The sequence below is a fragment of the Arachis hypogaea genome, chromosome 20 (assembly GCF_003086295.3).
Source record: "Arachis hypogaea cultivar Tifrunner chromosome 20, arahy.Tifrunner.gnm2.J5K5, whole genome shotgun sequence".
In the NCBI taxonomy this organism is placed as follows: domain Eukaryota; kingdom Viridiplantae; phylum Streptophyta; class Magnoliopsida; order Fabales; family Fabaceae; genus Arachis; species Arachis hypogaea.
Genome location: NC_092055.1, coordinates 107460765 through 107532853, shown reverse-complemented (window position 1 = coordinate 107532853; position 72089 = coordinate 107460765). Strand labels below are relative to the sequence as shown.

Here is a 72089-nt window from a genome sequence, read left to right as displayed (position 1 = left end):
GGTAGGTTAAGTTAGAAGGGTAGTTAAAAAATTTTGGATAAATTTTTATATTTTGGGTAATTTTGTCAACCGAAATCCATCTTTCATTGGTACAAAGTTATTTTTATTTTTTCATGGATAGATTGTTAGCGTTCTTAACATTTACGGGTACAAATTGTAGTTTATCTTTAATGGTGTTCATAGATCAGGTCGTATCTATAGATCCATGGTAATTATCTGCAATTGATTCACAAATTGCGGATATGATCCGATCCGCAAACTGATTGAATCAGATAGGATCTGATCCTCACCTTTAAAGGATCTAATTGCGGATATCTGGTATGTATCCATGGATCCGATCTGTAAATCCGCATATTCTCATATTAATAATTAGAAAAAATAAGTAATATATATATATATATATATATATATATATATATATATGTGTGTGTGTGTGTGTGTGTGTGTGTGTGTTACTTCAGCCTTCATAATCCTAATTTCACATTTCACCATATTTTCGGCACTGCAGCCAATCACTCTCAAGTCTTACCAGCACTCAGAGATGAGAGACCCCTAAATCAACTACTCCTTCTTACATGAATACCATTGGAAACTACTCATCAGAGATCCCTCATTATTCCTTGCTCTTCATCGCGTTCTCGTTGCTCCTTCTTCAGTAGTCATGGTCTGAGTCTGTGGCTCTCCCCGCCTCTTGTTCTCGGCATCAGTCATACTTAGTTCTTGCCACATTGTTGTTTGCCCCTCTTCATCGGGTTCTTGCCACTCCTTCTTTAGTGATCGTGGTCCGTGGTTCAAACGTTCTCGCCACCTCGCGTTCTCATCACGTTTTCTCCATCAGTCATACTCAGTTCCTGCCATATCGTCGTTCGTCCCTCTTCATCACATTCTCATCATTTGAAGGTTGTGAATAATCCTATTATGTTTTTTTAAAGAACTATGATGTTGTTATTGTTTATATGAGGTGCTATTGTTCTGAGATTCTAAATCTAATATGTTGGAATGGTTTGTTTGCTTGTAGGATTGTGTTGTCTGGAATGGCTGATAAGCAAGCAGTTAGAAACAACACAAGTGGGTTTAAGGTGGGGAATATGTTAGAGTATAATTAGGATCAATTAGATCAATTAGCATTATTTAACATATATGAATATTTATTATAGTATATTATATCTTTGTTATTTCGATTCTCTTAGCACCTATAAATACCTTCTTATATATCATTTTAGACAACTTGAATACACTCAAATATTTTTTCTATTCTTCTTTCTTACCTTTATAACATGGTATCAGAGCCATGGTATCCTTCTTGAGGTGGATAAGTTGATTTTATTCTGGTGAAATCAACGTACTTTTCATACTTTTCTTCTGCGCCATTTTTTCTTGTCTTTTGTCACTTTTTTTATGCTTTTTCACCTCACCGACTACCCTATCCTCTCCGTCTTGTATCTTTCTAACTCGAATAAATCAAACACCATTGTCATCCACTACTTACCTATTCTTATGGAGAAATAATATAGTTTTTGCTTTCCTTGTGGCAGTTCCGTATGTGTTCCCTTCTGGCAGTTCCGTCTGCATTTCGTTCTGGTAGTTTCGTCTTTGATTCCTTCTAGCAGTTCTGTCTGTGATTTCCTTGTGGTAGCGCAGTTTCGTCTGTATTTTCTTGTGGCAATTTCATATGCGTTTCTTTGTGGCAGTTTCGTCTGTGTTTTCATCCGGTGTTCTGTCTGCGCTTCCTTCTGGTAGTTCCGTCTGTGCTTTCTTTAAGAAATTTCATTTGCATCCGTTCTATCAATTTATGCATTTCTTTTTATTTCATTATTTGAGGGAAAATGTTAGAGTATAATTAGGATCAATTAGATCAATTAGCATTATTTAGCATACCTGAATATTTATTATAAGATATTACGTTTTTGTTATTTCGATTATCTTAGTACCTATAAATACCCTCTTATATTTTATCAATCCATACAACTTGAATACACATAAACCTTTTTTTTACTGCTCTCTCTTACCCTTTTTAACAATTCCCACTCCACCAAGTTTTGTTATATCGACACCTTCTGAATCAGCAAGGGAAGAGGAATCAGTTACTAATTCAGCCTCAAGTGATGCTCCTACTTTGGGGATAGAGACACAGATAGGCCAACCAGATAAAAGAAAGGCTAATAGGCCCCTTCTATTGTTTGGGATTACTTTAAAAAAAGGAAAAGGGAACTAAGTCTTAATATAAACATTGTTTGAAATGGTTACAATGTCATAGTCGTAAGGATGAGACCTCTAACCTAAAAAAAACAATGGAACTTGTGCGAAGAACCTAGACAATCATGTGTATAACTTCTCATTATATTGATGATGGGTGGATATTGAATAAGAAAATCTTGTCTTTTAACTTGATTGAAAATTATACTGGTGCTATCATAGGAAAAGCTTTAGAGAAGTGTTTGAAAGATTAAGGTATTCGGAAGCTTTGTACTGTAACTATAGATAATGCTAGTGAAAACTTTGTTATTGTGAATACTTTGGTTAAAATCATGTGAGAATAGAATAGTTGTACCATGTTGGGTGGAAAATTGGTCCATTTGAGACATGTTGCCCATACCTTGAACTTAATTATTTGTGATGGTTTAAAAGATTTAAGCTCCTCTATTGCTATGATAAGAACTTCCTATAAGTTTGTGAAGTCCTCTCCATCTAGATTAGCAACCTTTGTGTGCATGAGGCAAACAATACTAGTCGTTAGATGATTAGATGCTCATTTTGAAAGAGATGTTGATGATGGAGGGCCTCCTAGTGATAAGGATTAGAGTAGACCTCGTATTTTCTTACAATTTTTGTAAATTTTCTATCATACAACTCTTTTTCTAGTTCTTTGAATGTCACTTTAAATACTTTTTTCATGTGTTGTGTAAAATATTATGCACTTTGAATAAATGGATTGTGAGTGATGATGGTGTTGCGTGGGATGGCATCAGCTATGAAAGCTAATTTTGATAAGTATTGGGATGATTATGATCACTCTTACATTTTTACTCTTTTTTACTTCAAGTGACAAAGTCAATAAGCCATCTTTAAATTATCTATTACTTGTTGATATTTTCCTTAATCCTCGGTATGAAGGTGAAAAGTCTTCAAGGATCTTTAGAAAATTGAAGGATATTCTTCTAAATTATTTGAACAACATAGCATATGGAATCCGCGCCCCCCAAAGATACTCAAGATACTAGTTTTTCTTCTGATACTATAAGCAAGTGGAAACAAATACAACGAATAAAGCTAAGTGAGCTCAAGAAGAATGAGATGGATAGGTATTTGAAAGATGAAGTGGCAGAAGATTTTAATGAATTTGATATATTGAGGTGGTGGAGAGAAAAAATTTTGAGGTATCATGTTCTCTCTTTCATGGCTAGAGATATATTAGCCATTCATGTTTCTACTGTAGCATCTGAGTTAGTTTTTAGCATCAGATGTCGTATTCTTAACCCTTATCGTAGTGCTTTGAGTTCTACCACTATAAAGACTTTAATTTGCACTCAAAATTAGTTGAAGCCTATTAAGATTTTGATTGAGCTTGATGAAGGAGATGCTGTTGTTGATTCAAGTATATAATGAATTGGTTTAGTTATTTTTTATCATTCTCTATTCTTTATTTTAAACATTTGCTTACTTTGACATATTTTATTATAGTTGAATTGAATATAATCATCTTCTAAAGTTATTACTCTTGGAGATCCTGACGTTCAAAGTCCATTGCAAGCTCATGTACCATCTTAGATATTCTCACTAAGTGCTTGTATAATATATAATAACTTAAATTGCTTTTTTAAGAATATTTGATCTAATATGTTTTACTAATTTTTTCATTTGATATTTTCTTAATAGGAATAATGAATAGTTACTGAAATTTAATAAGCTTCACTTGATAGCTGCTGTTTTAAAGAAAAAAGATCAACTTATTTTAGTATTATTGTTTTATTTTAAGCATTTACAGTTATTTTAGACTTTTAGTATGTTTTAGTGCTTCTATTTTATTTTAAATGAGACATTTTAGTACTTGTCATCCTTAGTGATTATTGAAAATGCTTGTTGGGAAATTTGATATTATATCTACTTATTTGTATATTTTAATTAGTAATTATTATTCATATATTGTAATATTTTATTTTATTATTTAAAAAAATTGTTTAAAAATATTTTAAAAATAAAGAAGTTTAAAAACGTGAAAGAAAAATAGTTTTATTAAATTTTTCACATAGAAATATGATTTTAAATAAAATTTAAGATTTACAAAAATATCCGATATCCAATCTGATCTATTAGATCCAACCCTTAACAATGCATATATAGTATTCAATTTGATCCAATAAAAATTATAAGAATCGAATCAAAATTTTATTCATATTCGATTTAATCTGTGTACACTCCTATTTATCACTTTAATATAGTTGAAAAACCTTTCACTATTTACTCCTTTGGGTCTTTCCACGCTTGATTGTAGGACTATTTCTGTCATTGACAATGGTGCTACGGACAAAATGGATACCTGAAACCTAGTCGTACTTAATCATGTAAGTTTAAAATGGTCTACCATATTATCTGCCACCCTCCCCCGTTACTTTTATCCGCAATTATAGACTCACTGTAATCATATTTACTTGTTTAGCTTTTGCATGTTCATTTCCCAAATAGGATTCTTTGGTCTAATTAAGAAAGCATACACCTTAATAATGCCTAATTTAAGCACTCACTGTAGAAATAACAGCATCATAATTGTGAAATATTCTATTTTATTCGTCCTTTATTTTTCTTAAGGTAGTTATGACAAAAAAAGGTTCTTATACTATAGCACCCCGTTAGCCTAAACCTTATCTCTAGTCGTAAAGCAAAGAATAATAAAGTGTCACGACAGTTTTAAAGCTTATAATATATAATATATGTCCAAAAATTTATATAACTAGAAGCCCGATGAAGGAATAAAGCTCAAAGTCACGTAAAGTGGAATTACGAAACACGAAGCGTTCACACACGATAACTAAACGCATAGGCACAAGGTAATACTTAAATTAACAAGATATATATATATATATATATATATATATATATATATATATATATATATATATATATATATAAGTATGAAATACCAAAAAGAGAACTAGTCACAGCCTGCGAAGTTTAGGCCGGCTAGTCAAACTGAAATACAAAAGAGTTTTGGAAGTTTAAAACAGCTTATACAACTTATCTCTCAAATCAAGCCTCTAAGGCCATCAAGTCTAAAATACAAAAGGTGAGAGAATACTACAACAAAAATAAAGTGAAATAAGACATAAGGGAGATCATCCTCCGCTCTGTCACCATATCCGCAAACTCACTGTGGTGGGTTGCGACCTGCATCTGAAAAACAACAACATTTGGTATGAGAACCGAAGGTTCTCAATATGGTAACAGTGCCCAATATATAAGGTGTAAGCTTCCGGGACGCCAAAGGCAATCCTAGAACTTCACATCGAAAACAGGTATTCAAGCTTAAAACAAATAATTAACTTAAACCAAATACCATAAACAGGGTTATCTAAACTTAGGAAATTTCTAACTAATATCAAATCACACCGCTGTATCCCATAGCCTTCACCAACCTAACCTCCATGCGATCCCATCGCCACTGCCTACCGAGCCTCCTCAATCCCAGTAGAAAACACAAGTAATGCAGATAAGTAAAGTACATATACAGCAATTAGAATAATTAGCAAGTAAACATGTGTTGCATTTAGGCATAACAGAAATTAAGCAAAGCAAACAAACAAGTAGAAGATGCATATGATGAATGCCTTTCATATTGGCTCGTGATATCACTTGTCGGTTTATAAATGCCAAACCGACACATGCTCCCAGATGTAGCCTTCCTGCCATGCCCAAAGATATAGGCTCTGCACACTCATACAGTAGAGAAATCTGTCACGTCGGGGATATAGGTCCCGCACACTCATGCAACAGGGAGTCTGCTACGCCAGATATATAGGCTCTACACACTCATGCAACAGAGAAGGTTATGTGAGCGAGATACAACCTCAACCCTCACATCTCAACATAAGCGGGATTAACCACCGTCCTTACGCTGGCGCTGCTACCTCAACAAGCGGAAGACTGCCACAGCCCTTGCCCGAGGCGCATAGCAACTCAACAGTCTCAGCATAAAATAATATCTCAGTGGCTTTCACAAATAATTTTCAGTACTCAGTAAAGTCATCTTTTGACTCCGAGTCCTAGACTCATCTCAAACACCATCAATCCGTAACTCCACAACTCATTACCTTAAACATCATTACAATACTTCGCCATCTCACTCGACTAATCCATCCTCAATACTCCAAAAACTTAAGTCTTTGTCTTTTAACCATTTTACCAGAAAATATCTAGTTAAACCTACTTATAGTATTCTCTATGTTGCAAAGCCTAAAAACAAGTTAAGACATCCCAGATAAGCGTTACGGAAGTTTACAAGCTTGACGAGAAGGTAAAACAATTAAAAACAAGGTTTTCTTTGAAAAACAGGGCAGTGTGCGTACGCGTAAAGGTGTGCATATGCACAGAAGGTAAAATTTTCCATTTTGTGTTCATGCATGGATACGTGCGAACGCCTTCAACAAAATGCACTTTTCAGCTTGTGCCTACACATAATGTTGTGCGTACGCACAACTTGCAAATTTCACCAGGTATGCGTGCGCACCAAAGTGTGTGAACGCTCACAACAGTAGGCATATCCCTGTGTGTGCATGCATATCAGAATGTGTGTACACACATTTTTTGAAAATCATAGGGTGTGCATACGCACAAAGGTGTGTGTATGTAACACCCTAATTACCCTAAGCCTTACCTCTAGGCGTAAAGTAAAGGTTAATCAAAGGTTACAACAATTCTAAGGCTTATATATATATATATATATATATATATATATATATATATATATATATATATATATATATATATATATATTCTAGAAGCCCAATGAAGGATTAAGCTCAAAAATAGAATTACAAAAGCGTGAAACATTCACACGAAGCTAACGCACAAGATACAAGGTATAGATGCAAAAGAATAGAACATATATAGATATAATAGTAATATGATCATAGGGAACTAGCTGCGGCTTGCGGAGTTTAAGCCGACTAGTTTATACAGACATACAGAGTTTTGGAGTTAAAACAGCTTATACAACTTATCTCTCAAGTAAGCCTCTAAGGCCATAAAGGTAAATATACAAAGAGATGTGAGAGTAACTATAACAAAGTAAAATAGAAATAAACCAAGGAGGAACCATACTCCGCTCTGTCACCATATCCGTAATCTCACCGAAGTGGATTTGTTACCTGCATCTGAAAACAACAACATATGGTATGAGAACCGGAGGTTCTCAGTATGGTAATAGTGCCCAATAATGTAAGATGTAAGGCTTCGGGAACGCCGAAGGCAATCCTAGAACTTCACATCGAACAGATATTCAAGCTTAACATCAATAAATAAATAAATTAAACCATAAACCATAAGCAGGGTTATCTAAACTTAGGGGGGTTTCTAACGAAAACTAATCACCGCTGTCCCACAGCCTTCACCAACCTACCCTACGTGTGATTCCATCGCCACCGCCTACCTAACCTCCTCAGCACCAGACAAACACAGATAATGCAAGCAAGGAAAATGCAGGTAGTATTCATATATATAACAAGTAATTCAAGAAGCAAGTAGGCATGTTATACAATTAGGCAAACTCAAGTAATCAAAGCAAGCAAGCATATAGAAGATGCATATGATGAATATCTGTCCTATTGGCTGTGATAGCACATGTCAGTTATAGTGCCAAACCCGACAGAAAATCCGGTTGACAACTCCCAGATTAGTCTCTCTATTGCGCATAAGGAGGAATAATTCCGAAGGATGAGTGCCCTACCACCTTCTCCTTTCAGAGGGAAACATTCCGAGGGAGCGTGCCCTACTACCTTCCTCTTTTCCGAGGGAGAATGCCCTACCACCTTCCTCTGGTTGCGAAAAATATGAGTGAAAAGCCCTGCTTCAACTCTCACATCCGAACGTAGACGGGAGACTACCACAGCCCCTACGACGGAGAACAATGCATATCGTAATCACATATTCAAATCTCACAGGTCACTCCTCATAGCACACTTCCACTCATACTCATTCCATCAACCATAATCATTCATTTCCAAGTTTTCACTCATCACAACCATCATCAATTCATAACTTTCCATTCTTAACTCACTAGTTCCTCATTTTCTCACTTCCAGTACCATTCTTCTTTCTCACTCCACCAAACCCATCCTCAGTACACCAGAAACCTAAACCTCCATTTGCTAACTTTTTAAAGTAAAACCCAAATTAAATCTCCTAGGACCTTTCCCATATTCTGATACCCGAAAATAAGCCAAAGAGTCTTAAAGAGGTGTCACAGAAGTATACAAACTTGTTGGGAAGGTGAAGTGGTTTAAAAATAAAGTTTAAGTTATAAAACAGGGCATGTGCGTATACACAGGGGTGTGCGTGCGCACGCCCAAAGAGATTTTCAAAACGTGTGCGTACTATAGGGGTGTGCGTACGCACAGGTACCAAATTTTGTAATTATGTTCACTCGCACAAGGCGTGCTAGCGCCCCCAACAGACTGACCTTCCCAACGTGTGTGTGCGTATAGGGCTATGCGTGCGCACAGGTTGTAAGACTCCATTAGTTATGTGCACGCATAGGTCGTGCTAGCGCTCTCACCAGCAAGCCTTTCCCCGCTTGTGTGTACGCACAATGTTGTGTGTGTGCACAGGTTTAAAAATTTACGGGGTTGTGCGTGCGCACATACCGAAAATCACAAAATTTTATAACTCTACAGAATTTCAGATTTTGACACCAAACTTTGAATGATCATAACTTCCTCTACAAAAATCTAAATTTTACAAACTTTATATCAATTTGAAGATTTTTCAATGAACTTTAATTTAAATCAAATTCCAACAAATTTCAAAAACCGAGGCTCAAGTTATGATCCGTCAAAGTTTACCAAAAATCAGTTTTTACCAAAATCCACCAATGGCTCAATTCCTTGCAATGCATAACCAAAACCAAAACAAACCATTCCAAACTCCAAATTACATCATAACTTACCCTTTTTGTCACATTCCACCATTCAAACCAAGGTTTCCTTCACATTTCATTATTCTCAACCACCAACACATTCATCAATCATAAATCTATCAATATCAATCATCATAACCAATCTCATTTCATCTCAATCTATATATTTCACACCTAAAATTACTCAAACATTATACCATATATTACTACCAATCCATAATTTCCAATCCAATCATGTATCTACACTCATAATCATCACCAACCCTCAATAACCTCAACCATCAAAACAAAATCCCATCAATAACAATAATTCACACATTTATCATCAACCTTCATAATCATTAAATACCAATAATCACCAAAAACATATATCATCACACATCATAATCATCATTTAACCTCTTATCTCAACACAACGTCAGTAATCCATCATCATGCTACATATACTCAAAGTCATCATACATCACATTCATCAACATCCAATTCCAATCCTATCCTATGGTCCACTAGCCTAAGCATCCAGAAATATTACATATTACGTAAAGAAAACCGAAAGCATACCTTAGCCGATTCCCAAAACGCACCAAACATCAAAACGAAGCCACCAAGCTCGATCCAAAGCCTCAATCCAACTCCAACAAACACAAAAACTTAATCTAACATCATATATATATATATCAAAATCAAAACCTAAGATACACAAAATAACTAAACACAAGGATTTAGTGAAACCTTACCTTATCCAACGAGATTAGGGATAAAATCCAATAATTATTCGCTATTAGAGATCACCTAAATAAGCAAAACTACAAAATCTACTCAAAACTATAACTCCAAAAATGCAAAATTCTAGGGCTGAAAGCTGGAGATTGAGATGCAATTTCTTACCAGGTTTTCTTAGATAGAAACGTAGAGCTTGATAAGAGCTTCGCGTGGCTGCAAACGGCTCATCAATCAAAGCTCCGAATCAAAAGTTATGAAGCTTTGAAGAAGGAGGTGAATAGTAACCAACTGGTGCATGAAATTACAATCACACTTTTGCAACTCCGCACAACTAACCAGCAAGTGCACTGGGTCGTTCAAGTAATACCTTACGAGAGTAAGGGTCGATCCCACGGAGATTGTTGACTTGAAGCAAGCTATAGTTATCTTGTAACTCTTAGTCAGGATATCAATAATTCTCAGATTTAATTGTAAAGAGTAAAAGAACATGAAATAAATACTTGTTATGCAGTAATGTAGAACAGGTTGAGGTTTTGGAGATGCTCTGTCATCTGAATCTCTGCTTTCCTACTGTCTTCTTCTTCATGCACGCAAGGCTCCTTCCATGGCAAGTTGTATGTTGGTGGATCACCGTTGTCAATGGCTACCATCTGTCCTCTCAGTGAAAATAGTCCAAATGCGCTGTCACCGCACGGCTAATCATCTGTCGGTTCTCACTCATGCTGGAATAGGATCCATTGATCCTTTTGCGTCTGTCTCTACGCCCAGCACTTGCAAGTTTGAAGCTCGTCACAGTCATCCCTTCCCAGATCCTACTCGGAATACCACAGACAAGGTTTAGACTTTCCGGATCTCAAGAATGGCTGCCAATAATTCTAGCTTATACCACGAAGACTTTGATCTGAATCAGGAGGCTAAGAGATAAGCACTCAGTCTAAATAGAATGGAGGTGGTTGTCAGGCACGCGTTCATAGGTTGAGAATGGTGATGAGTGTCACAGATCATCACATTCATCAAGTTAAAGTGCGAGTGAATATCTTAGAATAGAAACAAGCGTGATTAGATAGAAAATAGTAGTAATTGCATTAATTCATCAAAACACAGCAGAGCTCCTCACCCCCAACCATGGGGTTTAGAGACTCATGCCATAGAAGAAACAATATGAAATGTGTAGAGTGTCATGAGGTACAAGATGAATCACTAAAAGTAGTTTTTATAATAAACTAGTGACCTAGGGTTACAGAAAATGAGTAAGCTAGAACAGTTAGTGTAAAAATCCACTTTCGGGGCCCACTTGGTGTGTGCTTGGACTGAGCATTGAAGCTTTCACATGTAGAGACCTTTCTTTGAGTTAAACACCAGCTTTCGTGCCAGTTTGGGCGTTTAACTCTAGCTTTCATGCCAGTTCTGGCATTTTGACGCCAGAATTTCTATGCTGACTTAGAATGCCGGTTTGGGCCATCACATCTCAAGAAAAGTATGGACTATTATATATTGCTGGAAAGCCCAGAATGTCTAATTTCCAACGCAATTGAGAGCGCGCCAATTAGACTTCTGTAGCTCTAGAAAATCCACTTCGATTGCAGGCAGGTCAGAATCCAACAGCATCTACAGTCCTTTTTCAGCCTCTGAATCAGATTTTTGCTCAGGTCCCTCAATTTCAGCCAGAAAATACCTGAAATCACAGAAAAATACACAAACTCATAGTAAAGTCCAGAAATGTGATTTTTGAATAGAAACTAATAAAAACATAATAAAAACTAACTAAAATATACTAAAAACAATGCCAGAAAGCGTATAAATTATCCGCTCATCACAACACCAAACTTAAATTGTTGCTTGTCCCCAAGCAACTGAAAATAAAATAGGATAAAAAGAAGAAAATATACTATAAATTCCAAATTATCAATGAAACTTAGCTCCAATTAGATGAGCGGGACTAGTAGCTTTTTGCCTCTGAACAGTTTTGGCATCTCACTTTATCCCTTGAAGTTTAGAATGATTGGCATCTCTAGGAACTCAGAATTTAGATAGTGTTATTGATTCTCCTAGTTCAGTATTGTCGATTCTTGAACACAGTTACTTTATGAGTCTTGGCCGTGACCCTAAGCATTTTATTTTCCAATATTACCACCGGATACATAAATGCCACAGACACATAACTGGGTGAACCTTTTCAGATTGTGACTCAGCTTTGCTAAAGTCCCCAATTAGAGGTGTCCAGAGCTCCTAAGCACACTCTTTTTCCTTTGGACCACGACTTTAACTGCTCAGTCTCAAGTTTTTACTTGACACCTTCACGCCACAAGCACATGGTTAGGGACAGCTTGGTTTAGCCGCTTAGGCCAGGATTTTATTCCTGTGGGCCCTCCTATCCATTGATGCTCAAAGCCTTGGATCCTTTTTATTACCCTTACCTTTTGGTTTAAAGGGTTATTGGCTTTTTCTTTTTCTTTCTTTTTTTTTCGCCAAATATGTTTTTTTTTTCACTGCTTTTTCTTGCTTCAAGAATCAATTTTTTATGATTTTTCAGATTATCAATAACATTTCTCTTTTTCATTATTCTTTCAAGAGCCAACAAATTTAACACTCATAAACAACAAATTCAAAAGACATATGCACTGTTCAAGCATTCATTCAGAAAATAAAAAGTATTGTCACCACATCAAAATAATTAAACTAATTTCAATGATGAATTTGAAATCATGTACTTCTTGTTCTTTTGTGATTTAAAACATTTTTCCTTTAAGAAAGGTGATGGATTCATAGGACATTCATAGCTTTAAGACATAAACTTTAAATTTTTTTTATTAATTATGGAAAAAAATAAGACTAAAAAATAAATATAAGAGCAGACCAATAATAGTAGAAGACAGAAATTAAAAACAGAAAAATAAATGACTCTTAAAAAAAAGATTCCTAATAATAAAGGTTATCACAGAGTTAGAACTCAACAACCTTGATTTTGAGAAGTGGATGCTCCTTCAATCTGTGGGGTGTTTGATCCTTCAATGGAGAGCTTCTGGCGCTTCAGCTCCTGTAGCTCACACCTCTGCTTCTCCTATTCCTTAAGCAGCTTACAGAGCATGCAGTTTTGATTCTGCTGTTCTTCCTTAAGTTGATCCATAGCTTCTTGCAGCTTGGCGACAGATGCTTCTAGGCGGGTCCAGTAGTCAATTTCAGGGATTTCTGGGAGGAACTCCTGCACCCTCCTTTTGATGGAGTTGTCTTGCATTTGTTGTCCTTCCATTGACTTCTTGGTGATTGGGTGTTCGATTGGGATGAATTCATCTACTCCCATCCTCACCCTAGCATCTTTACATAGCAGAGAAATTAAGCTTGGGTATGCCAGTTTGGCTTCAGTGGAGTTCTTGTTTGTAATTGTGTAAATCTCACAAGAAATCAGATGATGAATCTCCACTTTGTTTCCCAGCATAATACAATGAATCATCATTGCTCTTTTGACAGTGACCTCAGAACGGTTGCTAGTGGGCAGTATGGAACGCCCAATGAAGTCCAACCAGCCTCTTGCGACTGGTTTGAGATCTCCTCTCTTGAGTTGGTTTGGGACACCTTTTGAATTAGTTATCCACTTAGTTCCAGGGAGGCATATGTCCTCTAGAACTCGGTTCAACCCCTTATTCTCTCTCACCATTCTCCTATTAAAGGATTCTGGATCATCTTGTAGTTGAGGCAGTTTGAAGACCTCTCTTATTTTGTCCAGATGGAAGTAAATAATCCTCCCTCTGACCATGGTTCGGTAGGTATGAAAGGCGGTTCCAGTTATTCTCTGCTTATCTGTCAGCCACAGATTTAAATAGAATTTCTGAACCATGTTTCTTCCAACCCTTGATTCAGGATTAGCTAGAATTTCCCATCCTCTATTTTGAATTTGCTCTTGGATCTCCGGATATTTGTCTTCTTTCAAATCGAATTTAACTTCTGGGATCACTGATCTTAGACCCATTATTTTATGGTAATGGTCTGCATGTTCTTTGGTGAAGAGCCTCTCTTGATTCCAAAGACTCTTTAGAGTATTCTCTTTCTTACCTCTTGAATTGGTTTGTTTTCCCTTAGGATCCATGATCTTGATGAGTCTTAGCTCGGTGATCACAGAAAAACACATCAAACTTAGAGATTTGCTTGCCCTCAAGCAAAAGAAAGGAAAGGGGAGAGAGAGAGGAGGAGAGGCAAATTCGAATGGTGGAGAGATGGGAATGGCCGAATGTATATTTATAAATGGAGGGGAGGGATTTCGAAAATTTTGAAAAAGATAAGACATAAAGATATGATTGGTGGAAGAAAATAGAGTCATGATATGAAAAAGATGAGATTTTTAAATGGAAAAGATATAAAGAGGTTAAATCTGAAAATTTGTTTATGCATCTAAGAATTAAGAGATGATATGATGAGTTGGAAAAGATTTGGAAAGAAATTGAAAAGATACTTGAGTTTTTGAAGAAGATTTGGGAAGGATTTGAAAGAAATTTGAAAAGAGATTTAGAAAATTGTTGAATTTTTGAAAATTGAGGGTGAATGATGAAAGTTTGAAACATGTTTATGCAGAAAATTATGAGTCAAAACATGAAAATTTGAAAAATTTTGAAGTGGAAAACAAAATCCTCCCCCCCTGTCTTTTTGGCGTTAAACGCCCAGAATGGTATCCATTCTGGCATTTAACGCCCATATGTTGGCCATTGTGGGAGTTTAACGCCTAGCCAGGTACCCTGGCTGGCGTTAAACGCCAGAAATCTTTTGTTACTGGGCATTTTTCTGAACGCCCAGGATGCTGTAATTCTAGCGTTAAACGCCCAGAATGGTACCCATTCTGGCGTTTAACACCCAAAATGCCCCTTACTGGCATTTTCTTCCCGGTGAGCCCCTTTTCTCTACTTTTTGCGCTGGATCTTTCTGTAACTCTGTGAATTCCTACAATTTTGATGATTAATCTTGAAGAAAATTTATATCAAACTTCTACAAGTATTAATTTAAACAAATAACTTGCTAATGGCTGGGTTGCCTCCCAGCAAGCGCTTCTTTATTGTCTTTAGTTGGACCTTGATTGAGCTTTATTCAAGCCTCAGTTTTGAGCATTCTTGCTCAAAATTGCTTTCAAGATAATGTTTGATTCTCTGTCCATTAACAATGAACTTTTTGTCAGAGTCAGAATCCTGAAGCTCAACATATCCATATGGTGATACACTTGTAATCACATATGGTCCCCTCCACTGGGATTTCAATTTCCCAGGGAATAGTCTGAGCCTAGAGTTAAATAGCAGAACCTTCTGTCCGGGTTCAAAGACTCTAGATGACAGTTTCTTGTCATGCCACTTTTTTGCTTTCTCCTTATAAATTTTCGCATTTTCAAAAGCATTGAGTCTGAATTCCTCTAGCTCATTCAGCTGGAGCAATCTTTTCTCTCCAGCTAACTTAGCGTCCAAGTTTAGGAATCTGGTTGCCCAGTAGGCCTTATGTTCCAGTTTCACGGGCAGATGACAGGCATTGCCATACACAAGCTGGTATAGAGAGATTCCTATAGGAGTTTTGAATGCTGTTCTGTATGCCCACAGAGCATCATCCAAGCTTTTTGCCCAATCCTTTCTACGGGGAATTACAGTCCGTTCCAGGATTCTTTTTAGTTCTCTATTAGAGACTTCAGCCTGCCCATTTGTCTGTGGATGATATGGAGTTGCTACTTTGTGGCTAATTCCATATCGGACCATAGCAGAGTAAAGCTGTTTATTGCAAAAATGAATGCCCCTGTCACTGATTAGTACTCTGGGGATGCCAAATCTGCTGAAGATATGTTTCTGGAGGAATTTCAGTATGGTCTTAGTATCATTAGTGGGTGTGACAATTGCTTCTACCCATTTAGATACATAGTCTACTGCCACCAGAATGTAAGTGTTTGAGTATGATGGTGGGAAGGGACCCATGAAGTCAATACCCCATACATCAAACAACTCAATCTCTAAGATCCCTTGTTGAGGCATGGCATAACCATGAGGCAAGTTGCCAGCTCTTTGGCAACTGTCATAGTTACGCACAAACTCTCGGGCATCTCTATAGAGAGTAGGCCAGTAGAAGCCACATTGGAGGACCTTAGTGGCTGTTCGCTCACCTCCGAAATGTCCTCCATACTGTGATCCATGGCAGTGCCATAGGATCTTCTATGCCTCTTCTCTGGGTACGCATCTGCGGATCATTCCGTTTGCACATCTCTTAAAAAGATATGGTTCATCCCATCTTTGCATCTGAAATTAGTTTTTTCATCTGCACCCTGCTGTACTCTTTGGGTATGAACCTCACAGCTTTATAATTCGCAATGTCTACAAACCATGGTGCTTCCTGAATGGCGAAGAGTTGCTCATCCGAAAAGGTTTCAGAGATCTCAGTAGGAGGGAGGGACGCTCCTGCTACTGGTTCTATCCGAGACAGGTGATCAGCTACCTGGTTCTCTGTCCCTTTTCTGTCTCTTATTTCTATATCAAACTCTTGCAGAAGCAACACCTATCTTATGAGCCTGGGTTTTGAATCCTGCTTTGTGAGTAGGTATTTAAGAGCAGCATGGTCAGTATACACAATCACTTTTGAACCTACTAAATAGGATCTAAACTTGTCAATGGCATAAACCACTGCAAGTAACTCTTTTTCTGTGGTTGTGTAATTCTTCTGTGCATTATTTAAAACACGGCTAGCATAGTAAATAACGTGCAGAAGCTTGTTATGCCTCTGTCCCAACACTGCACCAATGGCATGATCACTGGCATCACACATTAGTTCGAATGGTAATGTCCAGTCTGGTGCAGAGATGACTGGTGCTATGACCAGCTTAGCTTTCAGGGTTTCAAATGCCTGCAAACACTCTGTGTCAAAGACAAATGGTGTATCAGCAGCTAGCAGATTGCTTAGAGATTTTGCAATTTTTGAAAAATCCTTTATAAACCTCCTATAGAATCCTGCATGCCCTAGAAAGCTTCTGATTGCTTTAACATTAGCAGGTGGTGGTAATTTTTCAATTACCTCCACTTTAGCTTGATCCACCTCTATTCCCTTGTTTGAAATTTTATGCCCAAGGACAATTCCTTTAGTAACCATAAAGTGACATTTTTCCCAGTTTAAAACTAGGTTGGTCTCTTGGCATCTTTTCAGAACAAGTGCTAAATGGTCAAGGCAGGAGCTGAATGAGTCTCCAAATACTGAAAAGTCAACCATGAAGACTTCCAAAAATTTCTCTACCATATCAGAGAAGATAGAGAACATGCACCTCTGAAAGGTTGCAGGTGCATTGCACAGACCAAAAGGCATCCTTCTGTAGGCAAATACTCCCGAAGGACATGTGAATGATGTTTTCTCTTGGTCCTGAGGATCTACTGCAATTTGGTTGTAACCTGAATAGCCATCCAGAAAGCAGTAATAGTCATGACCTGCTAGTCTCTCTAGCATCTGGTCTATGAATGGTAAAGGAAAATGATCCTTTCGGGTGGCTGTATTGAGCCTTCTGTAGTCGATACACATATGCCACCCTGTAACTGTTCTTGTAGGAACCAGTTTATTCTTTTCATTATGAACCACTGTCATGCCTCCCTTTTTGGGTACAACTTGGATAGGGCTTATCCAGGGGCTATCAGAAATAGGATAAATAATCTCAGCCTCTAGTAACTTAGTGACCTCTTTTTGCACCACTTCCTTCATGGATGGATTTAGTCGCCTCTGTGGTTGAACCACTGGCTTAGCATCATCCTCCAATAGGATCTTGTGCATGCATCTTGCTAGGCTAATGCCCTTAAGATTACTTATGGACCACCCAAGAGCTGTCTTGTGTGTCCTTAGCACTTGAATTAGTGCTTTCTCTTCCTGTGGATTTAAAGCAAAGCTTATTATCACTGGAAAAGTGTCACCCTCTCCCAGAAATGCATATTTTAGGGATGGTGGTAATGGTTTGAGCTCGGGTTTAGGAGGTTTCTCCTCTTCCTGGGGAATTTTCAGAGGTTCTTTTATTTCCTCTGATTCCTCCAGATTAGGCTATTCATCTTTAAAGATGTCCTCTAGCTCTGATTCGAGACTTTCAATCATATTGATCTCTTCCACCAAAGAGTCAATAATATCAGCGCTCATAAAGTCATTTGATGTGTCTGGATGCTGCATAGCTTTGACAGCATTTAACTTGAACTCATCCTCATTGACTCTCAGGGTCACTTCTCCATTTTGTACATCAATAAGAGTTTGTCCAGTTGCTAGGAAAGGTCTTCCTAGAATGAGAGTTGCACTCTTGTGCTCCTCCATTTCCAGCACTACAAAGTCAGTGGGTAAGACAAATGGCCCATCCTTGACAATCATGTCCTCATTATGCCTGATGGATATTTAATGGAGCCATCAGCAAGTTGAAGACATATCCGGGTTGGTTTGACTTCTTCAGTCAACCCAAGCTTTCTAATAGTGGATGCAGGTATTAGGTTGATACTTGCTCCAAGGTCACATAGAGATGTCTTGGTACAAGCACCCTCTAATGTGCATGGTATCATAAAGCTTCCTGGATCTTGAAGCTTCTCTGGTAAGCTTTTCATAATGACTGCACTGCATTCTTCAGTGAGAAACACCTTTTCAGTTTCTCTCTAATCCTTCTTATGACTTAAGATCTCTTTCATGAACTTAGTATAAGAGGGTATTTGCTCAAGTGCCTCTGCAAATGGGATCTTTATCTCAAGAGTCCTGAGATAGTCTGTAAAGCGGGCAAATTGTTTATCCTGCTCCGCTTGGCAGAGTTTCTGAGGATAAGGCATCTTGGCTTTATATTCTTCAACCTTAGTTGCTGTAGGTTTTTTCCCTACAGAGGTGGTTGGAGAAGCCTTCTTAGAGGGGTTACTATCAGCACTTGCAGGTGTCTGATCCCTCATTGGTGTTTGAACGCCAGGATTGGGTGCTGGATGGGCGTTCAACGCCAGCTTCCCACCCTTTTCTGGCATTTGAATGCCAGAACTGGGCAAGGAATGGGCGTTCAATGCCAACTTTTCTCCCTTTTCTGGCGTTTGAACGCCAGAAGTGGGTATCCACTGGGCTTTTGACGCCAATCTTTCACCCTTTTCTGGTGTTTGAACGCCAGAATTATTCCTCTCTGGGCTCTTGCTGTCCTCAGAGGGATTTTGGGCAGTGGTTTGGTCATCTTCTGTCAGTTGTTCCTTTCTTGGCTTTTTGCTACTTTGAGCTGAATTATTCAATGTCTTCCCGTTCCTTAGTTGGACAGCTTGGCATTCTTCTATTATCTGTTTAGATAGCTGCTGTCTTATCTGATTCAATATTGCTTCCATATTCTTGTTAGCATTTTTAGTGTCTTGGAGCATCTCTTTAAATTCTGCTAATTGTTTTGTCATAAGGAGTAATTGCTGATTAAGTTCAACAATCTGTTCTTGAGGATTAGGATCAGTAGTTACTGTCCTAGCCTCTTCTTTTATAAAGAACTCACTGCTTGAGTACAGATGTTGATTTCTAGCAACCGTGTCAATGAGTTCTTGAGCTTCTTCAATCGTCTTTCTCATGTGTATGGATCCACCAGCTGAGTAGTCTAGAGACATTTGAGCTCTTTCTGTAAGCCCATAGTAGAAGATGTCTAACTGTACCCACTCTGAAAACATTTCAGAGGAGCATTTCCTTAGCATCCCTCTGTACCTCTCTCAGGCATTATAAAGGGATTCATGATCCTCTTTTTTAAAGCCTTGGATGTCCAGCCTCAGCTGTGTCATCCTTTTTGGAGGGTAAAATTGATTCAAGAATCTGTCTGATAGTTGTCTCCATGTTTTATGCTTGTTGTGGGTTGGTTATTTAACCACCTTTTAGCTTGATCTTTTACAGCAAATGAAAATAGTAATAATCTGTAGACATTTTGATCCACTTCTTTATCACGTACTGTGTCAGCAATTTGTAGGAACTGTGCCAGAAACTCAGTAGGTTCTTCCTGTGGAAGACCAAAATATTGGCAATTTTGCTGCACCATGATAATGAGCTGAGGATTTAGCTCAAAACTGCTTGCTTTGATGGGAGGTATACAGATGCTACTCCCATATGCAACTGTAATGGGATTAGCATATGACCCCAGAGTCCTTCTGGACTATTCATTTCCACTTATGTCCATGATGGAGAAAAGGGAATTGATATGGATTGTAATTAAATTATATTTTTAACTTTTTTATTTTATTTAATTAAAAATAGTCGAATAAAATAAAACAAAATAAATGGAAGATAAAATAAAAGTTTAAAAAATTTGAAGAAAATGAAATAAAAGCAAATCGATAACTAAATTAATTAATTAATTAATTAAGAAGATTTTGGAATTAGCAATCAGAAAGATATGATTGAAAATTATTTTGAAAAAAATATGATTGAGAAGATATGATTGCAATTTATATATAAAAAAAGATATGATTGAAGAAATTAAAAAGATTTGATTTTTGAAAAAGATTTGAAAAGATCAATTTTTGAAATTAGAATTTTGACTTGACTAAAAAAAAGATATGATTTTGAAAATCTTTGACTAATTTAATGCAAAAATTCGAAATTTATGAGTAAAATAAGGAAAAGATATTTTTTTAATTTTTGAATTTTAATGAGGAAAGAGAAAAACAACAAAATGATACTAAACTTAGAAATTTTAGATCAAAACAAAGAGAACAAACAAGAAAACTTTGGGTGTCAAGATGAACACCAAGAACATATTTTTGAAAAATTTTTAAGTAAATAAGCACAAAGGACACCAAACTTAAAATTTTTAGAAAATCAAACACAAATTTTTTAAAATTTAAAGGAAAACACAAAGAAGACACCAAACTTAGAATTTTTTTAAAGATCAAGAAAGAACTAAGAACATGCAAATTTGAAAAATGAAAAGAAAATAAAAGCATGCAATTGACACCAAACTTAAAATATGAAACTAACTCAAATAAAAGACTCAAATTTAGTGACTCTAAACCAACAAAAATAAATTATTCCTAATCTAAGCAACAAAATAAACCGTCAGTTGTCCAAACTCGAACAATCCACGGCAACGGCGCCAAAAACTTGGTGCACGAAATTACAATCACACTTTTGCAACTCCGCACAACTAACCAGCAAGTGCACTGGGTCGTCCAAGTAATACCTTACGTGAGTAAGGGTCGATCCCACAGAGATTGTTGGCTTGAAGCAAGCTATGGTTATCTTGTAACTCTTAGTCAGGATATCAATAATTCTCAGATTTAATTGTAAAGAGTAAAAGAACATGAAATAAATACTTGTTATGCAGTAATGGAGAACAGGTTGAGGTTTTGGAGATGCTCTGTCATCTGAATCTCTGCTTTCCTACTGTCTTCTTCTTCATGCACGCAAGGCTCCTTCCATGTCCAGCTGTATGTTGGTGGATCACCGTTGTCAATGGCTACCATCCGTCCTCTCAGTGAAAATGGTCCAAATGCGCTGTCACCGCATGGCTAATCATCTGTCGGTTCTCACTCATGCTGGAATAGGATCCATTGATCCTTTTGTGTCTGTCACTACGCCCAGCACTTGCAAGTTTGAAGCACGTCACAGTCATCCCTTCTCAGATCCTACTCAGAATACCACAGATAAGGTTTAGACTTTTCGGATCTCAAGAATGGCTGCAAATAATTCTAGCTTATACCACGAAGACTCTGATCTGAATCAGGAGGCTAAGAGATAAGTACTCAGTCTAAGGTAGAACGGAGGTGGTTGTCAAGCACGTGTTCATAGGTTGAGAATGGTGATGAGTGTCACGGATCATCACATTCATCAAGTTGAAGTGTGAGTGAATATCTTAGAATAGAAACAAGCGTGATTGGATGGAAAACAGTAGTAATTGCATTAATTCATCAAAACACAGCAGAGCTCCTCACCCCCAACCATGGGGTTTAGAGACTCATGCCGTAGAAGATACAATATGAAACATGTAGAGTGTCATGAGGTACAAGATGAATCACTAAAAGTAGTTTTTATAATAAACTAGTGACCTAGGGTTACAGAAAATGAGTAAGCTAGAACAGTTAGTGTAAAAATCCACTTTCGGGGCCCATTTGGTGTGTGCTTGGACTGAGCATTGAAGCTTTCACGTGTAGAGACCTTTCTTTGAGTTAAACACCAGCTTTTGTGCCAGTTTGGGCGTTTAACTCTAGCTTTCATGCCAGTTCTGGCGTTTTGACGCCAGAATTTCTATGCTGACTTGGAATGCCGGTTTGGGCCATCAAATCTCGGGAAAAGTATGAACTATTATATATTACTGGAAAGCCCAGAATGTCTAATTTCCAACGCAATTGAGAGCGCACCAATTGGACTTCTGTAGCTCCGGAAAATCCACTTCAAGTGCAGGGAGGTCAGAATCCAACAGCATCTACAGTCCTTTTTCAGCCTCTGAATCAGATTTTTGCTCAGGTCCCTCAATTTCAGCCAAAAAATACCTGAAATCACAGAAAAATACACAAACTCATAGTAAAGTCCAAAAATGTGATTTTTGAATAAAAACTAATAAAAACATAATAAAAACTAACTAAAATATACTAAAAACATACTAAAAACAATGCCAAAAAGCGTATAAATTATCCGCTCATCACCAACCCTCACCTCTCCTCTCTTCTAAAGCCCCTCTATCTTTTTGGGAAGGAAAATGAGCTGAAAAGCTCATTTAATGAGCTTATATATGTTGGGCCTTGGGCTCGGTTTGGGCCCGGTCCAACCCGTTAGCGTTTTTAGCTCGTTTGGCCCACTTTGGGCCAAAACCTTTAAGATTAGTGCCCGGTTTTCAATTCTAAATTATTTTTATCCTTTCAAAACAATAAATCAATCTTCAAAATTCTTATTTTTCAAAATACGCGGTACTGGACAGACTAGAGCCGGTACTACCAGCTTAGGCGCTAGTACGCATTTTTACAAAAACTTTTCGAAGAAGGTACATTTTTCAACTCAGAAAAATTTACTAAAATCAAATCTCATATTTATATTTTCAAATTAAAACTTCTAAATTTTGAATCTATTCTGGGCACTTAAAAATTATTATTTTATTAAAACAGTTTTGTCGGTTCTTACCAAGGTTCGGAAAACCGGACCGGTCATCAAACCGCAGTAGCTACTGATTCACTGGTTTATTGGTCCAACCGGTCTAACCAGTGATTCAACCGGAAAATCGTTTTAAAATAAAATAATAAATAAATTATAAATAAACATCCTAAAATATAATTATAGTATAATATAAATATTAAAATAGTTTTCAAATTTAAAAAAATACATTAAATGTCATCAATCAAATTCATATAATCTTATCAATATACAAACTCAAGTTAAATAGTATAAAGAAATATCAAATATTAAATGTCAACATAAAGATTTATCAATCATCAAAACCTCAAGATGTTCTTGTGAGTTTCTTTTTTTTTTTTTGGGATAATTATTTAAACATATTATGTAATTATGATTTTGATATCAACTATTGTGCTAAAAAAAACCTTCAAGTAACAAGGATATATTGATGGTGGTGGTGTCTTCTGAGGCATCAATGTCTCCTCATCTAGCCCCTCCAATTTCTTCAGCTAAAGCCATAACAAAAGGAATGGTACAAGAAAATGAGGTAGTTAATGGATCATCAAATGAGAAGCTTTTTGTTATTGCAAAGTGAAGATGAACATGCCAATGCACAAGTTTGAATATAGCAACTTAACAGAACTTAATAGAGCCAGAAAGAAAAAAGAAGCAGCAACAAAAGTTAAATACCAGCAACAAATAATTACTCTAAACCCTGAAATCGATAACTATTTCAACAAAAATTCAGAAACATCATACTTAAAAATTAAAAAACGGCAACAACAGCATAACAAATCCATTTTAATCAACAATTTCAACAACACAAAATCAATGATTTAATTAATTTCAGATTCAGAAATCATAAATCAGAGTATTAGACATTCAAAACACTGAAACTGACTCAACAGTGATGACACTAAATTAAACAGAGCATTAGCAAGGAAGAAGAAGAAGAACATTAGCAACATTATTTGAACAAAAAATTCAGAAATTAAAAGTAAGAAGAAGAACCGAGCATTCAAAAACTAAATAGAGCCATCAGTAACCAGAGCAAAATTAAAAGGACCATCAGAGTAACAAAACTTCAAACATTCACAGCAAACTTCACACCATCAGAGTAACAGATCCAGAACCAAACTTTCATAGTAACAAAACTTCAAACATTCACAGCAATTAGAAAACAGAGTAACAAAACATTCAGAACCAAACTTCAAGGACCATCAACAACAGCAACAGATCCAGAACCAACCTTCAAACATTCAGAACAGATATGAAAAACAGATATGAAATTAACAAGACCATATCTAAATTCTGCCTACAGCATTCAACAATATTGCAAAATAGAGTAAGTTTTCAGCATTAACAAGATAGCAAAACACTAAAACAGAGTAATAATTACAGAACAGAGTAAGTTTCCAGCATATTAGGTGTTCTAGACCAAAACAAAGTAACAGTTACAAAACAGCAAAACACTAAAACAGCAATATTAGGTGTTTTGGATACAAATCACATAACAAAGTCAGTTTCCAACATTAGCAACCAATCCAAACATACATACAAGGAAGACCATACATACAAGGAATTGAAGAACAAAGAACGAATTTCCACAGTAATAAGAACCATACATACAAGGAAGACCGAAGAACAAAGAATGAAGACTGAATTCCGAAGAACGAAGACTGAAGATCAAAGAAGAAGAAGAACCAAACTTCAAGCCAAGACCCAAGAAGAATTGAAGAAATATGGAACAAAAAATGAAGAAGAAGCTCAGAGAAGATGAAGACGAGGAGCACTCACCTGGGTTCGAGAAGCAAACGAAGACGAAGAGGACTTGCCGAGCTACTGGTTTCCTGACACGGGGAAGAGGAAGAAGCGGCGGAGCTGAGGACCTGGGGACGGCGGCGGCACTGACTACCTCTAAACGGCGGTGACGATGGAGGGCTACGGTTCGGGGTTCCTAGGGCTAGGGTTCGGCGACGATGGAGTCATTGGAGTGAGCTGTGAGGTGAATCTGAATGAATGGGGAAAGGGGGGTTGGAAAACGAGTGGATCGGGTTTTTTTTTTAAAGTAAAAAACGGCGTCGTTTTAAGGGAACCGGCCGGTTACCGGTCCGGCCCAACCGGCCGGTTCTTGGCCAGTTTGACGGTTTCTGAACAGTTTTTTCCCAAGCGGTTATAGGAGGAGGACCGGACCGCTTGCATTGCCGGTTTTTGGTTGAACCGGTCCGACCGGTCTGATTTTCAGAACCTCGGTTCTTACAGTGTATGCACAAGTGAAAACATTACCCCTGTTCAGAGCACATGCACAACAGTGCGCGTGCGCACACAAACCAAAACTCATAATTTCTGCAACATCACAGAAATCAGATTTTTGACACCAACTTCCAATGAGCATATCTTTTTCTACAAAATTCTGATTTTCACGAAATCTATACCGTTTTAAAGCTCGTTGAATTATCTTTAATTTGATACAAAATTTAATTAATTTCAAAAATCGTAACTCAAGATATGACCCGTCAAAATTCACCAAAAACTAATTTTTTGCCAAAAGTTCACTATGTTCTTGAACCTTCAAAATTCACAACCAAACCAATTCAAAGCCTTTTCAATTTCGCCATAAAATACTACCAAATACTATACTTTACCTTTTCATTACAACACCATCAATTCAACATTTACCTCAATCAATTCATTCACCATAAATCCAATAATTCCACAATTTCTACATCCAAATCCCAATATCAACAACTTTAACATAATCTCACTACTCATAAGCATCACTTATCCAATCTCAACGTCAACAAATATCATAATTCATCATCATCCCACACAATCATCATTATTCCACCATAATCATTAAAATCATCATACATCACAATCATCAACAATCAATTTCAATCCTATCCTCTGGTCCACTAGCCTAAATGTCCATAAACATTACATATTACATAAAGGAAACCGAAACCATACCTTGACCGATCTTCAATATGCACAAAATACCAAAAGCTTAATTCCAACAAGATCAATAAGCCTCAAGCACCAACACCACTTCCAAAACTCACCAACTATCAAGCTATACACATATAACATACCAAGAATCAACACTTTGGCTAACCAAAATATCAAACCATAAGAGTTTGAAAAGACTTGCCTTATCCAACAATATTAAAGGTAAAACCCAACAATATTCCAATGCTAGATCACCCCTAAATAAACAAAATTACAAAATCTACTCAAAAACCATAACCAAAAACACAAAAATTCTAGGGCAGGAAATTGGAGCACGAGTTTAGAGTTTTTACCTACAAATCTTGATTAGAAATAACGGGCTCGATGAGAGCTTCGTGTGACCGCAAACGGCTCGTCAATCAGAGTTCCGTAACTCAAGTTATGGCTTGAGAAAGATGGAGGTGAATAGTGCCACCTAGGGGTGGCAACGGGGCGGGTAGGGGCGGGTTTTTGCTCTACCCGACCCCGCCCCGCCCTACAAAAAACCCGCATCAAACCTGCCCCGCCCTACCCGCGGGTTGTAAAATGTTAAATCCTAACCCGCCCCTGCGGGTACCCGCCCCGCCCCTACCCGCCCCTATAATTATTAAATCTAACAAATAAAATTAAATTTTAAAAATTATATAACCACCATTTACATATATAATATAAATTAAAATAAAAATTTATATGTGATATAATATTATTAATTATTTTACTTATTATTTTATATATGTTACATATATTATATATACCGGGGCGGGTAGGGGCGGGTTTAACCTAAACCCGGCCCCGCCCCGCCCCGCCCCATTAAAACCCGCCCCGAGCGGGTAGGGACGGGGTGGGTACCCGCGGGTTCGGGTTGTGTTGCCACCCCTAGTGCCACCCTCCCCTCTCTCTCAATCTGCGTTTTTCTCTCTCTCTTTGGTGCTGAAATGAGGATGCAAATCCTTGATAAAGGTCTTATATATGTTGGGTTTGGGCCCAACTTAGGTTCGGTCTAACTTGTTAGCGTTTTTGGTCCGTTTGGTCCAACTTTAAGCCAAAACCTTTAAAATTAGCGTTCGATTTTTTATTTTAAATTATTTTTTTGTCCTTTCAAAATAACAAATTAAATTTTTAAAATCTTATTTTACTAAAATGCGCAATATCAAACAGACTAAAGTCGATACTACTGACTTAAGCACCGGTACACATTTTTACAAAAATTTTTTACAAAAAATACTTTTTTCTATTAAAAAAAAATTTATTAAATTTAAATTTCACCTTTATTTTTTAAAGAACATTTTTATATTTTTATCCTATTTCAAACAATTAAATTATTATTTTTATTAAAACGATTTTACAAAAACAACTCCGATTCTTACATATACCATGAATGGAGGATTATTGCTCCTCAAAAGTCCTCCTTATTATTGCTAAACATTTGCCATTACAAGTTACCACGCTTCAAATTTCTCTAGCAAGCCAATCATATTCGGCGTCGTATCCTGTTAACATTCTACAAACGAATTATTTCGTCCTGGTTTCTTTCTTTCCTCACCCATTAATCTCGATAATTTTCTCTTATTGTTTCGTCCAAGTAATTTTTGTCAATATAATAATAATAAGTATATATATAAAAAGTAAACCACTTTAAAATTGGCCCTATCTTAATTTTCAATAACTATGTTATTACCAGCTTCAAATCAAAATAAACTAAACAAAAAATTTGCTAAAAAAACATTTAAAATTTAGAAAATTTAAATTGTCCACTTCCAAATTCCAAATGAAAAGATACAGAAATTAACTTAGTTAATTAACATTAGTCAATTTTAGAATTTAAATTTATAATTTAAAATTTAAAATTAACGATATCTTATTCATGATTTAGATTTAAGAAAAACAAAATAAATTTAAAAAAATTGACTGATGGAAAAAAAAAATAATTACCTAACATTACTCTTAAATAATTTCTAACAACAGTGGCAGGCATATTAAATTTTACCAAAAGCCAGCATGCTACTAAGGTGTGTACGGTGTACCACATCTTATGTTAGATGTCATAGGTGGTTGTTTTTTGTTAAGTTGTTGGTCACATAAACGTCACAAAAAATAGAGCGAAGCCAAGAAGAAGGATATGGATTATTGCATCACGTGTCTTAAGAGAAGTTGCAGCACTCTCAATGACTATCGGGAACTTACAAGTCCCTTTTGATGGATCACTTGTTACAATTTCCGCCAGTCCATCGAAATCGCATGCCTCAACGCTTTGATCCCTTGCTTGAAAGTATTGATTAAAAGCATAAGAAACATTGCCACGAATATCCAAATCGGCACAAGAACAACCATATCCTAAGCTTGTACAATCAGTATTTGCACATGCATACCCTAATGCCTCATAAACAGGACCACTGAAGTCTTTAACATCTTCGCTTAACACACACCATTGCTTCTCTAAGTATCTAACCCCTTTTGCTCCCACTGGCCATTTGTGATCTTCTCCTTTACCAGAAAAATCTACAGGGAACTTGGGCTTCCCATCGTATTCGAAAATTCCCCAATGACGCTCAAATTTCCCGGGTTCAATGTTCTTGAGATTCTCATCGAAAAGACCAAAGAGATACACATCCAAGACTCCAGGATGAAGAGGGCTTCCTTGTTGGTTTCCTAGTTTCTTAAGGAATCCATGGTAGAATCTTCTTGCTTTATCTTTGTTGGCGCTTTTGTGGCCGTCCGTCGGCCATCCAACTTCGCCAACAACGATTTTCATGTCGGAGTAGCCCTCCTTCTTTAGTGCCCAAACAAGGGTATCTACACTTGCATCAAACACATTTGTGTAAGTTGCACCCTTGTCTTCAAATGATCTACCAGCGTCAAAGAATGCCAGTTCCTCTGGAAAATTTGGATTCAAATAAAGGCTAAGGTAAGGGTATATGTTGATGAAGAAGGGTGAGTTATTGTCGTTAAGGAATTGGAGTATTTCTTTCATGACATCTTTGATGTCACTTCGAAACTGTCCGTCCGAGGGCTTGTCCGAACCTGAATCCAACACATCTGCATTCAAACACGAAGTAACCTTAACTTGCTCTGCAACTCCTGCCTTCTCAACAGCTTTCTGGATACTCTTCATTGCTGGAAATGTAGAACTTCTATACTTGTTTTCATAGCTCGCCAAGAAAGGCTCGTTTCCAACAGATATGTATCTGCATTATATTCAGGTAACGGTAATGGTAATGGAAATGGAAATGAAAACCATGCAATGCAAAAAGAATACCTAATAATGTTTATGAAAAAAAATTACAGAAAAATAACTTATAGTTTGTCAACATTAACCAACTTTAAGGTTAAAATTTATAATTTAGAATTCAATGTTAAGAATTTATTATTTAAAGTCTAAAATTTATGTTAAACAAAATAATTTTAAAAAAAATTGGCTGAAAAAATTGGTTATATAACATTACTTGATGTTTATATATACCTGATGTCGACACCACCATGTAGATGTTTGGTGAGATTTTGCTTGACCCATTGCTCAGCCTGGCCACTGTTAGAAAGTCTTTCCATTTGGTCATTAGGGATGCCAATCATGACTTCAATGCCTGAACCAGCAAGAGCACCAAGTGTCCAGGAATCTACATCGAACAATTTAACTTTCTTGATTCCGTTGTCCTTCAAGAGATCAACAACAGTATAAGGATTTATAGGGTGAGATGTCAATGCACCCCAGTTTATGCCAACATTTGACAAAGCATGTGAGCATTTTGCACTTGGTAGATGGCATTGAACTAAGACAAAGATCAAACAAGACGCCCATAGCATGCGTTTTGTTTGAGCCATGTTCTTGGTTCGAGCCAGCCCGATTACCCACTAGCCAATCAGATAACAAACACTGGCTTATATATGTATTGTTTTGAGCGTTGAATTCGGTAGACTAGTCCACAATAAGCTAAGGTGCAATGTCATGCCATGACATCGGAACCAAATATGGTTCTTGCTTAGATGTCTATACCTGGTTTTATTATCTCTCCAAATAAAGCACTCAAATAATTTGTCTACTTTTCTAATTATAACCATCAGTAATCAACCAGCTCACGTACATGTGTAAAAATACTAAATAAAGAAGGGAATAAGAGAGTACTACAAGGTGTTTTTTAGATTCTGTCCATCCAATGTTTTTTTTACAGGTATTTGATGAGAGAGAGTAATATTATTTAGAGAAATGCTAGGCATCCAAATATTTTTTAAACCAAATTTTTAACTAAATTCTCGCACGTTTCTTCTTTTTCGTATACAGATAAATTTCTTTTTTGTTATCGTCTCGTCGTCAACATCATCTAAATATTTTATGTGCATCTTTTTTTAAGGTTATTGTCGTCGTGCCACCACCATTGTTGTCGTTGTTGCTGCCATTGCTGCCTTTTTATTACTGTTGTTGTTTAATTTCTTCTTCTCTCTTTTCTTTCTCACCATCCTTTTTTATTATCATCATCATCATCCTTGTCGTCTTCATCCTCTTCTTCTCCTTTAAATGTTTAGATAATTAGAGCACGAAAATTGTAATGTACAACACATAAATATAGTGATGCACAACACAAAAATATTAGTATAAATCACAAAAAATTTTGAAGGATCACAAAAAATTATAATATTGCAATATACAAATTTTATGTATTTATATACTTTTATATCTATTCGTGTCCAAAAGAAATTGTCTCAACAAACAAATAATAAACATGTATTACAGTGTTTATGTCTTAATATATATGTCTCTCTAACTAAACCCTGCTTTAGAATAGTACTGTGTCTCTCTAACCAAATACTGCCTATTGTACGTGCGTATCATAATAAGTTTTAAGAGAATGAGTCAATGAGCTTAGATAGAACTCAGAACACTGTCACTGACCATCAATCTGATACATATAGACAAAGCAATCATCAGAAATGGATGGCGGTAAGATAAAACAGATTATGATCATGTTTGTGCTGCTGCTTTTTTCGTGTCTATGTTTGTGCTTCTTAATGGCTAATTTTAGATTCTAAAATTTCCCTGAAAGTGTTAATTGAATATTCAATACAATAAAAACAAACGTTAAAAGTAAAATGGACATACGCTATGAAGAAGCTATTTTATAACACACAAGAAAGCATTTTTTTAGAGGTATCTCCATTGCATACAATGCTTTTCCACTGAAGCAAAAAGCTGGACTTAATAATAATCACGAGGCACGTGAGAGAAATAATGTTACAAGGGCACATTCTCTAAGCATTGTACTCAATAATCTACATCTCAATGTATGCCCAAAAATCTGCAATTCTATTATTCTAAGCATCCAAATAGAATTAACAGAAGTACTTTACACCAAAAGTTGATAGAGAACGAGAATTATTCACAACGACAAAGCAGAGATGACTACAAACTAGATATATACAAATTTCAGACCAAGCAGCTTCAATTCAAACAGGTCCAAAGTCCAAACCTTCTATCTAGGTAACTAATAATTACATGGGCCTTATTCATCAAGATCTGATTCTTCATCAGTTTCTTCAAATTCACTGTTTTCCTTCCAATCATCAACAGGAAAAAACCGTTTTCATGGTAAACAAGAGTCAATTCAATACCATGAATATGATTGATTGTTTGCCATTTTCTTATAGTATTCTGCCATTGCCATATCAAATTCTGCAGGTTTTTCTGTTGCTATATCATAGTATTCAACCAAAACCATAGTTCTTTTTGCTCAGACCTAATCGAACGAGTAACTAAATAAGAAACAAACTTCAGAAATTAGTCAAAAGATTTGAAATGAACGCCAGCTGATGTCATTTTAACACAAAAAGGAGTGTCTCCTCAAAGGCACAAATTGTGTGTCACAGGGTCTAATTAAAATATAAATAAATGTTCTTGCCCAGTTTAACGAAGACGAAGAGCTCTGTTAGGAGCGTATAAACCATTTCTAATGTGACTAGCACTTTGATCACAGCCATAACAATGCAATACAGGCAAAATCAGAAAAGGAGAGGCTACATTAAACCTAAACTCATAAGTCATTGTTCTCCATTTCTCTCTGCATGCCTTGCCAATCTGAACTAACACAGGAAGGATCAATTACCAAAAGGAAATGCACTAATTTACAAATAATAATAAGTAACAACAGCAGCAGCAACAATAATATAGTTGATGTTCGTCCAAAGTATACAAACATTTTGCAAATTCTCATGTCTAAAAATAACTGACAATTTTTTAAAAGAAGCAGTGATCACATTATATGTTGTATTTGGAATTTCAGAAATTATAAGAATTTCTAAAATAATTAATTGTGCAAACAAATACTATCTTGCTTCCAGACAAACTAAAAAGATAAACTATTAGAAGAACTACTGATACAATGGATTGTATACATACATCTCGCATTGACTTGACATCTGGGTTCTGCTCTTGAAATTCATTACAAAAATCTTCTCTTAAGAATGACAAAGGACTTCAAGTAAGCGCAATAAATTTGAAAAATTAAAAGACCTTCCATCAGTGGAAATAAAGCAGTTGCTTTATGTACACAATGCTCAAGTAAATTGCGATATATTGAACAAAGAACAATAAAACAAGTTAGAAGCAGGGGAAGGAAACTATGGCAGCAAAATCATGATTAAATGACTTGTGATAACCATATCTTTTAATATGAATGATTTGTCTTGACTCTTGAAAATAAGGTACTGATGCATCTAATCGGACTTGTATGCGCACAAACTTTCCATCAAGGGATGGTCATATCATTCATTATTGGTTGAAAATGTTAATGAGAAAAAAAAAATATGATTCAAAAGGAGAACTTACTAGGGGTGGTACCTACCTGAAGCTAAAATAGTGATAATCTGATCATCATGCTTGCCATACTGGCCAGCGGCGTCAAGAAGGTCTCCGGCCGCATTGGCAGCTTTTGCCTTGTCCACCTTCTCTGCCTCCCCACTGATGTTTGCCTGAGCCGTCTCTGCCACCACGTTGGCGCTCGAGAACAGCTCGCTTGTCGAGTGCTGCTCGCCTGCTCCTCCTTCTTCTCAGGGATCTTGGAAGCCATTGCTGAGTAACTGCTCTTTTTTAATAAGATGCCAAATGATTCAGGTTTTGTGATACAGTTGATGGAGGAGCTGTTATCCGAATTCATAGCTGTGAGTAAGATTTTTACTCTGGAAGTTGTGGTTGCAAATAATGGGACAATTATTCACTTTTGATTTCTTTTCTAGTTCATTTTGATAACCCGAAAGTTTTATACTGTCATCTAATGCATTTATTTGGATGTAAAAGAAATTATTTTAGTTAATATAATAATACATAATTAACTAAATAATACAAGAAAAAAGACACTGCCGTAATTGTAACTACTAATTAGCTAGCTAATCAATAACGAAACAGTAAAGAGAAAGGTTGTGACATGAAAACAAAACCGATGCTTGCTATACATTGTAGTTCATCACAAAAGCCAGTCAGAAAAGAAGTTTCTATTTCCGATATGAATATTCCTTCATAAACTGTTCTCTGGAAGTTGCTCTTGCTGATAAGGCAACATCATCAAGGAATCCCCTCTGTGGAAACTCTTCAGGCACAAGAGATTGATATGTTTCAAACTGCTGTGCAGCTTCCTCCTTTTTATCGAGCAGACTGTATATAATTCCCTACAGATAGATACAAAAGTGAATAATATTGCAAAAGATAACACAACAATGGCATAGCATAAATAAACTTACCTGGCAAAGATAAGGCCTGAAATCTCGAGGATTTTCATTAACCAAATCTTGAAACCTTTTTAAGCCCTCCTCCAAATCACCCTAGAATGCTGAATTATTAGCAATGTACCATTACTAATTTTACTATAACAAGCTGAAAGATCAAGAATTCACCTGCACAACAAACATTTGTGCAATTAAGATTCGTATATTCCTCTCCTCTGTAACTCTCTCTTGACGCGAAGCTAGCTCCCTAGCCTTATCCAGCATTTCAAACACAGCACGCCCTTCATGGTTCTTGTGCATCACCATAGCCAAACCCTGTTGAAGAGATAGCAAATTAGCAACCATTGTTCCTTGTATGAAATACACGCAAGAGGATGAGAAAGATTTACGTGGAGAGCTCTGAGAAAAAGAGGCCTTTGGCGCAAGATTTCCTTGAAGAGTCTCTTTGAAGTACTGAAGTGGCCCATGGTGTCGTAACAGAGGGCCAACAAAAGCCTCCATTCAACTTCGTTTGGCTCCACCTTAATCAAACTCTCTACCAACTTAATCGCCTCTTTGGCCTTCCCTCTCCTAATCTTGCCGTACACAACCACCTTCAGAGCCTCAACGTTCTTCGGGTCATTCTCCAGAATCTTCTGGCACATCTCCTCCTCCGTCTCCGTCTTCTCCTCGGTGTGTACAGCAGCAAGCGGGGGTGTGAGTGCTGCCATGGCGGCTCTGTTGGAGAAGGAGCCGACGAAGATGAAGGAGCCGATGAGGAGAGAAGCTATGTTTTGTTTCACAAAACTTGATAAGACCCTTGGTGCGGAAGAAACAAGTGCTGGAAAATGTGTGGGGAGTTGAAATGAAATCCTAGGAAGGGAATTGGAGAAGGCATAGCGTGAAGATTTGGAACTGAGAAATTCTGACTGGGAATTCGAACAGATGGTGAAACCAGAGATTGAAGTAGAAGAAGCCATGGTTGTTGCTAAGGTTAGAACTTAGAAAACACTCTTTGCCGGTAAAAAAACACCTCTCCGCCACTCTCCATTACAATCACATCCAACAACTTGCCACAATTTTCTTTCTTTCTTTCTTTTTTTTTTTTTTTTTTTTTTTTTTTTGGGGAATAACTTGCCAGTTGCCGCAACGCATCCAACAACTTGCCCTAGCAGAAACGGGCCTGCTTATCTATCATATAGGCCCATTTGAAACAGTTAGCTTATTTTTACTTTTTTTTCATTGTTAGTAATAAAATTTAAATCTCTTACACTATCTTAAATTTCTCACCATTAGCGTTATATACTTATATTATTCATACTTGAGCAAATTTCCTTCCCATGGATGGATGCTTTAGTTGTTAAATTTCTAGGGAGGAATGTAATCTCTTTGACGCTCAGAGATTATCTTCAAAGGCTGTGGAAAGTCCATGAAGGATTTGAGATGATGAGCATAGAAAGTGGTTATCACATGGTCAAATTTGATAAGGAAACTCAGAGAGAGATCAGAGAGTTATTAGTGGTGGCCCGTGGATGGTTTTTCCGTTTTTGATAGTTACTTGGCGGTAAAGGAATGGACAATAGAGTTTGATCCATGCGAGAATTCGTTTGGCCGAACTATAGTTTGGGTGAAAATTTCGAGCCTCAATCCGGCATACTTTCAAACAATTACGCTCAAAGCTATCCAATCATGTATTGAGAAACCAATACAAGTGGATATGATTACAAAGAACATAGGGCATGAAAAATTCACCAGAATTTGTATGGAAGTGGATTTGAGCTTTCCCATAGTGCAATAAGTTTGGATTCATGACCATTGGCACAAGGTGGACATTGATAGGTTACACCTTCTATGTAAATCATGTAATTGCTTTGGACACTTCACCCGTGATTACAATGTTAATCTAACTTAGAAGGAGACAACACATACACTCAGCTGATGTAAAGGAGAACTCAAGCAGTCTTAGAAGTGATAAAGTTCCTAAAGCAATAATAGTGATGCCGGAGAAGGAAAAAATTCTAGCAAACAACTTTTCAAAAAAGATCCTAAATCTCTTTATCAGGAATGGTAATAAAATCTAGAGCTGGGAGGAGGTTGCACAAGTGGAAGAAGGCGTGAGAGAAGAGTGGCAGAGAAAAGGTATGGAAGTGAATGAAGTTTAGTTGCTGAAGAATAATAGAGAGTCACGCCTGTAAGAGTATTACAATGCAGTATTTATACATCAGACTAACTATGCTCAATTAACTATGGCTAATTCTAATTCACACTAACGGACATCTAACTACAGTAACTTAGTTACTTTCTAACTAACTATTCACTAGCTTACTTTCATAAATATTTAGGCTGGAGCGGCACCTATATCAGCTAACATCTCCCCTCAAACTAGGAGTGTGAGAACTGTGAATGTCCAACAATCCTAGTTTGGAACAGCATGAGTGGAATGGTCCTGGTGCTAGTGTCTTTGTCAAGAGGTCAGCCGTTTGGTTACTTGAGGTTACGGGTAGCAGCTTGATTACTCCCTCATTTGCTTTGTCGCGAACTATATGGCAGTATGCTTTTATGTGTTTTGTTCATTCATGCAGGATCGGGTTGGCTGCCATGGCTAAAGCAGACTGGCTATCACTGTACAGAAGAAAATGCTGGGGATGACTCACACTAAGCACATGTAGCAGGCGAAGAAGCCAGAGAGATTCACAAATGGCATTGGCCAAGGCTCGATATTTCGCTTCAGAAGACAATCTCGACACAGTTTGTTGCTTGCTGCTCTTCCAAGAGATCAGCGTTGTGCCAAGAAAGAAACAGTAACCAGAGACTGGGTGCCTGGTATCGGGGCATGTCCCCCAATCCGCATTAGCAAAACCAATGAGTTTGAAGTCAGTAACAAAAGGGGAAAAAAAACCCGTGGCTGGGGCATTCTTCAAGTAACGTAGAACTCGTAGGGCCGCTTTGTAATGGTCTTGAGTAGGAGACTCCAAATATGGACTTAATTTTTTCACTGCAAAAGCAATGTCAGGTCTGGTGTTGGTAAGATATTGGAGCTTGCCAATGAGCTTTCTATACAAAGTGGGCTCGGTGAGGGGCGCTCCTGAGGTCCTGGAGAGATGCACTGAATAGTCCATCAGTGTTGAAGCAGGTTTTGCCTCCAATATGCCAAATTTCTCCAAGAGATTTGCTGTGTACTTCTTTTGATACAATGCCAAGCCCTTTGTGTTATAAGCAACCTCCATCCCCAAGAAGTATTTGAGTTTCCCTAAATCTTTGATGCTAAATTGGTGTCCAGAACTGATTTGATGTTTTCAATCTCATTGGCGTCATCCCCTGCCAAGACAAGATCATCCACATAAGCTAAAATTGCAGTGAAACCTGAAGCAGTTCGTTTGGTGAATAAGGAATAGTCTGACTTGGACTGTGTGTAGCCAGATTCAGTGAGCACGGAGACAAGTTTGGTATTCCATTGATGGCTCGCCTGTTTGAGGCCATATAAAGACTTGTTCAGTTTGCAAACTAAGCCTGGAGGTGCTGCTAGACCTTGAGGAACTTGCATGTACACTTCTTCAGGTAAGTCACCATGAAGAAAAGCAGTGTTCACATCCAATTGCTAGAGAAACCAACGCTTCGGGACAGCAACAGATAGTAGAACTCTTAATGTAGTCATGCGGACAACAGGGCTGAAGGTATCAAAATAGTCAAATCCGGCCATTTGAGTGAAGCCATTCGCCACCAGCCTGGCTTTATGCCGTTCAACAGTTCCATCCGCATTAAACTTCACTTTAAAAACCCATTTTGATCCAATAGCTTTCTTCCCATGAGGCAGATTAGTAATAGTCCATGTTTTATTTTTCTCAAGAGCTTGAAGCTCAACATCAATTGCATCTCACCAACAACCCAATTTCACAGCGTCATCATAGGTTTTAAGCTCGGAAATGGCCGCCACCGCTAATGAAAAACTTTTGAAATTTTGAGACAGTTTCTTATAAGAAATATATTTCGAAAAAGGGTACTTGTTGGTGGATGAATATACCAAAGTCAATGGAATGGTGGGACAATCATAGTCATGCAGGTATGCAGGTATTTTTCTAGTCCTAGATGATTTTCTGGGGTCTGGCTGTGGAGTTAATGATGATGATAATGCAGTATGAGTGTGCAGGGGATGTATGTCACACTTATTAGAGGGTGTGGGGTTATCATGTAATGCAGATGCATCATTTGAACATGAGTGAGGTGGTGAAGGTTCTGCTATTGATTCGAATGGAATGGGTGAAGTATGAGGGGAAGTGATAGGGGTAAAAGTGTTAGGCAAATCAAAATGCAACAAGTTGTCATAAAGATGCAAATCATGAGGGCTTGAACTTGGATTAATGCCATCTGTTACCAGCTTGCTTTCAGATGTATTGGAGTTAAAAGCCTTTTAAAAAGGAAATACAGTTTCATAGAATTGCACATTTCTAGAAATAAAAATTTCTCGTGTGTTGATATCATGCAGAACAAACCCTTTAGTGTTAAATTTATATCCTAGAAAGGCACATTTGCTAGCTCTTTTGTCAAATTTTCTTCTATGAGTACCTAGTGTAGTGGCATAAGCTAGACACCCAAATACTTTCAATTCCATTAAATTTGGAGGTTTTCCAAAAATAACTTCATAAGATGACTATTTTTCAAGTTTTCATTTGGAATTCGATTTATAAGATGAGCAGCATGCCCAACTGCAGCTGTCCAAAAACAGGTTGGAATTGAAGAGTGATACATGAGTGCTCTAGCCATGCCTAAAAGGTGTTGGTGCTTTCTCTCAGCCACCCCATTTTGTTGGGGTGTCTCTGCACAAGAAGTTTGATGCATGATATCATTTTTAGCAAAAAATGTTTGTAAGTTCCATTGTTTAAATTCTGAACTATTATCTGATCTAAAACACTTTACCATCTTGTTAAAGTGGGTTTGGACATAAGTTAAAAATTGTTTTATCAAAACTGGAACCTCAAATTTTAATTTCATGAAATAGAGCCAAGTGAATTTGCTCTTATCATCAATGATTGTCAAAAAATATTTATGTCCAGCAGTTGAAGGAGTAGCTAATGGTCTCCAGACATCAAGATGAACCAAGTCAAAAATTTCATTAGAATCTGAAGAGCTGTTTACAAAGGGTAATTTCTTTTGTTTGGCGTAGTGACAAAAGTCACATGGCTGTACATTATCAGTACAATCTATGAGAGGATAACTCCTCTTTATTACATGCATTCTATCTATAGATATATGCCCTAATCTAAAATGCTACAGGGTTGTTATGTTATTCATGTCCAATGGTGCATCAAGTGGACCTGTGTGTCTAAAATGAGATGCTGATGACAATACAGTGTGATGTTGTGGTTGTGATTTCAATGGAGGAATGATCAGTGTATATAGACTTCCACTTTCTTTAACATATCCAATTATCTTCCAGGTACTCTTGTCCTGTACCTCACAAGCAGTATCAGATATTGAAAAATGACAACATAACTGTTTGGCAGCTTTAGAAACTGACAAGTTAAATATAAAACATGGAATGTATAATATGTCTGTGAGATAAAATTTGTTAGAAAACATTACTGTCCCTGCAATATTAGTTACGGTTTCATGTCCATTTGGCAGCTTAACTAGGATTGGTTTTATATGATGATAACTATAGAAATTTTCTAAAGAAAATGACACATGATCGATTGCACCACTGTCAATGACCCAGGTGTGTAGTGAAAAAGTTTTTAAGAATAAAATGTGTGAAATATGAGAGCTCATGGATAAGGTGTATATTGGAATACCTGATGGTGTAGGTTGATTAGGCTGTGAGATATTGCCTTGTTGGAGTAGTGCAATCAATGTCTCTTTTTAATCTTGAGATAGTAAAAGATGTGATGTCTTACTGTCTCCTTTCTGGGATGAAAATTGCAATTTCCCATTGGATTCTTCACTTTCCATTCCAAGTGAGGCAGCTGCACAGTTGATAGTTCTCAGAGGTTGTTTCATGTGTGGTGGTGGTCCGTACTTCTTGTAGCAAGTATCCACCAAGTGTCCAGTTTTGTGACAATAAGAGCATAGCTTGGGAGGTCCTCTGCCTCCTCTACTATTCCTTCCTCTTCCAGTTCGTCCTCTACCTCTGTAGCCAGCAGCATTTGAGTAGTGTTAGGACCTTTCACCCTCAATAACATCAGATGAACTCATGAGAGCTCTTGCATCTCTGATTTCGGGTGAATGTAACTGTCGTTCTTGTTGAGTGAGAAGGGAAAATGCCTTGTTGACATCAGGTAGTGGTGCCATAATAAGCATCAACTGCAATCGAACTGTGCTATATTCGTCATTTAGGCCCCTTAACAATCTCACCAATTGTCTTTGTGTTCGATACTTCCTCACAGTTCCTAAGCCGCAAATGCATTCCAAACCACATAAGCATTTTGGAATTGGTAGGAATGTTTCAATCTCTTCCCAAATTGTTCTCAGTTTGGTGAAATAAGCAGTGATACTTAGATCCCCCTGCCTAGTGGTATACATTTCCTTTTCTAATTCAGCGACTCTGAATATGTCTCCCTGATAATACCTATGTTCCAATTTGTTCCACATATCACAAGCATTTTCATTCCAAATCACACTCTGAAAGATCTCACTACTCAGTGACAAATTTAGCCAAGCAATCACATAGGTATTACATTTTTCCCAAGCCAAAAAACTCACATCCGATTCATCAGGTTTCGATAAAGATCCATCAATGAACGCCAATTTATTATTTGATTTTAGTGATAATCTCATTGCCCTAGCCCAAGAATGGTAATTGGAGGTATTCAAGGTCACATTAACTATGGAATTACCAGAATTCTCACCTGGATCCAAGTAGAAGGGGCTTTCTGGATCCAAGATCGCACTTCTGCTCCTCACCGGAAATTGATCCATTCTTCTCTGAAATTCTTGAAATTTGGAAAACTAATTCATGAATCTTGTAAATTTCTGAAATTCACTGGCGGAGAACTCATTCTCCATCGGCATCATACCTGGACTCGCTATTTGTTCTTCATTCGCCATAGTTGGGCCAAATCAGGAACCCTCAGCAACAACCTCTCTTCTCCCTTGCTAACTCAAATTCTCGTCACACTTACAACCTCCACGCTCACCGCACCATGATAAAATCTAGAGCTGGAAGGAGGTTGCACAAGTGGAAGAAGGTGTGAGAGAAGAGTGGCAGAGAGAAGGTATGGAAGTGAATGAAGTTTAGTTGCTGAAGAATAATAGAGAGTCACGCCTATAAGACTATTACAATGCAGTATTTATACATCAGACTAACTAAGCTCAATTAACTATGGCTAATTCTAACTCATACTAATGGACATCTAATTAGAGTAACTTAGTTACTTTCTAACTAACTATTCACTAGCATACTTCCATAAATATTTAGGCTGGAGTGGCACCTATATCAGCTAACAAATGGCAAGTGGTTAAACATAAATCAAAATCGAAAGTGGGATGAACAAAGAAAAAGAGAAAGTGGGATCCAACAATCAAGTAAGTTATCAACAAGTTGATCCAAATCCAGGGCATCCTAAGTCTACACATATGCAATCAAAGCCTTTAAATGTAAAACCAACAACTCATAAAAATGTCACTACTAAAGGTGTAGGTAATAAACTGCAAATTCTAAATGGTGTGAAGAGACAAGTGGAGAATATGATTTTCATATTAAAGGTGCCTAATAGGCAATCTGCTAGTCCTACGATGGACTTAGAAATTGAACCGTTAACACTACCAGAAAAACAATGAGTACCATTAGATTTTTGTCGAAAAAACGAACAAAATAATACTTGGCATTATTTGCTTCTTAATTCTTCTTTATTTTTTCTTTTCTTCTTTTCTTTTCTTCATCTTTCCTTAATCTTTTAAGTGTGAAATTGACGGAGAAAAATCGTCGGTTCAAAATTTTTACAAAATAATTCCGTTGAAGTATAGATCCAAACCAACAGATAACTCTCAATTAAAGTTTAATTTGTTTGTCACTTAAGTCAAACCAATAAAAACCGAGAATATTTAAACCTCGGGTCGTCTCTCAAAAGAATTGCAGGAAAGTATGCATATTATTGGCTATGAGAATTTCGGGAGTTTTTAATACGATGAACAAGAAATATAAATCGTAAGAAAGTAAAGCTAACAACTAAGATAATATAAATGCTAAAAGACACTCATAGCAAGGATTAAGAGTCAAGGTTTCCTATTCTAGATCATTGACCACAACATGGTAATTACAAAGGGTTAATTCCACTTAGTTATCCTCTAACATCGGAGGGTAAAGTCAAGTGGACATAATTGATCATAAAACCAACTAACAACCCTAAATTACCAATTATACTGGACACCAATGACATCAAGGCACCTAAGTCCTCAATATCAAGTCAAGAGTACTAAAGTCTACTCCAAAACTAAGTCAAGCATTTTATCAAACACTTAGAAAGTATAAAAGAATAGCATAATAAATTGCAATAATAATAAATCTAAAGATACCAAATGCAAGATAACAATAGTAACAACTCAATTGAACACCAATTAACATAAAAACATCAAATTGCATTAAATAAAAATCAAAATCAACAAGGGTTCATAAACATAAAAGTGACTAAAATGAGAAATTGACAAGAAGAACTAAGAGAATTAAAGCACTAGAACAAGAAAAAGTAAAGGAAACTAAATCAAAACAAGTATTTAAACCTGAATCTAAGATGAAATTAAGCACAAAACCCTAAATTCTAGAGAGAAGAGAGAGATTCTCTCTTAGAAATCTAACCTAAAGCATGGCTAAAACTATATTATGACTACTTGGTTCATTCTCCCTTCAATCCCTGGTTCAATAGCATCAGAAATGAGTTGGATTGGGCCCAAAATGCTCCAGAAATCGCTGGTCACGTGTTGCCTTAAGTGAGTCACGTTTTTCGTGTTCCGTATATGCGGCACTTTGGCTGCGTACGCGGACATCTTAACACGTATATACCATAGAAAATTGTATATCATTTTGAAGCCCTGGATGTTAGATTTATAATGCCACTGAAACTGCCTCATTCGGAGCTCTGTAGCTCCAGTTATGATCACTTTGGTACGAAGAGGTCAGGATTGACAGCTCTACAAATCCTTCACTTCTTTATGAATTCTCCACTTTTGCATACTTTTTTTCATCATTCCAAGTCATCCTTGCCTTCAATCACTTAAATAAACACATTAAGGTATCAAATGGAATAGAAGTGAAATTAAAATTAGCAATTTTAAGAATAAAAAGCATGATTTTCATTACTAAGCACAATTAGGAGAAATTCACAAAACTATGCTATTTCAATGAATAAATGTAAGAGAAGTTAATAAAATCTACCCAATTAAAGCAAATAAATACCATGAAATATGAATTTATCACATCCTCACAATTAAATAGCATGTCCTCATGCTAAACTCAAGAAGGATAAGAAAGGGGGTATGACCATTTATTTAATGTAAACTATCTAATTGCAATCTATCTAAATACATGCACTACTTGGTCAAAATAACTCAATTTTCAAGAATACATATATAAACATAAGGGCTAAAGCAATTATACCCAAGTCAAATCCAACAATTGATTAGAGTTATTGAAAAGAATTTACAACTTACAAGATAATGAATAATAATAGGTGGAAACATAGAATTGAGTAATCAAACCCCTCACGGGATGTGTATACGCTCTAATCACTCAAATGTATAGGGTTGATTCACTCAATTCTCCTCTAATCATACTTTCTAAGATTTTTCTTTCATATAACAATCAACAATTATTCAATGCATGCATACAAATATCATGAGGACTTATCCAAAAGTTCAATGTAAGATTGTATTTGGCTAAGTGGACTAGAATTTGAATCTTTGATTAACTTAAACTTTCCACCTGACCTATGACAACCTATTTAATTCTAATGTGAAACCTAGCTACCCTATACTCACTTTTCACACACTCATGCATTCTTTTCAATTCACATCCCACATACATTATTCTTATTACTTTACTTTAGGGTTAACATTTGTCCCCTTTTTATTGCTTTCTGTTTCTCTCTTTTTTGCTTTTTTTTTCTTTATTTATTTATTTTCTTTTTTTTTCTTTTAAAAATAAAATATATACAAAAGTATCAATGCATATGGTTTAAACATTTAATGCAAGAGTATGTACCCAATTCTCAAGATCTTCAATGAAAATCCAAAATATACTTTTACCTCAACCAATGTTTCCAAACTTTTCCACACTTGAATGATACACGCTCTCACTAGCCTAAGCTAATCAAAGATCTAAATTAAAGATATTTATTATTTTTCACTTAGGGGTAGTGATGTGCTAAAATTAAGAACAAAAATGGATTAAAATAGGCTCAAAATTAGTTAACAAAGGTGGATAAAAGGGTAAGGCTATTTGGATAAGTGAGCTCAAATAAAATAAAAGCCTCAATCATATATAAATGCATTCATACACGAAATAATAGACATAAAGAATCAAACAAATTAAAGATTACAATCATAGAAAGAGAATAACATACACAAGAATGAAAATAGTGGTTATATAATACAACCACACATTAAAAGCTCAAAACTCACAAGATTGTGTGTTCTTAGCTCAAAAACCATGTTCCATAATATATAATTCAAGTAAGTTTCCATGAAAAATATTTTAACTCAAATCAATTGGGATGTCAATACCCTATTAAGAATGTTTTTCTTGAAAAATTTTATTATTTTAACTAAGCTTACTATATATATACATATATGAGAGGAAATGCAATAAACTAGGAAAAATGCAAATAGATCTCTAAAATATATACAAACCAAGAAAGAAAATGCAACTAAGAATTCAAAAAATGTGAAAGTGCTTGGGATTAGAAATTTTCATCCAAGATTGTCCTATTGGTCGGACGATCTCTCCATACTTAAAAGTTTGCACTGTCCTCGGTGCATTCAAAGATGAGCAAGGGGGTACAGCAACTACACGAATTGCCACCTTCAGCTGGTGGATCAACCGGCTGCTACATATTCTTTCTTCTGCTTCCCTTTTTACTTACGGGGAATCATCCTGAAAGATAGAAAACAGGATAGAAAGATGAATAAATGCAAAATCAGGGAAACATAGTGATAAACCACTATTTTATGGTTTATTTTGTGTTTAATTGAATGGTTTCATCAAGTTTTCACCAACTTATTCATACTAATTGCATGATTTTATAACTCCTTCCTAATATTATTTTATGATTGAAAACTTGCTTCCTAAAGATCTTTAATTAGTATATTTTAATTCTCCTTTATAACATTTGATGCCGTGATCCGTGTGTTAAGTGTTTCAGGCTTCATAGGGCAGGAATGGCTTAGAAAATGGAGAGGAAGCTTGCAAAAATGGAAGGAACACGAGAAACTAAGGAGATGACCAGTGAACACTGACGCGCGCGCATGGCTGACGCGAACGCGCGGAATGGAGAAAATCGCAGCGACGCGAGCGCGTGGATTGGAGTCTGCAGAAATGATGCGAACGCGTGGACGACGCGTACGTGTGACAAGGAAAATCGCTGAATGACGCGAACGCGTGGACGATGCGTACGCGTGACCTGCGCGATCTGCAGAATTAACAGAAAACGCTGGAGGCAATTTCGGGCCGCGTTTTGACCCAGTTTTCAGCCCAGAAACACAGAATAAAGCTAGGGAACATGCAGAGACTCAACACGCAACTTGACACACTCATAGTTTTAGATACATTAAGATAGTTTTTAGTTTTAGATCTGAATCTAGAGAGAGAATTACTCCTCCTCTAGTTTCACCTTGTAGTTATTGCTTTTGCTTTTGGATATTGAAGAGTCATTACCTCCGTTGAAGACATTATTCTAGTTTGTTTCTTCACTTACTCTTTTATTTATTTATAACATATTCTTAATTCTTGCTTAAGGTAGTAATTGGATTATTTTCATGAATTGTTAGTGAAGAGGATTACTTTTACTTTAATAAATTTCGAAGTTTTATTCTATTTAATTTATTATGTCTTTTTCTTATATTTTTCTGAGTATTATATTAATGTCAATGGAGTAGATTCCAAAACTTGACATGGGGGTTGATTAGAAGGAGACACTTGAGTTGGAAGGCTTAAGTGTTGGTTAAATTAGAAGTTGTTAGCTAGTTCTGTATTTACTAATGCTAGACCTTTGATAAACCACTATTTTATGGTTTGTATTGTGCTTAATTGAGTGGTTTTTATCAACTATTTACCCATTTATTCATACTATTTGCATGGTTTTACAATTACCTTCCTGATTTTGTGCTATGATTGAAAACATACTTCTTTGGCCTTATATTTGCTAATATTAATCCTCTCTTATTACCATTTGATGCCTTGATATGTGCGTTAAGTGATTTCAAGATTTACAGGGCAGGAATGGCTTAGAGGATGGAAAGGAAGCATGCAAAAGTGGAAGGAATGTAAGAAGTTGAAGGAACTGCAAAGCTGTCAGCCTGACCCTCTCGCACTAAAACTGTCATAACTTGAGCTACAGAGGTCCAAACGACGCGGTTCCAGTTGCGTTGGAAAGCTAACGTCCGGAGCTTCGATTTGATATATAATATGTCATAGTTGCTCTGACGCTAGGTGACGCGAACGCGTGCTCTACGCGGACGCGTCGCAGTGACAAAAATCAGCGTGACAGATTTCTTCTCCAGCGATTTCTGGGTTATTTTTGACCTAGTCTGCGGCTCAGAAAACACAGATTAGAGGCTATAAAGTGGGAGAATCCATTCATTCATGATCATGCTTCCATAATTCACTTTTCATAATTTAGATGTAGTTTTTAGAGAGAGAGGTTCTCTCCTCTCTCTTAGGATTTAGGATTAGGATTTCTTATTATTTCAACTTACAATTTCTTCTGAGTTCCAGGTTCAATGTTCCTTTAATTTAACTTCTATTCTACTTTTATTCGTTCTAGCTTACTAGTTTATTCTATTTTTCTTGTTGATTCTCTTTTTAGCCAAATTGGCTTATGAACTCTTCATGTTAGATTATAATTTCTATTTAATGAAATTTGAGGTATTTTAGATTTATGATTCTTATTTAGCTTTTTATATTCTTGGCTTTAATTGATTAACTGGAGACTCTTGAGTTATCAAACTTATCGTGGTTGTTAATTGTTATTTTTGCTAATTGAATTGAATCCCACTAACTCTAGTCTTTCCTTAGGAGTTGGCTAGGACTTGGGGATCTAACTAATTAGTCCACTTGACTTTCCTTTGCTTTAGAAAAGGTTAACTAAGTGGGATTAAAACTCAATTCTCATCACCATCAATAAGGATAACTAGGATAGGGCTTCCGAATTTTTATACCTTGCCAAGAGTTTATTTTATTATTGTTAATTTATTTTTCTTGTCATTTAAATTATCTGTTCCTTATTTTAAAAACCCCCAATTTACAAGACTCAAACCAATAATAAGAACACCTCCCTGCAGTTCCTTGAGAAGACGACCCGAGGTTTAAATACTTCGGTTATCAATTTTAAAGGAGTTTGTTACTTGTGACAACCAAACGTTTGTACGAAAGGATTTTCTGTTGGTTTAGAAGCTATACTTGCAATGCGATTATATTTGTGAATTTCTTTACCGATAGAAAAACCCGTTCGTCAACCTTCCCAAGGGAGAGGACTAGGATTTGCGAATAAGAATTAGCTCAATCACTTGACTTTCCTTTATTTAGTAAGGGTTAACTAAGTGAAAATAACAACCTTTTTGATACTACACTTAAGAGATCCCAACAAGGATAGAACTTCCAATTAATCATTCCCCAGTCAAGGCCTTTTTATATTAATAATAATTCTTAGTTTTATTGCTTTCATTTATAATTATTGCTCATTATCCAAACTCAAACTCTCTCAGAAAATTCCTAATTAATAAATTAGCATCCTTTCCTGCAACTCGTTGGGAAACGACCTGGGACTCATACTCCCAGTATTATTATTTCTAAATTTCGTGACAACTTTTCTAAATTGACAAGGCGAATCTTAGCTGGTTAAGAACTATACTCTCAACGTATTCTTTATATTGATTTCTTAATTAGCCGACTTCTGCCTGCACGTCAGTTTTTGGCGCCGTTGCCGGGGAGTTGTGATGAGCGGATATTTTATACGCTTTTTGGGGATAATTTCATATAGTTTTGAGTATGTTTTAGTTAGTCTTTAGTCTATTTTTATTAGTTTTTAGGAAAAATTCATATTTCTGGACTTTACTATGAGTTGTGTGTTTTTCTGTAATTTCAGGTATTTTTCTGGCTGAAATTGAAGGAGCTGAGCAAAAATCTGATTCAGGCTGAAAAAGGATTGCTGATGCTGTTGGATTCTGACCTCCCTGCACTCAAAGTGGATTTTCTGGAGCTACAAAACTCGAAATGGCGTGTTTCCAATTGCGTTGGAAAGTAGACATTCAGGGCTTTCCAGCAATATATAATAGTCCATACTTTGCACAAGAATAGATGACGTAAACTGGCGTTCAACGCCAGTCCTCTGCCCAAGTCTGGCGTCCAGCGCCAGAAAAGGATAAAAAACTAGAGTTGAACGCCCAAACTGGCACAAAAACTGGCGTTCAACTCCACAAATGGTCTCTGCACGTGAATTGCTTAAGTCTCAGCCCCAGCACACACCAAGTGGGCCCCAGCACACAGAAGTGGGCCCCAGAAGTGAATTTCTGCATCATCCATCATAGTTTATCCAATTTTTGTAAACCTAGGCTACTAGTTTAGTATTTAAACAACTTTTAGAGACTTATTTTGTATCTCCTAACATTTTTAGATCTAAACTTTGTATTCTCTGACGGCATGAGTCTCTAAACCCCATTGTTGGGGGTGAGGAGCTCTGCTGTGTCTCGATGAATTAATGCAAGTATTCCTGTTTTCCATTCAAACACGCTTGTTCCTATCTAAGATGTTCATTCGCGCTTAACTGTGATGAAGGTGATGATCTGTGACATTCATCACCTTCCTCAAACCACGAAAGTGTGCCTGACAACCACCTCCGTTCTATATCCGATTGAATGAGTATCTCTTAGATTCCTTAATCAGAATCTCCGTGGTATAAGCTAGAACTGATGGCAGCATTCATGAGAATCCGGAAAGTCTAAACCTTGTCTGTGGTATTCCGAGTAGGATTCAAGGATTGAATGACTGTGACGAGCTTCAAACTCTTGAAGGCTGGGCGTTAGTGACAGACGCAAAAGGATAGTAAATCCTATTCCAACCGGATCGAGAACCAACCGGTGATTAGCCGTGCTGTGACAGAGCGCGTGAGCGTAGTTTTCACTGGAAGGATGGAAGGTAGCCATTGACAACGGTGATCCACCAACACACAGCTTGCCATAGGAGGACGTGCGTGTGTGAATCAGAAGACAGAGGAAAGCAGAGATTCAGAAGACAAAGCATCTCCAAAACTCCAACATATTCTCCATTACTGCACAACAAGTAACCTTTAATTTATGCTCTCTTGGTTATTCACAATTCAACTGATAAACATAATTGACTTCCTGACTAAGATTTACAAGATAACCATAGATTGCTTCAAACCAACAATCTCCGTGGGATTCGACCCTTACTCACGTAAGGTATTACTTGGACGACCCAGTGCACTTGCTGGTTAGTGGTACGCGTTGTGAAAAGTGTGATTCACAATTCGTGCACCAAGTTTTTGGCGCCGTTGCCGGGGATTGTTCGTGTTTGAACAACTGACGGTTTATTTTGTTGCTTAGATTAGGAAAAAAATTCTCTTTTTTTTTGGTTTAGAGTCTTTTATTATTTATCCCTTGTTAAAACACTTTAAATTTATAGCTCAGTTAGTTAGAACGTGGTGTTTATGTTCATGGTAATTGGCTATCATATTTTTTAAAAAAAAAAACCTTTTTCAAAAATAATTTTTCTATTAAATCCTGTGCCAAACTTTAAGTTTGGTGTTTTCTTGTTGATTTCCCTTTGGTTTTCGAAAATTTTAATGGTTTTCAAAAAAATTTTAAGTTTGGTGTTCCTTGGTGCTTTCCCTCCAAAATTTTCAAAAACAAGGAGCATTAGATCTAAAAATTTTAAATCTTGTGCTATCTTATTGTTTTTCTCTTTCCTCACTAAATTCAAAATTATCTTTTCTCTTTTTTTTTTTTAAAAAAAAAAAATAAATTTTCGAAAATTATATAAAAAAAAAATTTTTTTTAAATATTTTCCAAATCATATCTTTTTCAAAACCTTCTAACCACTTTTTCTCTCCTCACTTTCTCGAAAATCATAATTTTTGTTATTTTTATTTTTGGTTAAGTTGTCCTCTTTTCATAAAATAAAATAATTAAAAAGGTAAATCAATCCAAGTTATATCCCTTTGTCCATCATGGACATAAGTGGAAATGAACAGTCCAGGAGGACTCTGGGGTCATATTCTAACCCCTCTACTGCTTCATATGGGAGTAGCATATGCGTACCCTCCATTGGAGTTAGTAGCTTTGAGTTGAATCCTCAGCTCATTATCATGGTGCAGCAAAGTTGCCAGTATTCCGGTCTTCCACAGGAAGAACCTACAGAGTTTCTGGCACAATTTCTACAAATTGCTGACACAGTACATGATAAGGAAATAGATCAGGATGTCTACAGACTATTACTGTTTCCATTTGCTGTAAAAGATCAAGCTAAGAGGTGGTTAAATAACCAACCTAAGGCCAGCATAAGAACATGGAAACAGCTGACAGAAAAATTCCTGAATCAGTATTTTCCTCCAAAAAGGATGACACAGCTAAGGCTGGACATCCAAGGCTTTAAACAAGGAGATAATGAATCTCTTTATGATGCCTGGGAGAGATACAGAGAGATGCTACGAAAATGCTCCTCTGAAATATTTTCAGAGTGGGTTCAGTTAGACATCTTCTACTATGGGCTTGCAGAAGGAGCTCAGATGTCTCTAGATTACTCAGCTGGTGGATCTATCCATATGAGAAAGACAATTGAAGAGGCTCAAGAGCTCATTAATACAGTTGCTAGGAATCAGCATCTGTATCTAAGCAGCAACCCTTCCATGAATGAAGAAGTTAAAACAGTAACTGCTGAATTCAGTACTGTAAAACAAGCTGCTGAATTCAATCAGCAATTGGATTTTCTAACAAAGCAGCTAGCTGAATTCAAAGACAGGCTACAGGAGACAAGGATAGCTAATATACATATGGACGAACAGTTTAAGCAAACAAAGCAGCAGCTATCAAGGCAAATAGCAGAAGAATGCCAAGCAGTTCAATTAAGAAGTGGGAAAACATTAAATACCCCACCTCAAGGCATCAAAAATTCAAGAAATGAGCGACCCACCAAAGATTCACCTGAGGACAGTAAGAGCCCAGGGAAAAATAATTCTGGCACTAAAACGCCAGAAAATGGGTGGAAGGCTGGCGCTGAACGCCCAGACCATGCCCAAAACTGGCGTTCAGCGCCAGAAACAAGGCAGGATTGGCGTTCAACGCCAGAAATGGGCAAGAATCTGGCGTTGAATGCCCAAATGGGGCAGAATCCAGCGTTGAACGCCCAAAATGGGCACATTTCTGGTGTTCAGGCGCCAGGAACAGACAGTGAGCTGGCATCTAACGTCACTCCAGCTTCTGACTCTGGCACTCAATTGCCAGTGAGGGATCAGACACACACAAGTGCTGATAACAACCCCTCTAAAAAGGCTTCTTTAACCACTAAGGTTGAGGAATATAAAGCCAAGATACCTTATCCTCAAAAACTCCGGAAAGAGGAGCAGGATAAGCAATTTGCTCGCTTTGCAGATTATCTAAGGACTCTTGAAATAAAGATTCCATTTGCAGAGGCACTTGAGCAAATACCTTCTTATGCCAAGTTCATGAAAGAGATCTTGAGTCATAAAAAGGAGTGGAGAGAAACAGAAAGAGTTTTCCTCACTGAAGAATGCAGTGCAGTCATTCTGAAAAGCTTTCCTGAAAAGCTTAAAGACCCTGAGAGTTTTCTGATACCATGCATATTAGAAGGTGATTGCACCAAGACAGCTTTATGCGATCTTGGGGCAAGCATCAACCTGATACCTGCATCCACTATCAGGAAGCTTGGCTTAACTGAAGAAGTTAAACCAACCCGGATATGTCTCCAACTTGCTGATGGTTCCACTAAATACCCATTAGGCGTGATTGAGGACATGATTGTCAGAGTTGGGCCATTCGCCTTTCCCACTGACTTTGTTGTACTGGAAATGGAGGAGCACAAGAGTGCTACTCTCATTCTAGGAAGACCCTTCCTAGCAACTGGACGATCCCTCATTGACGTCCAACAGGGGGAAATAACCCTGAGAGTCAATGATGATGAGTTCAAGTTGAACGCTGTCAAAGCCATGCAGCATCCAGACACATCAACAGACTGCATGAAAGTTGATCTCATTGACTCTTTGGTAGAAGAGATCAACATGGCTGAAAGTCTCGAATCAGAGTTGGAAGACATCTTTAAAGATGTTCAGCCTGATTTGGAGGATTCAGAGGACATGAAAGAGCCTCTGAACTTTCTTCTGAAAGAGGAAAAACCTCCTAAACCCGAGCTCAAGCCACTACCACCATCCTTGAAATATGCATTTCTGGGAGAAGATGACACTTTTCCAGTGATCATAAGCTCTGCTTTAAATTCACAGGAAGAGGAAGCACTTATTCAAGTGCTAAGGACACACAAGACAGCTCTTGGGTGGTCCATAGGTGACCTTAAGGGCATAAGCCCAGCTAGATGCATGCACAAAATCCTATTGGAGGACAATGCCAAACCAGTGGTTCAACCACAGAGGCGGCTAAATCCAGCCATGAAGGAAGTGGTGCAGAAAGAGGTCACCAAGTTACTAGAGGCTGGGATTATTTATCCTATTTCTGATAGCCCCTGGGTGAGCCCTGTTCAAGTCGTCCCAAAAAAGGGAGGCATGACAGTGATTCATAATGAAAAAAATGAACTGGTTCCTACAAGAACAGTTACAGGGTGGCGCATGTGTATTGACTACAGAAGGCTCAATACAGCCACCAGAAAGGATCATTTTCCTTTACCATTCATAGACCAGATGCTAGAAAGACTAGCAGGTCATGATTATTACTGCTTTCTGGATGGCTACTCAGGCTACAACCAGATTGCAGTGGATCCCCAGGATCAAGAGAAAACAGCATTCACATGTCCATCTGGAGTGTTTGCTTATAGAAGGATGCCATTTGGGCTATGTAATGCGCCTGCAACCTTCCAGAGATGCATGCTCTCTATTTTCTCTGACATGGTGGAAAAATTTCTGGAAGTCTTCATGGATGACTTCTCAGTATATGGAGACTCATTCAGCTCCTGTCTTGATCACTTGAAACTTGTTCTGAAAAGATGCCAAGAGACCAACCTAGTTTTAAACTGGGAAAAGTGTCACTTCATGGTGACTGAAGGAATTGTTCTTGGGCATAAAATCTCAAACAAGGGAATAGAGGTGGATCAAGCAAAAATAGAGGTAATTGAAAAATTACCACCACCTGCCAATGTTAAGGCAATTAGAAGCTTTCTGGGGCATGCAGGATTCTATAGGAGGTTTATAAAGGATTTTTCAAAAATCGCAAAACCTCTAAGCAATCTGCTAGCTGCTGACACGCCATTTGTGTTTGACACAAAGTGCCTGCAGGCGTTTGAAACGCTGAAAGCTAAGCTGGTCACAGCACCAGTCATTTCTGCACCAGACTGGACATTACCATTTGAGCTAATGTGTGATGCCAGTGATCATGCCATTGGTGCAGTATTGGGACAGAGGCATGACAAGCTTCTGCATGTCATTTATTATGCCAGTCGCGTTCTAAATGATGCCCAGAAAAATTACACAACCACAGAAAAAGAACTACTTGCAGTGGTTTACGCCATTGACAAATTCAGATCATACTTAGTAGGATCAAAAGTGATTGTGTATACTGACCATGCTGCTCTTAAATATCTACTCACAAAGCAGGATTCAAAACCCAGGCTCATCAGATGGGTATTGCTTCTGCAAGAGTTTGATATAGAAATAAGAGACAAAAAAGGGACAGAGAACCAAGTGGCTGATCATCTGTCCCGGATAGAGCCAGTGGAAGGGACGCCCCTCCCTTCTCTTGAGATCTCTGAAACGTTTCCTGATGAGCATTTATTCGCCATTCAGGAAGCACCATAGTTTGCCGATATTGCAAACTATAAAGCTGCAAGGTTCATACCCAAGGAGTACAACAGGACACAAAAGAAGAAATTAATTACTGATGCAAAGTACTACTTGTGGGATGAACCTTATCTCTTTAAGAGATGTGCAGACGGAATTATCCGTAGGTGTGTGCCTAGAGAAGAAGCACAGAGGATCCTGTGGCATTGCCACGGATCTCAATATGGAGGCCATTTCGGAGGTGAGCGAACAGCCACCAAGGTCCTCCAATGTGGCTTCTATTGGCCCACACTCTATAAAGATTCCCGAGAGTTTGTACGTAATTGTGACAGTTGCCAAAGAGCTGGTAATCTGCCTCATGGTTACGCCATGCCTTAACAAGGAATCTTGGAAATTGAGTTGTTTGACGTATGGGAAATTGACTTCATGGGACCTTTCCCACCATCATACTCAAACACTTATATTCTGGTGGCAGTTGACTATGTATCAAAAGGGGTTGAGGCTATTGCCACACCCACCAATGATACTAAAACAGTGCTGAAGTTCCTCCAGAAACATATTTTTAGCAGGTTTGGTGTCCCTAGAGTACTAATCAGTGATGGGGGCACTCACTTCTGCAATAAACAGCTTTACTCTGCCATGGTTCGGTATGGAATTCGCCACAAGGTGGCCACTCCATATCATCCACAAACCAATGGGCAGGCTGAAGTCTCTAACAGAGAATTAAAGAGAATCCTGGAACGGACAGTAAATACCCGTAGAAAGGATTGGGCAAGGAGCTTGGATGATGCTCTGTGGGCTTACAGAACAGCATTCAAGACCCCTATAGGGACCTCTCCATACCAACTGGTGTATGGTAAGGCATGTCACCTGCCCGTGGAACTGGAACATAAGGCCTACTGGGCAACCAGATTCCTAAACTTTGATGCCAAATTAGCAGGAGAAAAAAGATTGCTCCAGCTAAATGAGCTAGAGGAGTTCAGATTCACAGCTTTCAAAAATGCCAAGCTATATAAAAAAAAATAAAAAAAGTGGCATGACAGAAAGTTGTCATCTAGAATCTTTAAACCAGGACAGAAGGTTCTGTTGTTTAACTCTAGACTCAGGCTATTCCCCGGGAAACTGAAATCCCGGTGGAGGGGACCATACGTGATTACAAGTGTATCACCATATGGTTATGTGGAACTTCAAGATATTGATTCTGATAAGAAGTTCATTGTCAATGGACAGAGAATCAAGCATTATCTAGAAGGCAACATTGAGCAAGAATGCTCAAGGCTGAAGCTAGATTAAAAGCTCAGCAAGGTCCAGCTAAGGACATTAAAGAAGCGCTTGTTGGGAGGCAACCCAATTTTTATTTACCTTCATGGTTTTTCATGTTTTATTAGGTTCATGATCATGTGGAGTCACAAAACAAATATTAAAAATTGAAAACGGAATCAAAAACAGCAGAAGAAAAATCACACCCTGGAGGAAGCACCTGTCTGGCGTTCAACGCCAGAACAGAGCATGGTTCTGGCGCTGAACGCCCAAAATGGGCAACATCCTGGCGCTGAACGCCCAGAACAAGCATGGTTCTGGCGTTCAACGCCAGAAATGGCTAGTAAATGGGCGTTGAACACCCAAAATGGGCACCAACCTGGCGCTGAACGCCCAAAGTTGTGTGCAAGGGCATTTTGCATGCCCAAATTGGTGCAGGGATGTAAATGCCTTGACACCTCAAGATCTGTGGACCTCACATGATCATTTCAAGATCTGTGAACCCCACAGGATCCCCACCTTCCCTCCTCATAATCCTAGTTTTTTTCTTTCCACATCTTCTTTTTCATCTATTCCCTCTTCTTTTGCTCGAGGGCGAGCAACATTCTAAGTTTGGTGTGGTAAAACAATTATGTGAAGGATCTATAGCTCAGTGGTAGAACATGTGGCTGCAAATCAAGAGATACCTCAGGGGATGCACTTCCCTCCACATAATTATTGGAAGCAACTGAGGATAGAAATACCAAAAATCACTAGGAATCAAGCCACAAAGGCAAGGAAGGGACATAAAAGAGCTCAAGAACATCATTGGTGCCTCAAGAAGGAAATGCCATTATCACTAAGGTGGACTCGTTCCTTATTCTTACTTTCTCTGTTTTTCGTTTTCTCTATGTTAAGTGCTTATCTATGTTTGTGTCTTCATTACATGATCATTAGTAGTAATTAGTGTCTAGTTTGATTTTATCCCCAATTAAGTTATAGTCTATTTTTCTCATCATCAGCAAACATGAATAAAATAGTAGATCTTTTGAATAAGAGGCAATAAAATTTTGAGTTTTTAATAAGAAAAATTCTAATTAGTAACATGTGGTGGCAACGCTTTCTGTCTTCTGAATGAATGCTTGAACAGTGCATATGTCTTTTGAATTTGTTGTTTAAGACTGTTAAATATGTTGGCTCTTGAAAGAATGATGAACATGAGACATGTTATTGATAATCTGAAAAATCATAAAAATGATTCTTGAAGCAAGAAAAAGCAGCAAAGAACAAAGCTTGCAGAAAAAAAATATAGAAAGAAAAAGAAAAAGCAAGCAGAAAAAGCCAAAAGCTCTTAAAACCAAGAGGCAAGAGCAAACAGCCAATAACCCTTAAAACCAAAAGGCAAGGGCAAAAAAAAAAAAAAAAAGGGATCCCAAGGCTTTGAGCATCAGTGGATAGGAGGGCCTAAAGGACTAAAATCCTGGTCTAAGCGGCTAAACCAAGCTGTCCCTAACCATGTGCTTGTGGCGTGAAGGTGTCAAGTGAAAACTTGAGACTGAGCGGTTAAAGTCAAGGTCCAACTCCAAAAAGAAGAGTGTGCTTAAGAACTCTGGACACCTCTAATTGGGGACTTTAGCAAAGCTGAGTCACAATCTGAAAAGGTTCACCCAGTTATGTGTCTGTGGCATTGATGTATCCGGTGGTAACACTGGAAAACAAAGTGCTTAGGGCCACGGCCAAGACTCATAAAATAGCTGTGTTCAAGAATCATCATACTGAAATAGGATACTCAATAACACTATCTGAATTCTAAGTTCCTATAGATGCCAATCACTCTGAGCTTCAATGGATAAAGTGAGATGCCAAAACTGTTCAGAAGCAAAAAGCTACTAGTCCCGCTCATCTAATTAGGATCTGAGCTTCAATCAAAAAAACTCTGAGATATTATTGCTTCTCAACCTATTAGTCTTCTATTTTATTTGTCTAGTTGCTTGAGGACAAGCAACAGTTTAAGTTTGGTGTTGTGATGAGCGGATATTTTATACGCTTTTTGGGGATAATTTCATATAGTTTTGAGTATGTTTTAGTTAGTTTTTAGTCTATTTTTATTAGTTTTTAGGAAAAATTCATATTTCTGGACTTTACTATGAGTTGTGTGTTTTTCTGTAATTTCAGGTATTTTTCTGGCTGAAATTGAAGGAGCTGAGCAAAAATCTGATTCAGGCTGAAAAAGGATTGCTGATGCTGTTGGATTCTGACCTCCCTGCACTCAAAGTAGATTTTCTGGAGCTACAGAACTCGAAATGGCGTGCTTCCAATTGCGTTGGAAAATAGACATTTAGGGCTTTCCAGCAATATATAATAGTCCATACTTTGCATAAGAATAGACGACGTAAACTGGCGTTCAACGCCAGTTCTCTGCCCAAGTCTGGCGTCCAGCGCCAGAAAAGGATCAAAAACTGGAGTTGAACGCCCAAACTGGCACAAAAATTGGCGTTCAACTCCACAAATGGTCTCTGCACGTGAATTGCTTAAGTCTCAGCCCCAGCACACACCAAGTGGGCCCCAGCACACAGAAGTGGGCCCCAGAAGTGAATTTCTGCATCATCCATCATAGTTTATCCAATTTTTGTAAACCTAGGCTACTAGTTTAGTATTTAAACAACTTTTAGAGACTTATTTTGTATCTCATAACATTTTTAGATCTAAACTTTGTATTCTCTGACGGCATGAGTCTCTAAACCCCATTGTTGGGGGTGAGGAGCTCTGCTGTGTCTCGATGAATTAATGCAAGTATTCCTGTTTTCCATTCAAACACGCTTGTTCCTATCTAAGATGTTCATTCGCGCTTAACTGTGATGAAGGTGATGATCTGTGACATTCATCACCTTCCTCAAACCACGAAAGTGTGCCTGACAACCACCTCCGTTCTATATCCGATTGAATGAGTATCTCTTAGATTCCTTAATCAGAATCTCCGTGGTATAAGCTAGAACTGATGGCGGCATTCATGAGAATCCGGAAAGTCTAAACCTTGTCTGTGGTATTCCGAGTAGGATTTAAGGATTGAATGACTGTGACGAGCTTCAAACTCTTGAAGGCTGGGCGTTAGTGACAGACGCAAAAGGATAGTAAATCCTATTCCAACCGGATCGAGAACCAACCGGATCGAGAACCAACCGGTGATTAGCCGTGCTGTGACAGAGCGCGTGAGCGTAGTTTTCACTGGAAGGATGGAAGGTAGCCATTGACAACGGTGATCCACCAACACACAGCTTGCCATAGGAGGACGTGCGTGTGTGAATCAGAAGACAGAGGAAAGCAGAGATTCAGAAGACAAAGCATCTCCAAAACTCCAACATATTCTCCATTACTGCACAACAAGTAACCTTTAATTTATGCTCTCTTGGTTATTCACAATTCAACTGATAAACATAATTGACTTCCTGACTAAGATTTACAAGATAACCATAGATTGCTTCAAACCAACAATCTCCGTGGGATTCGACCCTTACTCACGTAAGGTATTACTTGGACGACCCAGTGCACTTGCTGGTTAGTGGTACGCGTTGTGAAAAGTGTGATTCACAATTCGTGCACCAAGTTGCAATTGTGTGCTGAATTTTTAAATAGTTTAAATATTTTATTTTATTTGCATATTTTATTTTTATTTTTACCATGAGCTATATGTTTCTTTCATTGAATGACACGTTCACTGCCTGATTCGAGCTTAGCTGCATTTGATCCTGAAATTGAAAGAACTCTTTCACGTATTAGGCGAGCTCGACGCAGGATAGCCTCTGAGGGTGGTGAAGTGATTGTTATCGATTCACCGGTCTCATCTTTGGGCAAATCTGAACCGCCATCTGAGAGCGAAACAAGCTCCTTTACTACTGATTCAGTTGATTCTCGTGCAGATAGAATGGCAGCACCTAGGAGGATTACTCTCTAGGAAGCAGGAGCCCCAAATTTTACACTGCAACCGTATCAAGTGCATCATCCAACTCTGGCTACAGATTTTGAACTGAAAACTGCACTAATCAACTTGATGCCCAAGTTTCATGGCTTACCTGCTCAAGAGCCTATCAAGCACCTAAGGGATTTCCAGACAGCCTGTTCTACAGTTAGGCGTAATGGTGCAGATGAAACTTCTATTCTGTTAACCGCCTTCCCATTTTCTCTTAAGGGAAAGGCGAAAGAGTGGTACTACTCCCAACCTGAAGTGACTGTTACCAACTGGGATACGCTCAGGAGAGAATTTTTGGAAAAATACTTTCCAGCTGAAGTCATAGATAGACTTAGGAAATACATCTCCTGCATTGTTCAAGGAGAATCAGAGACTCTTTATGAGTACTGGGAGCGCTTTAAGAACCTTCTAGATGCATGCCCCCATCACATGATTGACAGACTGGTGTTGATCAGCTATTTCACACAAGGCATGAAGCCTCAGGATAAAACTACACTAGATGGTGCTAGTAATGGTTCTATGAAAAAGTACAAGACCGCAGATGAAGCATGGCAACTGATCAGCGACTTAGCTGAATCCACTAGGAATCATAGGCACAGGCATGGCCACTCAAAAGTTGTTGCAGAGGTTTCCTCTAGCATTGAAACTACTGCTCTTACACAGAGTATATGTGAAATGACCAACCTACTGAAGCAAATGCAGTTGAACCAACAACAACAAGCTCAGCCTCACCCACCACAACAGAGCCAACAGTTAGTCCCACAGAGAGTATGCAGAATCTGTGCTGATTATAGTCATTATACTGATGAATGTCCGCAGCTCCAACAAGAAGACAACACTGTGGCAGCTACTCATAACTTCTATGACCGCCCGAATCAAGGATACAATCAACAAGGCGGCAATTACAACCAAGGTGGAAACTATAACCAAGGATGGCAGGACAACTCCAACCAGGGATGGAGAGATAATTCCAACCATGGCTGGAGGGACAACTATAACAGAGGAGGCAGAGATAATAATGGAAACCAGAGGTGGAATAACAACAACAGACAGCAGAATCAAAACCAGCCTTACAGAGCACCTCACCTAAGACAAACTCAAGGATCCCAGCATAACCAACAATAAGTTCCTCAGATCACCTATCCTAATTCCTCATCAAATGATGAGATGCTCCGTTCTCTTGCACAAGGATAACAAGATATGCAGACACAGCTAAACTCTACTTTAAATGGTCTGAATGCCACTTTACAAGCTCTCGCCTCTAGGATAGATTCATTACCTAATTCTACTAACCAACCTTTAAGCTCTAGTAGAATTCCTTCTCAACCCTTACCTAATTCCAAAGGTGGCAACAATGCCATCACTTTGAGGTCTAGAACCATACTGCCAGAGAGGAATCAGGAGGAGCCAAGCCCACTAGTACACGCCCCAACTGAGAATGTGATAGAAGTGGAAGATGCTGAAGAGGAAGAGGATGTACAAGACATAGTGGAAGAAGAAGCAGTTCAACCAAGGAATGGAAAACCAAAGGAAGCTGAAGTTGTACAGGACGTCATCCCTATCCCTTTTCTACACCTTGCAAAGAAATCCAGGAAGCAGATGGAACTTGATCCCAAAATGGTAGAAATATTCAAAAAGATTGAGGTAATTGTTCTCCTTTTTGATGTCATTCAGCAGGTACCTAAATACGCAAAGTTTCTAAAGGATTTATGCATTCATAAAGATAAAATTAATGAGTTAGAAACTATTCCTTTAGGTAGTTCTATATCTGCTTTAATGGAAGGTATACCTGAAAAATGTAGTGATCCAGGTCCATGCATGGTTAACTGTACCATTGGAGGTGTAATATTTTCTGATTGCATGTGTGACTTAGGAGCGTGTGTTAGCATAATGCCATTGTCTATATATGATACTTTGAGGCTCCCTCCTTTAAAAAGGTCGGCAGCTCGTTTTGTGTTAGTAGATAAAAGCATTATTACAGTAGTTGAAATTGCTGAAGATGTATTGGTGAGCATTAAAGGGCTCACATTTCCTATTGACTTCTATATCCTGGAAATGTCCCCTAATGACTCAGGCAGACCATCATCAATCCTGCTTGGAAGACCATTCCTAAAGACTTCAAAGTTCAAGTTGGATGCATTCTCAGGAACTTACTCCTTTGAGATAGATGGCAGAGCAGTGAGTTTCAGTTTAAATGAAGCTATGAAGCACCCTCCGGAAGATCATTCTATCTTCTAGTGCGACATCATTGATGAAACTGTAGCTGAAGTTCACCAAGAAGAAATAGAAGAGAAACACATGGAGCAAGGTCCAAGCGTGGGGACACCCTCTGAACACAATGAGAACCCTTTACCATTATCATTAGCTCAAGATGATCCAGAGCCTAGCCAAGAGCCTAAATCAGAATTAAAACCCCTTCCTCCACACCTCAAGTATGCTTACCTTGAGGATAATCAGAAGTTCCCAGTTATCATTGCAAGGAAACTCACTTCTCAACAAGAAGAGCAACTGCTCAGTGTGCTGAGTAAACATAAGAAAGCAATTAGATGGAGCTTGGCGGATATAATAGGCATCAGTCCTCAAGTTTGTGAGCATAGAATATTCTTAGAAGAGGGAGCAAAGCCTGTTCGCCAGCCTCAAAGAAGATTGAATCCAACCATCTTAGAAGTTGTCAAGAAAGAAGTGACCAGGCTACTTGAAGCAAATGTCATTTATCCCATCTCAGACAGTGAATGGGTTAGTCCAGTACAAGTGGTGCCCAAGAAGTCTGGAGTCACAATAATAAAGAATGAGCATGGAGAACTCCTGACAACTAGAATGCAGAATTCATGGAGAGTTTGCATTGACTATAGGCGTCTCAACTAAGCTACTCGCAAGGATCATTACCCGTTGCCATTCATTGATCAGATGCTCGATCGCCTGTCAGGTAAATCTCATTATTGCTTTTTAGATGGCTATATAGGATACTTTTAAATTCATATAGCTCCTGAGGATCAGGAGAAGACTACTTTTACATGTCCCTTTGGAACGTATGTTTATAAAAGAATGCCTTTTGCCTTATGTAATGCACCTGCTACTTTCCAAAGATGCATGATGAGTATCTTTTCAGATCTTATTGAGAACTGTATGGAAGTTTTTATGGATGATTTTAACGTATATGGTGATTCATTTAGCCTTTACTTGGATAGTTTGTCTAGAGTATTAGACAGGTGTGTTAGTACAAACCTTGTATTGAATTTTGAAAAATGTCACTTTATGGTAAAACAAGGAATTGCACTAGGACATGTTGTGTCTAATACTGGTATTTCTGTAGATCCAGTAAAGGTAGATGTCATTTCTAGTTTACCTTACCCCTCCTCTGTGAGGGAAGTCCGTTCATTCCTTGGCCACGCAGGTTTTTACAGGAGATTCATTAAGGACTTCAGTAAGGTAGCATTGCCTTTATCCAGATTGCTACAGAAGGATATTGAGTTCGAATTCAGTGAAGATTTCATGCAAGCATTTGATAAGCTGAAGATCGCCCTGACTCAAGCTCCAATTGTGAGAGGACCAGACTGGAGCCAGCCATTTGAAATTATGTGTGACGCCTCCAACCATGCAGTAGGAGCGACGCTGGCTCAGCGTGAAGGTAAAGACCCTTTTGTAATTGCTTATGCATCTATGACTTTAGATGCTGCTCAGTCTAATTACACTACTACTGAAAAAGAGCTTCTTGCTATTGTTTTTGCTCTGGATGAATTTCGAGCCTATTTACTTGGTACTAAGGTAGTAGTATACTCAAACCATATAGCTCTAAAATATTTACTAGCTAAAAAAAAGAGTCCAAACCAAGGCTAATACGTTGGATACTATTGCTGCAAGAATTTGATTTAGAAATTAAGCATAGGAGTGGTAACTGAAATTTAGTGGCAGACCACTTGAGTCGCCTTGAGCACATTAAGGATGACTCCACTCCGATAAATTATACTTTTCCATTTGATAGTTTGCAAGCAGTATCTAAAGTAGTTCCTTGGTATGCACCTATAGCTAATTATCTAGTTAGCCACACTTTTCCTCCTGATTTTACTAAGCATCAAAGGGACAAGCTGAAAAGCAAGTCTAAATATTTTATATGGGATGATCCATATTTATGAAGGTGTGGTGCTAACCAGGTAATTAGAAGATGTGTATCACAATTAGAATTCCAGTCCATTTTAGAGGCATGCCACTCTTCTGAGAGTGGAGGACATTTTGGCCCTCAAAGAACAGCTAGAAAAATTCTAGACTGTGGATTCTGGTGGCTTACTCTTTTTAAAGATGCTGCAGAATTTTGTAAATCTTGTTCCCCATGCCAAAGGTTTGGTAATATATCCAAGAGGGATGAGATGTCTCAACAGATTATGCTTTTCTGTGAAATTTTTTATGTTTGGGGCATTGACTTCATGGGACCATTTCCAAACTCTAATAGTTACCTTTATATACTATTAGCTGTAGATTATGTTTCTAAATGGGTGGAAGCAATTCCTACCCATACTGATGATGCTAACACTATTGTTTCCTTTGTTAGAAACCATATTATTTGTCGCTTTGGGTCACCACGAGCAATCGTGAGTGATCAAGGCACTCACTTTTGTAACAGGAGACTGACAGGACTACTGAAAAAGCATGGGATTGTTCATAAAGTAGCAACAGCTTATCATCCCCAAACCAATGGACAAGCAGAAGTGTCTAACAGGGAGATTAAACGCATTTTGGAGAAGATAGTAAAACCTCATAGGAAAGACTGGAGTGCCAGGCTATAAGATGCACTCTGGGCATATAGAATAGCGTACAAGACACCCATTGGGATGAGCCCCTTCCACTTGGTATACGGAAAGGCTTGCCACCTTCCAGTTGAGATGGAACACAAGGCTTTCTGGGATGTGAGGGAGTGCAATATGAATTTTGAAGAAGTTGGTGCTGAAAGAAAATTACAACTAGCAGAATTGGAGAATCTTCGCCTAGAAGCATATGACAACTCCAGGCGATACAAGGAAAAGATGAAGGTTGTCCATGACAAGCACATAAAAAGGAGAGAATTCAGACCAGGAGAGTTAGTTCTTCTATATAACTCAAGGCTAAGGCTTATTCCAGGTAAACTGAGATCAAGATGGGAAGGTCCCTACAGAGTAGAAAAGGCAGAGCCATAGAGAGTTTTCACCTGCGTCATCCTTCTAGCTCTAAATTCCTCAAGGTCAATGGACATCGCCTAAAGCTCTACCATGGAGAAAAGATTAAGGATCACAAAGAACTAAAGGTTTTCCTCTTGGAAGACCCACCAACAGAAGTAGAATGAGCCTGAAGAGTGTCCAACTTAAGGACGTAAAAGCAAAGTGCTAGGTGGGAGACAACCCACCATGGTATGATCGTTCCGTTTCAGTCTTAGTTTTATTTTACTTTATTCTATTTTTGTCTTTATTAATGACTCTTCTCATAATCTCTGCATATAGCCTGCATTTGCATTTGCATTCTGCATATAAAAAAAATGCACGCGACGCGTAAGCGTCGCTGACGCGTCCGCGTCATAGGTGCATTCGGAAGAAAATAAAATTGAACAGAAAGTCACGCGAGAGCGTGGCTGGAGGCGTGCCTTAGGCACAAATATGCCCATGCGACTGCATCAATGACGCGTCCGCGTCATTCTAAAAAAGAGCCTCCCACGCGTCCGCGTCAGCCACGCAAACGCGTGGCCCTGCAAAATCGACGTAAAGAGGTGTATGGCAGAGAGTTATGATGGAGATGGGCTGAACTCGTGCTAGAAGCACAAGCCCTATCACGCAAACGCGTGCCCCACGTGTCTGCGTCGTTTTCAAAATATGGCCATTCACACAATCCCGTCACCCACGTGAACGCATCACCCTAAATTTTGGCAAAATGCATTCAAAACAGAAAGTTGCCCGAACGCAAGGCTGCACTCGCGCCAATAGCACAAATCAGGCCACGCGAACGCGTGACTCACGCGTCTGCGTCACCTGAAAAATATCACACACCATGCGACCGCGTCACCCACGCGTCTGCGTCACGTGCAGCGCACAGCTTATCCAGATCAGCCAAATATCTTATCTTTTCTTCCCCAAATCCTAATTTTTCTTATCCTTTCTTATTTCTTTCTTCTCTCTTCTTCCTTCTTTATTCTTTCTCACGTTTTACTTTCTCCCCTCATTATTTTTCACATCCATTATCAAGGTTATTTTCTTTCTTTCTTTATTTTTTACTTTTCTTTTATTATTTTTATTTATGTTTTCTTTTTCTTTTCACTTTCATTATCTATATTTTCCTTTTATTTCTTTTCTTTTCTTTTTATTCCTTTAATTGGTGTTAGAAATCTAATTGGGTGATTATTTTCTTTTACATTTTGCTTGTGAATTATTGTGGTATTGTTTGACAATTAATATTACTTCTTAAAGGGTTGCTTGCATGTTCAATTTAATACTTTCAATAACATATTCACCATGCATGCTAAGTGTTTGTGAAAAAGTCCGTATGGCATCATGCATTACTTTTATGTCATTCTACTACTCTAATGCTTATTTTTCACAAAACCCCCTTTATATTTTATTGATTAAATATAATTGTCAATACAAACAGGTTGTTAGTTTGAAAGGGTTGATAATCTAACTTGGACATTTAATGCTTGATCTATCCTACTCATGTCTTTGCCGGCATGCCAATAAACATCTTGCATTTAATTGTCATCACCTGCACTTGCTATATTTCCATTGATGAACTTCTCACATGTAGTCATGACCATGTGTTAACGACATCCTTCTTTACCGTGCATTGATTATCACCTATACTATCCACTCCCTTGCTCAAACCCTTAGCTTTACATATTACTTTCTTTTTCCCTTTTTAGGATGGCCACCAAGAAAGGTAAAGAGAAAGCTACTCCCAAACCACCAGCAAGAAAAGGAACAAAAAGGACACTAACGACAGCCATCTTCAACAGCGGTGAAACCCTCAACAAAATGAATCAAGAGGATCATCAAGGTCAATAAAAAAGAGAAAGCTTTTCCAGCAAAGGACACTGCGCGGTTCACTAACCACTACTGTGAGCAGATGTTCCCCATCCTAGCTGAGAGGAATTATAACAATGAGTATCTTCTTATCCTCCCGACCAACATTGCTGAATTTGTTGAGCCCCGCATTGAGCGAAGACAATGGGGATTCCTACGGAGACAGCCACGACAGGTTAACCTTCCTTGGGTAGTTGAATTCTACTCTAATTTTTACATGCCAACCATGCAGTCTGTCTATGTCCGTCAGAAGCAAGTCCCTATAACAGAAGAGGCCATTCAGCGAGCTTTAGATCTTTCCCCTGCTCCAGAAAGATTGGACGCATTCCAAGAAGCCTCATTCAAACTCCAGACATACTAATTTGACTGGGACGCCGTTCTCAGAGTTATCGTATAACCTGGCAGTATATGGATCTACGGATACCATCGGTCCCGACCTAAGGGCATATTGGGTTCCGCACTCACCTTGGAGGCTCGAGTATGGGCACAGATCATGTCCCATTACGTCTTTTCGAGCACTCACGAGTCCTCATTCACTACAGACATGGCTATTTTACTCTGGTGTATCCTTACAGACCAGCACCTCAATTTACCAAGACACATTCGGCGTGCTATGGGACACGTACAGATTGCGGACAACTTACCTTTTTCCGCCTTGGTTTCAGATCTAGTCTCAGCAGCCGGAGTCTCCTACAGAGCTAGGGACACCAAGGCCATGATTCTACGAGATGATCAATACGTCCCTAACGGGAAGTATATCAGACCTCCAACAGCCACTATCAACCAGAGCACAGAACCAGCAGAAGATATCCCTTCTTCTTCCACATCACAAGAACCTTCAACAAACCAACTGCTCCATCAGATACTTGAGAGGCTAGACCGGCTTGACCGGAAAGGAAAGCAAAGAGAGTGCCGTAACAAGCACAGATTTACATACCTCAAGGAGCTACTTGTTGGTAACCACCCACCTAAAGAAGACCCAGACACCCCGGACTCCACTTCATTTACCAGGACAGGGAGCCATGACGGTCCCGATGATGGAGATGCTGCTACCAGCCCCCCTTTGTTCCTAACTGATGGCACTGAGGACGTTGCAAAGCTTTAAGTGTGGGGAGGTCGGTCAGTACCTGACTTCCAGAGGTAATTTCTCTTCCTTAGCACCAATAAAATAGGATATTTAATTATTTTTCTTTTATTAGGATAGGATAGATAGCATAGTAATAAGTAATTGCATGCATGTTCTATTTGGTTAAAAAAAAGAAAATAATAAGTTTCTTTTTAAGACCCTATTTTTGAAAAATTTTGCTAATTTAAACCAAAATTTTTGTGTTAAACTTGTTTGGAAGTTGTAATTGGAATATAGTTAAAAGCTAGAACACACAACCTGTGAGATTTGAGCCTAATTACATGGTTACATTATTTAACCATAATATTTTATTCTTGTGTGTTTACTTCTCTATGATTGTAATCTTTATTTTGTTCCATACTATATGTCCAATGTTTAATGTGTTATATGCATGCATATGATTGAGGCCATTAATTGTTTTAGCTCACTTATCCCAAAATAGCCTACCCTTCCATTTACCTTTGTTAGCCACTTTGAGCCTTTTAAATCCCATTTGTTCAATATTTTACCACATTACTAGTCTTAAACGGAAAAATAATTAAATATTCCAATTGAATCTTTGGTTAGCTTAAGATAGAAATTGTGTGCCAATTGAGTATGGGAAGATTGTGGGAACATGGGTTAATAAGGAAATGTGTCATGATCAAATAATGGGAATTTGGGTACCTACTCATGTGAAATAAGAAAAATTGAAAATCCATGTGCATTGGCAATGTTATGTTTATTTTTAAAAAAAATGGTTCCGTACATAGAGTGACAAAATTAAGTAATTAAATAAGGGGACAAAATTACTCCAACGCTAAGTTAAGTTCAATAAAAAAACCAATGCACATGTGATACAAATTAAGAGAAAAGTTGATGCATGAGTATGTAATACAAAAGTGGGAAAATTTTGGGTAGCTAGGCATGATTTTAGAAGTACATAGAGTGTGTGTATAGGTGAAGAGCTTAGGTTAATTAAAGATTCAATTTATAGCTCACTTAGCCATATATATATACCCTCACCTTTACCTTGGCCCCATTACAACCTTAAAAAGACCTCATGATGTTTGCATTGATACATTAAATACTTGTTGATTGGTTAGGTAAAGAACAAGGTTTAGAAAGCATGATTACAGAAGAGTAGAGTGATTACCCTATACACTAGAGAGACTAGAGTGCATATACACTACCAATGAGGGTTCAATGCTTAATTCTATGTTCTCTGCTTTCATGAGCTGTCTTTTTACAAGTTTACTTGTCTTTACTATATAGTTTGAATTAGAGAAGTTTGAGTTATTTTCGTCTTGAAGAACTTATTTATTTTAACCAAGTAAACAGAATCATATAGTTGCATTCATATACATAAGTTGCATTGTATTGCATGAGTCTTACTTTTTCCTACTCATTTATTTTATCTCCTTAAGCTAAGCATGAGGACATGCTAATGTTTAAGTGTGGGGAAGTTGATAAACCACTATTTTATGGTTTATTTTGTGTTTAATTGAATGGTTTCATCAAGTCTTCACCCACTTATTCATACTAATTGCATGATTTTATAACTCCTTCCTAATATTGTTTTATGATTGAAAACTTGCTTCCTAAAGATCTTTAATTAGTATATTTTAATTCTCCTTTATACCATTCGATGCTGTGATCCGTGTGTTAAGTGTTTCAGGCTTCATAGGGCAGGAATGGCTTAGAAAATGGAGAGGAAGCTTGCAAAAATGGAAGGAACACGAGAAACTAAAGAGATGACCAGTGAACACTGACACGCGCGCATGGCTGACGCGAACGCGCGGAATGGAGAAAATCGCAGCGACGCGAGCGCGTGCCTGACGCGAACGCGTGGATTGGAGTCTGCAGAAATGATGCGAACGCGTGGACGACGCGTACGTGTGACAAGGAAAATCACTGAATGACGCGAACGCGTGGACGACGCGTACGCGTGACCTGCGCGATCTGCAGAATTAACAGAAAATGCTGGAGGCGATTTCGGGCCGCGTTTTGACCCAGTTTTCGGCCCAGAAATACAGAATAAAGCCAGGGAACATGCAGAGACTCAACACGCAACTTGACACACTCATAGTTTTAGATACATTAAGATAGTTTTTAGTTTTAGATCTGAATCTAGAGAGAGAATTACTCCTCCTCTAGTTTCACCTTGTAGTTATTGCTTTTGCTTTTGGATATTGAAGAGTCATTACCTCCGTTGAAGACATTATTCTAGTTTGTTTCTTCACTTACTCTTTTATTTATTTATAACATATTCTTAATTCTTGCTTAAGGTAGTAATTGGATTATTTTCATGAATTGTTAGTGAAGAGGATTACTTTTACTTTTAATAAATTTCAAAGTTTTATTCTATTTAATTTATTATGTCTTCTTCTTATATTTTTCTGAGTATTATATTAATGTCAATGGAGTAGATTCCCAAACTTGACATGGGGGTTGATTAGAAGGAGACACTTGAGTTGGAAGGCTTAAGTGTTGGTTAAATTGAAAGTTGTTGGCTAGTTCTGTATTTACTAACGCTAGACCTTCCCAAGGGAGAGGACTAAGATTTGCGAATAAGGATTAGCTCAATCACTTGACTTTCCTTTATTTAGTAAGGGTTAACTAAGTGAAAACAACAACCTTTTTGACACTACACTTAAGATATCCCAACAAGGATAGAACTTCCAATTAATCATTCCCCAGTCAAGGCCTTTTTATATTAATAATAATTCTTAGTTTTATTGCTTTCATTTATAATTATTGCTCATTATCCAAACTCAAACTCTCTCGGAAAATTCCTAATTAATAAATTAGCATCCTTTCCTGCAACTCGTTGGGAGACGACCTGGGACACATACTCCCAGTATTATTATTTCTAAATTTCGTGACAACTTTTTTAAATTGACAAGGCGGATCTTAGCTGGTTAAGAACTATACTCTCAATGCATTCTTTATATTGATTTCTTAATTAGTCGGCTTCTGCCTGCACATCACATAGATTGTTAGAATGAGGTAAGAATTACTAAAATAAAGTGAGTTAATAAGTCTGTGACATTAAGGAAAATAGTGCATGAATTCTAAGTTGCGCGTAGTTTAGAACTCACACACTAGCATTGAAAGCTATGTGTCACAATTACACAAAAGAAGTATGCACTTCACTCATTCTAGTATGCCTGAGATACTTTGAAGGAAACTTGTAGGTTAAGACAAACAAACAAGTAATAAAAAATAATGAAAGCATTCAAGAAAGAATCTAGTGATTGTGAAATGGATAATGAATGGAAATCGGTTGATGTGTAAGGAACTTAATGAACAAAAGAAACTATGGAAATCACACAACAATCAACGACACACTTTGAATTTTTGTTCGCTTAACCTAATTGACATAAAGTGGAATACACGGGTGCTATGCAAATTAGAAAAATAGAGATATAAGGTAAAATCAATCACATAGCAAGCATGATCCATATAGCTTGATAATTTCAAAAAGATGTCCTTAAGTGAGCTTACAATCCAATTTCACAATTCTACAATATCGATGCACAAACTTGGTAACGGAAATAAAAATCAACATAAGCAAGCATCACCTAACAACAAATGAATCAAATAGAATCAAATTGCCTAATGATAGATAATAAAATCAAATCACATGGTGGCCAAAATATACAATTTAGAAATCCAAAAGCATCTTGAAGGCAAAGTCATAAGTACTTAGTATGCACAAAATTAAGCAGGAAGAATTCAATACCAAACAATAAATTATAACCTCAATAAAGAAATCCAACAATGAACATTCACAATAACGATGCTAAAATAGCATCATGTCAGTAATCAACAACAATATCTCAGCATAATCAACAAATCAAATCAATAATCCAACACTTATCACCAAAAGATAACATATCCTAACCAATTAATCTACTAAAATAGAAAATTAAACTAACTAACTAACAAATATAAATGGTGGTAAATGGTGAATGATGATAATGGATGGTGGTTGAATGAGAGAAAGAAAAGAAGAGAAGGGAAAAGAAAAGAAAAGAAGTGGAGAGAGGAGAAAAAAAGAAAAATATGTAGAAAGGGGAGTCATGCGTATGCGGAATCATGTATGCATACGCATGACACACTTTTTTTTTGAGTTTGCGTACGCATTCAAAGAGCCAGGTACGCGAAGGCTTGAACGTGGAGAGAAAGATGCATACGCGAGCAGTGGATACGCGGACGGTACTTTCTGTCTGTATAAATTGCATACGCAGCAAGTGACCGCGCACGCAGGATGGTCCAAAAAAGCAGAGATGCGTACACGATAATATGGCCGCATACGCGGGACTATTTTTTTTAAAAAAAAACAAGACTTTCCAACCGACTATTTACATTTTAAAACAAACCAAACTCCAAAGTTAAAGAAATCTTTAACTTCTAAAAACTATTTAAACATTTAACTATGCATTTTAAACAAAAATACTATTCAAAACAAGATTTTCAACAAGATTGTTAATTATTCAAACATGTGATTTAAAACAAAAATTCTACCAAGCAAACTAACATCTAAGAGCAGTATATACAAAAGTGATATAAAGAAGGAAAGCATCTAATAATGGAAGCTCAATTTATTCATCAACTATATACAAAAGAGAGAATGAAAAGAGTTTACCACGGTAGGGTGTCTCCCACCTAACACTTTTAGTTATAGTCCTTAAGTTGGACATTTGGGAAGCTCCTTATCATGGTGGCTTGTGCTTGTATTCATCCTTAAACTTCCACCAATGTTTGGACTTCCAATGATCTCCATGATTCCAATTGATATCCACTAAGCCTTGATGAAGTTGCAAACAAGTTAACAGCTCCCAAAACTGATCCTCTTATATGCTGGGATCTCAAGTCTTATTCTTACACCCATCTTCTAATTGATCATCATGATTCCATCTGGGTGAGAAGCACACAGAATTCTCATTCAAGCACCCAAACATCCTCCAAAACCTACACAATT

The 72089-nt window shown here is 37.7% G+C and overlaps 3 protein-coding genes across 4 annotated transcripts; all 3 read right to left on the bottom strand.

Annotated features, from left to right (window-relative positions):
- Positions 1–27720: 27720 nt before the first annotated feature.
- LOC112782250 (glucan endo-1,3-beta-glucosidase 8-like) lies at positions 27721–29737 on the bottom strand. Its single transcript, XM_025824595.3, has 2 exons — positions 29355–29737; positions 27721–29079 (listed from the first exon to the last, which is right to left on the bottom strand). Exons 1-2 carry the CDS (start codon positions 29711–29713, stop codon positions 27969–27971), a joined length of 1470 nt encoding a protein of 489 aa, XP_025680380.1. The 5' UTR covers positions 29714–29737; the 3' UTR covers positions 27721–27968.
- A 1306-nt stretch (positions 29738–31043) lies between these two features.
- Positions 31044–34754, bottom strand: LOC112784515 (protein SLOW GREEN 1, chloroplastic). Of its 2 annotated transcripts, XM_072229826.1 has the most exons (5): positions 33991–34750; positions 33770–33916; positions 33617–33697; positions 33332–33544; positions 31044–33019 (listed from the first exon to the last, which is right to left on the bottom strand). In XM_072229826.1, exons 1-4 carry the CDS (start codon positions 34558–34560, stop codon positions 33371–33373), a joined length of 972 nt encoding a protein of 323 aa, XP_072085927.1. In that variant the 5' UTR covers positions 34561–34750; the 3' UTR covers positions 31044–33019; positions 33332–33370. The 2 variants fall into 2 exon arrangements, with proteins under 2 accessions (XP_072085927.1, XP_025683536.1); XM_025827751.3 differs by lacking the exon at positions 31044–33019 and having other exon boundaries at positions 33137–33544; positions 33991–34754.
- A 1396-nt stretch (positions 34755–36150) lies between these two features.
- On the bottom strand, positions 36151–36807 carry LOC140183140 (secreted RxLR effector protein 161-like). Its single transcript, XM_072231161.1, has one exon. It carries the CDS (start codon positions 36805–36807, stop codon positions 36151–36153), a length of 657 nt encoding a protein of 218 aa, XP_072087262.1.
- Positions 36808–72089: the final 35282 nt, after the last annotated feature.

Coding starts and splice junctions, on each gene's coding strand:
- LOC140183140 (XM_072231161.1), bottom strand. CDS start 36,807: ATGGAGGTTGCTTATAACACAAAGGGCTTGGCATTGTATCAAAAGAAG.
- LOC112782250 (XM_025824595.3), bottom strand. CDS start 29,713: ATGGCTCAAACAAAACGCATGCTATGGGCGTCTTGTTTGATCTTTGTC. Junction 29,080..29,354: donor CATGGTGGTGTCGACATCAG/GTATATATAAAC, acceptor AATATAATGCAG/ATACATATCTGTTGGAAACG.
- LOC112784515 (XM_025827751.3), bottom strand. CDS start 34,560: ATGGCTTCTTCTACTTCAATCTCTGGTTTCACCATCTGTTCGAATTCC. Junction 33,917..33,990: donor TTTTTCTCAGAGCTCTCCAC/GTAAATCTTTCT, acceptor TCTCTTCAACAG/GGTTTGGCTATGGTGATGCA. Junction 33,698..33,769: donor CACAAATGTTTGTTGTGCAG/GTGAATTCTTGA, acceptor TCAGCATTCTAG/GGTGATTTGGAGGAGGGCTT.